General features: G+C 40.1%; 1 pseudogene; it reads right to left on the reverse strand.

Annotated features, from left to right (window-relative positions):
* Positions 1-15871: 15871 nt before the first annotated feature.
* Positions 15872-16187, reverse strand: LOC133061453 (large ribosomal subunit protein eL33-like; annotated as a pseudogene).
* Between the last annotated feature and the right edge of the window lie 55902 nt (positions 16188-72089).

The following is a 72089-nucleotide window of genomic DNA, read 5'->3' on the forward strand; positions in this document are numbered from 1 at the left end:
TATCAATGTCTCCTCAGATTCATTGCCATTGGAAGAATTCTGTCTGATGTCTCATGTATTACAAGGTTTTTCCCTCTTTGGCTGGTGAGAACATAAGCTATGACCAATCTATATGAGCTCCAGGGTTCATTACATTTCCTTTCTCCAGGTTCTCTTTGTTTTCCTACATGTACAGTAGTAATCTCTTATCCACAGTTTTGATTTGTGTGGTTTTAGTTACCTGTAGTCAACTGTGGTCCAAACACATTGAAAGGAAAATTCCAGAAATAAACAATTAATGAGTTTTAAATTACACATAGTTTAGCACATAATGAACTCTCGAGTTGTCCGGCTCCATCCCACCCAAGGAGGAAATCCTCCCTTTGTCCACCCTGTGTATGCTACCTGGTCATTAGGCACTTAATAGTTGTGTCACTTATCACATCTATTGTCACAGTATCACAGTATTCGTGGTCAAATAACCTTTATTTTACTTACTAATGGCCCCAAAGCACAAGAGTAGTAATGCCAGCAATTCAGATATTTTCTAACTGTGCCTAACATCAATTAAATTTTATCACAGATATATATATATACTTAGCTACTGGACAACTATTGACAGGAGAATGCTGGATCCCACCAAAGAAAGATGTGTATATAGGGAAAAGTCCAGTACATATAGAATTTGATACTATCTGCAGTTTCAGGCATCCACTGGAGGTCTTGGAATTATCCCTCGTGGATAAGGAAGGAATCCCGTGTGCACTTATCAGTACTCTGATGAAGACTTGAAACTCTCTGCACATCTCTGGAGTTCTCTATGCAGTTTTTTCCTCTCCAGTACTCTGCTCTGCAAAACCTAGCTTCCTTGGCACACCACATTCTCAACTCTGTTGCCTCAACTGAATTCCCTCCCTGTTTCTGCACTGTAGCCTCAAAATTCTTTTCAGATATAATTGCCAGGGCAGTCAGAGGACTCACCTGGTTTGTTTTTCATCTTGTAGGTATCACTGTGCTACCTGTTGTCCAATGTCTTAATATTGTTGTTCCATATAGTTTGCCCATATTTAAGGCAGGAGAGTAAATCCAATCCCTGTATTCCACCATGACCCAAATTGGAAGTTCCTATACATTCAAGCTTGAGAAACATTGTCTTAGAAGTCTTCACCAGCCTCATTGTGTCCACTTCATCCTAACCAAGCAATCATCATCTAAGATTTTATGAGTCCAAATATCTTTTTTTTTTCCTTAATTTTTTTTTTTTCATATGCTGCCATTGTTCTGAAAAAAGGTTCTGACACCTTCTACTCTGGGACTGGATCCTTGGCAAACCAAAATTTATGATACCACTAAGAAATTCAATATTCCTCTTTGGAGAGCATAAGTATTAATATTATATATTACCTGGATTATTTTCTGTTAGAGAGGTATAGGGAATAAAATTGATGTTCTAAAGCAAACAATTGGGGCAACGGAAAAATCAAAAAGCATTAGGCAAATGTATGATCATTTGAAGCTCTTCTGCTTTGAGATAAGGTTAGATAATGAGAAAAGGGCAGAACTTTGGGAGTGTCCTGCTCTTTACTGGTGTGAATATTGGACAGATTCATTAATCATATGAAACCCGAGCAGATAATAACACAATATCTGTGGGGGAAAAGTAGCCTGAGTTTGAAATAAGTGATAAACAAGTCTTTGGAACACAGCCCATTCATAAATGGGGGGATCATCTTTACTTTCTCATACCCAAACATCTGGAAAATGAAGCCTTTAGGCTTCCTTTGCATTTTGCAGGCTGTCGTACATAAACTGTAAGGAACACTATTCATGTTCTGCCACCACTTTTAGCAAGCCAACATCATCTTGCACTTGGATTATTACAATGGTCTTCTGAGCAGTTTTCAGTCCGGTGTCCACACAATCAGCCAGAGTTATCTTTAAAAAGCTCATTTCTGATCCCATTACTTATCTGTCTAAATTTTTCTAATGGCTTCCCAAGGCACTGAAAGCGAAATCTAAGCTCCTTACATTGGCCCATCAGGCTTCCTTTCCAATGAATTTTTGTATCACTTGTCTTCTCTGCTCCAAGCACACTGGCTTACTTCCTGTTTCTCTGTCAAGCCAGGCTCTTTTTTACCTCCAGGTCTTTGCATTTGTTGTTCTCTCTTCCTACAAGTGCTTCCTGTGATGCTTTTCATCCTGGCTCCTCCTACTTATTTAAAGTCAGAGCTCAAAGTCACCTTAGAAAACCCTTCCTGACTATGCTGTCTAAAATAGCTCCCTTCTACTTTGAGCTCGTGTGTGCGCTTAGTCACTCAGTCTTGTCTGACTCTTTGTGACCCCCCAGGCTCCTCTGTCCAGGGGGGTTCTTCAAGCAAGAATACTCAAGAGGGTTGCATGCCCTCCTCCAGCGGATCTTTCCAACCCAGGGATCGAACCCAGGTCTCCTGCATTGCAGGTGGAGGAGGGAAGGGCACCAGGGAAGCCCTTACTTCTACCTTACTTTCTATCAAATCACTTTAATTTTCTTAAATATTGCAAACTCATTTATGGTTTGAAACTATCTTGGTTTATCTGCCTTTCCTATTAGAATATAAACTTCATGAGGAAAAATATTTTTGTGTCCATCTTGCTCACAGTATTACCCTTATCTTGGAATAGTGGTTGGCACATGGCAGCTACTTGGTCATTATTGCTGAATGTAAGAAAAAACCTTTGGTGCAAAAAAATACGGAAGCTAATTTAACTGGTATTAAACAATTAATTTTTGAGCCAATTTTTGTCAAAGAGACTGCCTACACCTCTAATCTAGATTACTGATGACTAAATTAACTAAACATATCTTTGGTACTCTGGCTATTCAGTTTAGTTAATGTGTAGGTAATTTTAATATATTTTGGTGTATGATTTCCTTAAACTTAATAAATATGTTTTGGGTATACCAGACCTGAGAATCTGTGATAAAAATATGAAATTCTTTTTTCAAAAGTAAATTTTTCTTACATCCTTGCTATAGGAAACAAGTTGCAATGGGGTATCAGAACTTTTGAGACTTACTATGCATGAAAGAAAACATAAATATATGAGCATGTATGTTCCAAACATATATGTACACATACATACCTTACTTCTTTACCAACTACCATATAATATATGTATAACTTTTATGTAAAGTCATGTGATATAATTTTATTTAAGGAAAAAATAACTTCCTTTTGGTGCCGTTAGTAGATATTAAGTATATGATCAGTTGTTATTTGTGAAGACAATATTTTTGAAATCTACATTGTGAGCTACTTGGAGTTTGTCAGAGCAAAACAGCATGGTGGGGATTCCCAGAACCAAGAAACTGATTCAGATCCAGGTTTCATTTACCTTTTGAGTATATTCCTTTCTTCCTGGCATGCGCTTTTCATGGGGCTGTGAAGCAGCAGATTACTCTTCATGGGATGGAGGGCTGCACAGTCTTGTTCTAGAGTCCTTCATGCTATTCTGAGTGTGTATTGTTTTCAATTCAAATGATTCCCCAATTGTAGTTGCCTGTTAGAGCAGAGAATCAACAAGGTCTTTTGGTAACCATGGAAGCCACTGGCTCTCAAATAAGTTATTTTTAGATTGCTTCACTGAATAAATTTCTCTTACTTCCTCAGAGGAAAATAATGTAACATAATCTTTATAATATGAGGCTTCAGTGATGGAAACAAGAAGGGATGTTGAGAAAAAAGAATCTTATATTGCCTTAGTCCAAATCCTGGTCCACATGACATTTGGAAAGTTATACCAGTGAGCAAGCACTTAAAAACTTCCCCAGTGGCTCAGTGTTAAAGAATCCACCTGCAATGCCGGAGACTTGGGTTCAGACCCTGGGTCAGCAAGATCCCCTGGAAGAGGAAATGACAACCTACTCCAGTATTCTTCCCTGGAAAGTCCCATAGATAGAGGAGCCTGGCAGGCTGCAGTCCATGGGGTCACAAAGAGTTGGACATGACTGAGTGACTGAGCAACTAAGCAAGGCACTTAAAAAAAGAAGTGAGAATTATCCAACAGTCTTTGTTGGGTCTTCAAGTTTAAGAATCTAAGTTCTATCATTTCCTAAGAATTTTTTTCCTCTATTAGTCAGAGTCTCAAAGGGAAGACTCAAGTAAATCCTGCTAGTACTTCAATCGAAGAAACTAAGAAAGCAGTTATACCTCTGACTCGTAGGTCAATTAGGACATGTGACATTTCTGCAGGTTGTTTAATTCAGACTTGGATCTCCCTGTCAGCCTCAGATTAGGAAGGCAAAGGAAAAAAGTGACTGTGATGAGCTGGCATTTCTAAGCAATAAATTTTTGCCTCAGTATTAGCTTAGAAAATCTGCACTGGTGGAAATTTCAAAAACACTAATTATGTATTCTAGCCTGACCAAAGGACAAATTATATACTGCTCTCAGAAATGCATTTATTTTTTAAATATTTTTGTTGTTCTTTACAGAATTTATGAAGGTGACCCTGTGCCATGTGCCAACCACTATTCCAAGATAAGGGTAATACTGTGAGCAAGATGGACACAAAAATATTTTTCCTCATGAAGTTTATATTCTAATAGGAAAGGCAGATAAACCAAGATAGTTTCAAACCATAAATGAGTTTGCAATATTTAAGAAAATTAAAGTGATTTGATAGAAAGTAAGGGTGCATTCATGGGCATTGGAAGATACCTGAAAGAAGGAGACCAGATTCCTTTCTAATTAAGTCAGTCAGCACTAGAAAATGATTACATTTATATTATTTTTGCATTTACCTGAATGGTCTCTTTAATAGTACCTAGAAAAAAAATGAACTTCAGACCTGTAAAGAACCTTCAGCACAGGTCCTGATTCCTCAAAATGAGAGGTAGTTTCAACAAGTAAAAAGCTCCCATTTCTCTTGACATTGGATCCATTCTTCTTTATGCCACTAATGAGGCTGATATCACGCTGGAGGCAAGAGGCGGGGGCAGGCTCAGATAGTATTAGTCACCTTCTACTTATACAAAAAATGAAATCCAAACTTAACATGGCCACTAATGCCCCATGTTTTAATTCAGATGATTCCTGGGGGTTCCTCCTTCCTTACTTTCTTCTGCCCTTTGCCTCATCCGTGATGCTTCAATAGACCAACTTTCCTTCCCTTTCCTGAAAATATCAAATTCCTTTTTTGCTCTTTCTGGTGACCCTGCCTGGAAAGGCTTTCTCCTTTTGGATAACTGGTCTTCATCTTTGGTAGGTAGACTTTTTAGAGGGTCCCCAAGATTCCCTCTAGTATTCGTGTCCCTCCTTTTGACTATGAGTGGAACCAATGAATATGTTATATCACTCCTGTGATGAGGTTATTAATGAGTTGACTTTGTGTTAATCAAAAGGGAGACTCATGGGTGGGCCTGACTTAATCAAGTGAGCCCTTTAAAAGAGGGTGAAGTATCAGAGAGATGCTTTCTTGTTGGCTTCTTAGAAGGCATGTTGGAAGAGGAGGAGGCTGTACAGCGAGGACCTGAGGGTAGTGTCTCAGTGCTGGCAGTGGTCCCCAGACAAAACACCCAGCAGAACAAAGGGACCACAGTCATACAGACGCAAGGAATAAATCCTGCTGAGGACTGAAACTGAAAGGGAACCCCAAGCTTCAGATGAGATCACAGTCCCAGCCAGCACCTTGATTTTGGCTTGCAAGACCCTGAGCAAAGTATTCAGCTAATATTTACTTGGACTCCTGACTCACAGAAACTCTGAGATAGTAAATTTGCGGCAACTTGTTATGTGGCAGTAGAAGACAAATATGTCATCTTTCCTATCTCAACTCATGTGACTTCTTCCAAGAAGCCTTCTCTAAACACTAATGCCTCCATTATTGTACTTTATTTTCTTAATAGCTCTTAATAGAATTTAAAGTCATCCTATTTGCTTTCATTCTTTGCTTGGTAGTTGTGTTCCCCAGCACCTAGAGTCTTATTTTACACACAGTAGGCACTCAATAAATATTTCTTGCCTGGATCATTGAATTCAAATTAGAGATTTTATCAACTGCCTATGATTAAACTTCCAAATGATTCCCTGGACCACCAGGTGGCAGATAATTTAGAGAGTAAAGTAAATAGAATAGAAGAACCTTGGCCTGGTGACAGAATGTCAATTCTCTGACGGCAGCATCACCATCCAGACTTTAATCTAAAACCATCTGCCTTTATTTTTCTTAACCTGGTCAGTTGGACAGCACATCTGCCATTGCTGGTGTTCCTGGAGCCAAATTATATGATTAACTCTTATGAAACAAGAGCTTAGAAACAGAATGGATTGATACTTTCATCAACTAAATGACCAGCCACAGAACATTATCTTTACTACCTACTTTTGGTATGGTAACTTTTCTTCCCCGCATGGTTCAACTTCTTAAGTGTGGATCTCATTAATTTGTTCTCAAATTTCCTTTCTTTGTAATTTTGGAGCAGATGTTCTTTGCTTTAAGAGAATGGACTATTATCATGATGTATCTCTCATCATATCATTGCTAACCTCACATACTCATTGTTATAATATGTATCCAGATGACTGAGTACCTAGCTCAAAGTGACCCAGGTTTGTATGCAAGTGATTCAGTACATGTGTAGAAATGCAGTAAAATATGTAAGGGAGGAAAAATAATTGTACCTCTATCCTTCTGAGTTCTTCGCTGGATCCTCATGTAATAAAAGACTAACAGAAGAAAAACAAAAGGAAGTATATCAACATGTGTGCTTCATGTATACTTGGTAGGTACCCTCCAAACTGAGTAACTCCCAGAGGTGGCCCAAGTCACTTAAATACCATCTTTAGCTAAAGATTAAAAAAAAAAAAAAAAAGATGTTGAGGATTGGAAAAGCCATTTGAAGGGGATTACCAGGAAAGGCACAGTAAATAAGTGTTAGATTTATTGAATAACAAATTAAGTCAGTGCCTTCTCTGTTGATATTTGCCTGTGATTCAGTCATTCTTCTCATCTGGTACAGAGAGAAATACCCTTACAAATGGAAATTTCGTTTATAAATATAAGTTATTCTTACTGCAGTGTAACTTCTCTGTTTGCAGAGCTTCTCTTATGTAGGCAGATTCTCAAAAATAATCACCTCAAAATAATCTTTATCACTATTAAAAAAACAAAATTCAATTGAGTAAATGTGAAGACCTAATTATCTTTCTTCAGTGATTCCTGAATCAGGCAGCACCCTACCTAGTAAACAGAAGAGCGTTCAGAGGGGTTGTATACAGTGGGAGAGTTTTATAGGCAGGAGGAGGGTGGGAAAAGGAAGTTATTAGCAAATGAAAAGGAAGTATTGTTTCAGGCCCAGTTGTCTGTCATCTCTTTGGGGAGTAAGGGCAAGGTCTATGTTCAGATTACCTCTCTTCTTTCTTTCTTCTTTCTGGGGGTTGGAAGTGGTGGTGAAGAGGGCTCAAGTGACAGATCACCTCATTGGTGCTGACTGGAAAATTCCAAGTTGTCAGATTAAGATTACATTTTTTTTTTGAGGATGGAAACAGCCATTAGATCAGATGTTAAATCTAGGTTTGGTATAATGGGCTTTAGCAGAAGTGACACCATCCTGGACATGTGATTTCCTCTTTAATGGTTAAAGAGGCATATTCTAGGGTGACATATTCTACTTTCTTTTAAATGTATGAGTCATGAACACAGAGATCTTTTTTATTTTTGTTGTACCCTATCCCCTGGAATACTGCCAGACCATATAACAGATACTTGATAAATAGCTTTGAAGAAATAAATGGCTATGTGAACAATCTCTTAGCACTCTGTTACCAAGTTGTGGCATATATCCTGCTTCTTACAGTGCCTTCCAAAGGAAATCTCTCTTTTCCTTTTGGAAAACCTAATTATTCAAATCCCATTCAACTGTTTTCTCCTTGAATGATGATTGTAAAGATAGTCACTTCTGTAATCTTTTATTGAACACCTACTCTGTTCCCGGTATTATGTGAGTTGCTGAGGACACAAAGGTAGTTAGGTCTCCTGACCAAAATGAATTTACAGGGACTTCACTGGTGGTGGCATCTGGTCCCATCACTTCATGGGAAATAGATGGGGAAACAGAGGAAACAGTGTCAGACTTTATTTTTTTGGGCTCCAAAATCACTGCAGATGGTGATTGCAGCCATGAGATTAAAAGACACTTATTCCTTGGAAGGGAAGTTATGACCAATCTAGACAGCATATTCAAAAGCAGAGACATTGCTTTGCCAACAAAGGTCGGTCTAGTCAAGGCTATGGTTTTTCTAGTGGTCATGTATGGATGTGAGAGTTGGACTGTGAGGAAAGCTGAGCACCGAAAAATTGATGCTTTCGAACTGTGGTGTTGGAGAAGACTCTTGAGACTCCCTTGGACTGCAAGGAGATCCAACCAGTCCATCCTAAAGGAGATCAGTCCTGGGTGTTCATTGGAAGGACTGATGCTGAAGCTGAAACTCGAACACTTTGGCCACCTCATGCGAAGAGTTGACTCATTGGCAAAGACCCTGATGCTGGGAGGGATTGGGGGCAGGAGGAGAAGGGGATGACAGAGGATGAGATGGTTGGATGGCATCACCAACTCGATGGGCATGAGTTTAAGTAAACTCTGGGAGTTGGTGATGGACAAGGAGACCTGGCGTGCTGTGATTCATGGGGTCACAAAGAGTCGGACACAACTGATAGAATGAACTGAACTGAACTCACTAGTTGTAGAGTGGTTCAGAATCCACCTGCTAATGCAGGAGACACGAGTTTGATCCCTGGTCCTGGAGGATCCCACATGCTGTGGGGCAACTGAACCTATGTGCTATAACTACTGAACCAGTGTGCCCTGGAGCCCATGCTGTACAATAAGAGAAGCTGCCTCAGTGAGAAGCCTGGGCACCACAATTGAAGAGTAGCCCTCATTCAGTGCAACTAGAGAAGGCCCATGCACAGCAACTAAGACCCAATGCAGCCAGAATATTAACTAAATTAAAAATAATATAAAAATGAATTTGCATTTTTGCAATTCTTATGTATTACCACCTGCTTTCAAGATGGGGATGTAACATAGTTCTAATAAAAGAAGCAAATGTTCATGGAAGTATGCGAGTGTGTGTGCATGCTCAATTGCTTCAGACATGTCAGACTCTTTGCGACCCCATGGACTATAGTTCTCCAGACTCCTCTGTTCATAGGATTTTCCAGACAAGAATACTGGTGGGGCTTGCCGTGTCCTTTTCCAGGAGATCTTCCCAACACAGGGATTGAACCTGCATCTCCTGCATTGCAGGTGGGTTCTTTACTGCTGAGCCACTGCAGGAAACCCTCATGGAAGTATCAGTTCAGTTCAGTTCAGTCGCTCAGTCGTGTCCGACTCTTTGTAACCCCATGAATCGCAGCACGCCAGGCCTCCCTGTCCATCAGCAACTCCCGGAGTCCACTCAAACTCATGCCCATCGAGTCAGTGATGCCATCCAGCCATCTCATCCTCTGTCGTCCCCTTCTCCTCCTGCCCCCAATCCCTCCCAGCATCAGGGTCTTTGCCAATGAGTCAACTCTTCACATGAGGTGGCCAAAGTATTGGAATTTCAGCTTCAGCATCAGTCCTTCCAATGAACACCCAGGACTGATCTCCTTTAGGATGGACTGGTTGGATCTCCTTGCAGTCCATGGGGCTCTCAAGAGACTTCTCCAACACCACAGTTCAAAAGCATCAATTTTTCGGTGCTCAGCTTTCCTCACAGTCCAACTCTCACATCCATACATGACCACTAGAAAAACCATAGCCTTGACCAGATGGACCTTTGTTGGCAAAGTAATGTCTCTGTTTTTGAATATGCTATCTATAGATCCTGGGAATTCTGAAGATGGTCTTAGTGAGTGTCTGGGTTTGTAATATTTACGTCTTTTCCCATGACTTTATTAGTTAAGGCAATGCTAGCTGCTGAAAGAGATTAGCCTCAGTGGCATAGCATAATAGGAATGTATTTCTTGCTCGTGTAATTTCCAAAATAGGTGTTCCAGAGCAGTTGGCAAATTCATCCAAAGCTAAGATTTAGGAATCTAAGCTCCTCCTGTTTTGTAGAATGCTATCTTCAAATTCTAATGCTACTGCTCAAGGGGAGGAAAGATCTCATGGTTCAGGCCTCAAATTGTTTCTGCACATGATCCATTGACTAGAGGTAGGTTACGTGGTCACACTTAACTGCAAGGTAGATGGAGTGATGTGGTAAATGTACCTATGAAGTACATTTATGTTCACCAGAGCTGAACAGGGAGAAGTGGTTTCTATTTGCCTAGCCAAAGGACTTTTAATAATTTTCTTTTTTGAAAAGATCAGGTTGGTATTTTTTAGTTAAAAAAAATTGTCTCAGTGTTTGAGATAGTTTGGTTGGGTTTTAAAGGAAGAAATATTATTATCAAAATAATACACTAAAATACATGTGTTAGTATGCTGTAATGTTCTTTATCTTTCTGGCTTACTTCACTCTGTATAATGGGCTCCAGCTTCATCCATCTCATTAGGACTGGTTCAAATGAATTCTTTTTAATGGCTGAGTAATATTCCATGGTGTATATGTACCACAGCTTCCTTATCCATTCATCTGCTGATGGGCATCTAGGTTGCTTCCATGTCCTGGCTATTATAAACAGTGCTGCGATGAACATTGGGGTGCACGTGTCTCTTTCAGATCTGGTTTCCTCAGTGGGAGAATGTGAGGGTGGGATATTTCAAAAGAACAGCATGTATACTATCTATGGTAAAACAGATCACCAGCCCAGGTGGGATGCATGAGACAAGTGCTCCGGCCTGGTGCACTGGGAAGACCCAGAGGAATCGGGTGGAGAGGGAGGTGGGAGGGGGGATCGGGATTGGGAATACATGTAAATCCATGGCTGATTCATATCAATGTATGACAAAACCCACTGGGGGAAAAAAAAATAATAATAATAATAAAAAAAAATACACTAAAATACAGAAAATTGTCAGTCATTCTGAGAAAAACAAATACTTTAAGATACTTGTAGAAATGTAATGAATGTAGTAAAGAAAATGTAAAAGCATGTTCCAGGAGAAAAAGAAACAAGGTTTGGTAAATAGCCAGTAAGCATGTCCAATATATTCTCTATTGTTAAGGAAATTTCCTGAGAATATCTACATTAGCTCTATTATTCATTTGGAGGGATAAAGAGTCAGGAGTCAGAATAATTGGGCTTTGTTTTTCTATTATCAGCCCTGTTGTCTTTTTACAGTTACTTATACTCTCTGGGCCTCTGTAGATTTATGAAAAATGGGAACATGATACACACTTCATATTTGTCATGTATTTTGTTTGGAATATTGGATAAAATAATGACTATGGAAGTACATAGTGAAGTACCAATTATAGTGTAAATATAAGGTGGTACCTCTCTTTTCCTCCTCATCACTATCACCATTAAGATCACAAAATATTAGGAAAACACAGCAGAAAGGTTTGTTGTTGACCAGTTGATCATGTCTGACTCTTTGTGACCCCATGGACTGCAGCATGCCAGGTTGCCCTGTCCTTCACCATCTCCTGGAACTTGCTCAGGATGCCCATCTTTAGATGACATGTTCACTTGGTATCTCTAATTTTCTTGAAGAGATCTCTAGTTTTTCCCATTCTATCGTTTTCCTCCATTTCTTTGCATCGTTCACTTAGGAAGCCTTTCTTATCTCTCCTTGCTATTCTTTGGAACTCTGCATTCAGTTGGGTATATCTTTCCTTTTCTCCTTTGCCTTTGGCTTCTCTTCTTTTCTCGGCTATTTGTAAGGCCTCCTCAGACAGCCATTTAGCCTTCTTGTATTTCTTTTTCTTGGGAATGGTTTTGATCACCACCTCCTGTACAATGTCACAATCCTACATCCATAGTTCTTCAGGCACTCTTAATCCCTTGAACATATTTTCCTTTCTACTGTGTAACTGTAAGGGGTTTCATTTAGACTTAAACTGAAGACAGTAGGGAAAACCAATAGGCCATTAAGGTATGACCTAAATCAAATCCTTTATGATTATACAGCAGGGAAAGTGGGGATGTCCAATTTGACCTCAACTTTCCCTTGTACCCCTGCCTCTCACCCTCTAGATACATACTGGAATCTTCTAATAACTCATGCCCTCTAATAATCATGCCCACATCAATTGTTCATTCCCTTGTTAGGGGCCTAATGATAAACAACTATTATTACCTTTTTAAAATGATCTCTGACTCTATGGCTGGGCCTAGTCTACATATGTATTTTACCTACTTGACCTCATTGGCTCCTCCCTCACAACAACTCTAGAAGGCCGATTCTATTACCACCTCTCACTTTTTACACATAGAAAAGCCAAAGTTTACAGAGGTGCAGCCACATTTGAAGTCACATAGTGCAATACCTATAGTCAGACTCCAGGGTCCATGCTTGTGACTCCTGTACTCCTTCGATTTTTCACATGACTATTATGAGCTAGGAACATGCCAGGCACCAAAGGCTTCCGTGGTGAGGAAGAAAACGTGATTTATTCCTGACTCTAAGGAACTTTTATCCTGACTCTTGGGGCTTCCCAGACGGCTTCAAGTTAAAGAATTCACCTGCTAATGCAGGAGACACAAGAGACGTGTGTTCAATTGCTGGATTGGGAGGATCCCCTGGAAGAGGAAATGACAATCTGCTCCAGTATTCTTGCTTGGAAAGTCCCACGGACAGAGGAGCCTGGCAGGCTACCGTCCACGGGGTCACAAAGAGTCAGACACAAGTGAGTGACTGATCATGTGGGCATATCCTGACTCTCAACAGCCTTCAGGCTCTTGCCTACACTTGTACCAGCAGTGATCCCCCTGTAAAACCTTTTACCCTTGCTCAGCCTAGCTGGTTTCTCCTTACCCTGAAGACTCAGGTCAGGCATCACTTTTTCCAGCCCTTCTTGAATGCCCAGGAGGAAGTGCGTCCAAGGGCCTCCAAGGAAGCCCTTCTTGGAAGTGCCTAGGAAGGGTCTCACATAAACTCCTGAGCAGAGGCAGTATTTCCTGGTGGTTAAAATCCTAGATCTAGATGTAGACTGTCTTAGCTCAAATTCTGGCTCCATCACTTCCAAACGATGTAATTTTGGGTAGTTTACTTCACCCCGTGGGTCTCAGTTTCCGTATGTGTAAAATGGGGTTGTTACAAGGGTGAGATCAGGTGACACACGTTAAACAATTTGGCACTTGCATGTTAAGTGCTCAGTTAACTTGTTAACTCACATTAACTATCATTGTAAAGACTGATCAATACCATATAGCATTCTTATTTTTCACTTGCACAGGGTCTACTATAGAAGATAGAGATGCTGACTTATAATCCACCTTCAATTTCAAAAGTTTGGTGTTTTAACTGCAAGGTCAACATCTCCAAACCGAGAATGCTGGTATCCTGAGCTAAACATAGAGAAGTTCCATGACTTGACCAAAACCCTCATTTTGTATATTGTTGCACATCTTTGTCAAGACACCTAGCTCCATACCCTTCCCACAGAAAGACTGGGCTGATTTATAATTTTAATTCACATCAGTCTTGGCTGATCTTCAGTGAGGAATAATTAGGTGGTGGTTGGTAAAGAGAATGGTACCACATTCAGCCGGGAGGGGATTGCTTCCTCTAGCATTTCAATTCCCTCACTGAGATAGCTTTCCTTCCTTTCCTTTGTTGTTCAGAAGTTGAACCTGATGGGTCTCTGTGGGAAGCATAGTCATCTCTTTCTTTGCACCTCTTCTACCAGGCTCAGGCATGTTTATAGTCCCTAGGTGAGGATGAGACATGTCTAGGTAACCAATTAGCCAAAACAGAACATTGAGAGACTGTGGAACAGATACAAATTTCAGTGGATGAAAGGTCAGTGTCCAATAAATTGAGTCTGAGCAAGGTTTTTTCTCCCAGGGCTTGGAGTGCTGCAGAGCTTAATCTTGGATCTCCTAGGGTCCATAAAAAAAGCAGCAGGTGTCTAGAATATCAGTCTTCATTTGACTCCAAATGTGTATGTCTTCTTGGCTCCAGAAAAAAATCTGTTTTGTCTACTGGACACTTTGGTTCACTCATTTCTTCCCTGTTGTGCTTAGAAGCCCCAAAGTCTGTCTGTAAGCTACAAAGGTATGAACTTTCAATTAGAGTTGGATATGTAGAAGAAGGAGAAAAGAAACTTGATTAGTGTTATCTGAAATTTTAAAATAAATGTAATAAATAATGTGGCAACTTTAAAATGCAGCAGCATATTCTTTTGACATCTTTCCCACTCCTTAAATCTGGGATGGTCTTTGACAGATTGAACTTATAAAAAGTGATACTAGATGATTTCTGAGGCTAGGTCATAAAATACAATGAAGTTTCCACCTTGCTCTTGGAATATTTGCCTTGGAGTCTTAAGCCACCATGTAAGAATTTTGACTGTTCTTAAGCTGCTGTATTGTGAAGAAGCCTAAGTCCCATGGAGCAGTCTCCTGATGACCCAGTCAACAGTTTAAGCTGAAATTAGCTTCTGCATCTCCCAGCGCAGGTGTCAAATGTATTGTGAGTAAGAAAACTTTTAGATGGTTCCAGCCCCCAGTGGTTTAAGTCATATCTAGACATCTGAGTCACCCCAACCACACATGTCTTCCAAACAGAGGCTCAGACATTCGGGGTAGAGACAAGGCAGCCCTATTGTTCTGTGCCCCAAATCCTAACCTAACAGGATCCATGAACATGATAAAATGATTGTTGCTTTCTGTCATAGCATTTTGGGATGGTTTTTTATATGGTAATAGATAACTGGATCAGTGGTTTTCATGGAGCTAGGCTTCAAGTGCCAAGTAAAACAAGCAGGTAACTGCAAGCCCAGTGGCAAGAAACAGCAAGAATCATGGAATTAGTAGAATTTAAGAATTATAAGGATCCTTAGGGTCATCTAGTAATTTACAGCCTTGCAGTTGCTGTTAGTCTGAATTTTGTAACATCTTCAAGCAGAGACAATTTGCTTTTTTTACCTAGGTCCAATGATGAGGAACTCATAACTCCATGAAGCATCATCTCTTACAGTACACTGGATGCGCTAAATAAAGATGGTGCTACTGCTAGATACAGATTGTTGGTGACAGAAAAGACACAGCTGCCTAAGAGAAAGTGACTCTGAGAAAAGGCTCCACGTATACAACTTAGCGCTCATGAAAAAAATGACAGACACTAAGACCCCTGCTGTTTGGACTGTTCAGGTGAAATTTGTCACTTATTCTGCTGACTTTTTAAAACAGGCTTTGGTGATGTGTAGAGGGTTCTTTTTCCAATATCATCTTATGATGTCATATTTGATTCCAGTGTTTTTGTGTAAAAAGCAAAGACCAACACAGTAACTCCTGGTGGAAAACCTAACAAAACCAGAGTAATCTGGGGAAAGACAACTCGAGCTCATGGAAACAATGGCAAGCTAGTGTTTTTGTTTCCTTTGGATATTTCCCTGAAGGGGAATTGCTAGATTGTATGTTAGTTCCAGTGGCGCCAAGTGGTAAAGAATCTGCCTACCAATGCAGGAGACTCAGGAGATGCAGATTTGATCCCTAGGTAGGAAAAATTCCCTGGAGTAGGAAATGGAACCCTATTTCAGTATTCTTCCCTGGAAAATTCCATGGGCAGAGGAGTCTGGCAGGCTGCAGTCCATGGGCTGCAAAGTGTTGGACATGACTAAGTGACTAAGCATACGCATATATTCCTTCTGTTTTTAATTTTTTAAGGATTCTCATACTGTTTTCCATAGTGGCTATTCCAATTTATAATCCCACTAGCAGTATACAATCCACATCCATGCCAGCATTTGTTATCTCTTGTCGCTTTTTTTTTTTTAACAAATCCACACTTTTTTTTTTTCCCCCAATAAGTTTAAATCCTCAAAGGGTACAGTATCACATGGATTCTGGGTCCAATGGCCTTGGAATTTGGCACAAACCATGCCATTGTTTCCATGAGCTCGAGTTATCTTTCCCCAGATTACTCTGGTTTTGTTAGGTTTTCCACCAGGAGTTACTGTGTTGGTCTTTGCTTTTTACACAGAAACACATCTCTTGCCTAGATAGAATTCAGTTTCATCTCGAACATATACACCTTCAATTTTTAGAAGAGAATTGTGTTCCCTCTGGTTCCGTAGACCCTGCTTATAGCCAGCAAAAATGGCCTTGGACCACAGCCTTCCAGACATATTTGTCATTTGAGAAGTTCCCAGCAGGCCTTCACAGGGTCCAAGATGGCTGAAAGAGCCTCTTGTCATTTTGATAATGGCAATTCTATTGCCAGTTCTATGCGATGTTATCTCATTGTGGTTTTGATTTGCATCTCTCTAATGACTAGTGATATTGAGCATATTTTCATGTATCTGTTTGCTTTTTGTATATCTTCTTTGGAAAAAATGTCTATTCAGGTTCTTTGTCCATTTTTTAAATTGACTTATTTGATTTTTTATATATTTTGGATATAAGCCTATTATCAGATATATGGTTTGCAAATATTTATTTAACCATTCTATAGATTATCTTTTCACTTTGTTGATGATTTCTTTCTCTGTACAGGAGATTCATAGTTTGATGTAGTTCAACTTGTTTACTTTTTTTCACTTGTGCTTTAGGTGTCATATCCACAAAATTGTCACCAAGATCTGACTCAAGGGGTTTTATTTGCAAGGAGCTTTATTCTTATGTTTTCTTCTAGGATTTTCCTGGTTTTAGTTCTAACATTTAAGTCTTTAATTCATTTTGAATTAAATAATATTTCCGAGTAGTGTAATTTAGGGGTCCAGTTTCATTATTTTACATGCAAGTATCCAATTATCACAGCACCATTTATTGAAGAGACTGTCTTTTCTTCATTAAATGAAGAAATTTAATGATATTAAAGACATTTTCCTCCTGGCTCCCTTGTCAAATACTGGTTGATTGTATGTGCTTAGGTTTATTTCTGGGCCCTCAGTTCTATTCCATTGGTTTATTTGTTTGTTTTTATGCCAGTTTGTTTTTATGTTTTGATGTCAATAACTTTGCAGGAGAGCTTGAAATCAGGAAGTTTGATACCTCCTGATTTGTTTTCTCTCTCAGGATTTCTTTGGCTATTCAGAATCTTTTGTTGTTCTATGTATATACCTTTTAGCACTGTTTTCTCCCTACTTCTATTAAAATATGCCATTAGAATATTGAAAGGGGTTGCATTGACTCTATAGATAGCTTTTGATAGTATTGACATTTTAACCATATTAATTCTTCCATGTCACAAAGATGGGATACCTTTCCATTTATTTGTGTCTTTTTTGATTTCTTTCACAAATGTCCCATAAATTTCAAAGTGGAGATCTTTCACCTCTTGGGTTAAAGTTATTCCTATGCATTATATTGTTTTTGATGCTATTGTAAATGAGATTGATTTCTTGATTTCTTTCTCAGAAAACTTATTGTCATTATATAGAAATGCTACTGATTTTTGTGTATTGGTTTTTGTATCTTACAACTTTACTGAAATTGTTGATTAGATTGAATTTTTTTTTTTGGTTGAGTCTTTACATTTTTCTGTATATAAAATCATGTCATCTGCAAACAGAGAAAATTTTACTTTTGTTTTCTAAATTCTGATACCTTTTCTTTATTTCTTTTGCCTAACTGCTATCTAGGACTTTTAGTACTATTTGAATAGGAGTGTTGAGAGTGGGCACCATTGTCTTGGTCTTGATCTTAGAGGAAGACCTTTCAACCACTGAGTATGATGTAAGTCAAGAGCTTGTTTTATATCGCCTTTATTGTGTGCCAGTATGTTCCTTCTATGCCTAATTTGTTAAAAGTTTCTATCATGAATGGGTATTGAATTTGTCAATTGCTTTTTCTGTATCTATTGAGAATATCATATGGTTCTTTTTTATCACTGTATTAACACATCATTGACTAGGGGATTTTTGCTGAAACTAATGCCAGTGGCCAGTGATTTGTTTTTTAAGTGAATATTGATATGTCTCTTGTCAATAATATTTGGGTAACAGAAGATGTATTAATATATCTCTGGTCAATAAGTTGTTAATGTGACTTATCACTTTGATTGATTTGTATTTGTTGAAACATTCTTGTATCCCAGTGATAAATTGCACTTGACTGTGGTGAATGATCCTTTTAATGTGATGCTGAATTTGGTTGGCTAATGTTTTATTGAGATTTGGTGTCTTTATTCATCAGGGATATTGGCCTATAGTTTCATTTTCTAGTAGTGCTTTGCCTTTTTACCCCCCTGGTTTGATATCAGGATAATGCTAGCCTCATAAAATAAGTTTGAGTGGTCCCTCTTCTTTGGTTTTTTTGGAAGAGTTTGAGTAGAATTGACAGTATTTCTTTGTAAAAGTTTGGTAAAATTCACCATGAAGCCAGGAAACTGATTTTTTAATAATGGAATATGTATGTCAATATGTACATTCATAGGCATAATTACACTGGAGGACATAAGGAAGTAAGTAAATGCTTGCATCTATAAGGGTAGTCATCAGGAATATGTGAATGACAAATGCAGACTGATACATATTTATGCTTTGACTAGAGATTCAAAACCCAAGAAGTATTGCTACTGATGGCATTATGTCCTGAAATGTTGTTGGTAATGTTCAGTATAAAAAAGTACACACTTTGTTTAATTTACAAGTTATTTGTGTTCCTGGGAAATTTAGGAGTTATTAAAAATTTATTTAAAAATATTATATTATGATACAAAAATGGATCTAGGTTCTAGGTTCAGAAAATTGTAAGCAGCAGTTTATTTAAATGAATGTCCACTGGGACATTAGAAAGTATGACTAACAGCTTTTTGGTGTGTGGACCATCTTGTGTGATACAGAAAACCCAACTTTGACCTTCTCAATATCAGGAGGTAATTTATGTCATTGCCACTAACAAAAAGCACACCAGCAGAGTTCCAGAAATGCCCACAACGTTAGCTAGCCCCATGGTTCGCTCAGAGAAGCCTTGCCCAGTGATATTTGGGTCCTATCTTCTTCAGTTGTGTCTCCTTCCAGTCCTCCTTTCCTCACATGCTCCAAATCCATTGCCTTCTTTCTCTCTTTTAAACTAAGGAGTAGTTGAATTTACATTTTCTACATCTTGGACAGTTGTGCTACCAAATTTGCCTATCTTGGTTCTTTTTGTTATTCAGGTGTTGGCATGAATGTTCCTTTCTCAGAGAAGCAAATGCAGAGCATACTGGCTCCAGTATTATCTCCATCTGCATCACTATTCTTTTAGCCTCTTACACCTTCTTTGTAGTTTATTTGATAGCACTTGATAATGACTGAAAACAAAAATGTTTTATTAATTTATGTGCTCATTGTCTATCCCTTTTTCCATTGAAATATAAGATCTAGGAGGGCAGGAACTCTTGTCTGCTACCAGCTATATTTTCAGTGCCTAGGAAAGTGTCTGGTATGTAGTAGGTGCCTAATAATTGTATTTCTTGAGTAAGCTATTAATTCGCTCCTTGCTCTCCTCTAGGAAAACTCCAAGCTCTTTAGCATAACACTTGAGGCTTCTCAACATCTTGCCCAGTTTATATTTCCCTAACCTTTCCTCCTTTCATTCACTAATCATCTTTTTTACTAAAGTTTCTCAAATATGTCATGCCATTTATTGTTTCATTCCTTTGCATATTGTGTTTTCTCTGTATTCAGCTAAGATCAGGCTCCCTCAATTTCCTCTTCCCTCCCATTCTTTGGAGGTTTACATACCCTTCCTTTGGTAATGGCCCCACAACTATGCTCATACAAGGAGAGAATATTTGTTGGTATATGCATCTTTCTTTCCAACTATATTTTGAGCTTATTGGGAGCAGAGACCACTTCTTAATCGTCTTTATATGCCTAGTGGTCAGATGGTACCTGGCCTACATCAGAGTTGGATTATCATATTAGCTACCTGAGAACACTTGGAATCTCAACTCCATCATTGATTTTTCCCAGTATCATATCAACTATAAATCTGTTAAATATGCACAAACAGTTGAGACTTCACAGGGGCACATAAAAGTAAGTTAATCCCTTGAAATTGCAATGACAGAATGGTTTAAAGATCATTTTGTTGTTATTGATTATGATATTTCTTGAGTATGGCATGATGGTCACATTTCTAAACTCTATGAACATTTTCTTATTGAAGGCTTTAGCAACTCAGTGGTAAGAATCACTTAGTTACCTAGAGTAAACTTGACAATGTCATTGCTGATAAGTAGAACAACATAATTAGCCTTAATGTATGTGACCCCATAGCCCAAGATCTTAATCACTATATTAAGTCCTTTCTATGCCATTTCTGTAATTCTTAGACTCAACCATCCTTGAATATGACTAGAACAGAGTTAATGGAGATATTCTAAAGTTAATCCTATTTTCTCAGGATAAAGAAGATTTCAGTCCCTCCTCTCCACAAACAAGACCATTTGCTAATTATTGCTTTTTATCCTCCTTTCTCTCTGTCAGGGAAGCTAAGTTTATTATGGGTCATTGTGGATGCAACCAAGTTAATGATAATTGATGTTCGTCTCTTGCTTCTCACGTTAGTGGCTCTGTATCAGCACCCACTCGCCTTGCAGTGGGCATGCCCCTCTCCATCTCTTTTCCCACATTAGCCGAGGTTTTGAATTACTCAGTGAACTTTTAATCACTGAATAGCTAATTACCATAATTCCTCACTGTCCAAAGCTGCAAGTTCATCATGCACATGGACCTGGTATCCTTGTTAATCACAGTAATCGCTCATCACTCATGAGCTGTGAAAAGTAGTGATGACTCTTCACATCACTCAGGGTGCTCACACTCTGAGGGAGTCTGGTTGTACCCAACACAGGCTGTGGGGATAGCATCAGAATGTCCACCAGACCTACACCTTTTGGATCTCTGCTTATGTTTACCATTATCCTGAGTTGTAAACTGATTAGAACTGCTACTCTGTGACTCTGTTGGTTCACAACTTCCCTGGGAGCTTCCTGGGTACAATCTGAAACTAGCCCCCATATGTGGAAGGCAGGAAGAAAGTAAACAGAGAAGAAGACCAATCCAAATTGTAGGTGGCAGGGTTAATGAACAAGAGAATGTATTTACGAGGCTTGTCATGGGTTGTTGCAAGATAAGCAGTCTTTTGCACCTGCCTGTCAAATCTTAAAAGTTTATATAGAGGACCTATCTGGGTCAGTTACATTACAAATTCCAGATGATCTCAACACCGTATGACTATCTCCAGGCTCTGTCCTTGGGCAGCTTTTAGTGTGGATAGGGCAAATGGAGCACACATTCCAAGAATGGGGGTAGCAGGTGAGGAGCCTCTGATGCTTGGGTCTAGCTTGTGAGTCAAATCAGCAGTCACATCTTGATGACCTCTGCCCACATGCTCACATCTCCATCCCCATTGTTTCTGATACTAAAGCTTCTATAGCAGGGTTCCTTCCTGCCAGGCTTCTGCTTCCTTGCATCTAATGTTCCATCTTGGCATCCAGGCTGTACCCTGCTGGCATTGTCCACTGGGCTTCCTGGCCAGGCCATCAACTTTTATCCCAAAGCTTCACTGAAATTATTTGTCTTACACTGGAATGATTTTGATAAGAAATAAACCAGAAACCAATCCATCTGGCTCAATTTGAGAGGAATATATTATAAAGAATGAGGGGTATGTCTTTGAATCCAAAGCCTAGAAATTTGACCATCCCTCAGAAGTGACATACTCAACTTGGGAGGCCACCAGATATTAAGGCAGACACTCTGTTAATCTTAGATTGCCCTCTACATGTGTACTCCATCATTTTGCTTTCCACTCTTGCTTTGCTGATCACCTCTGAGAGCTCGTTCATGGTGCACAGACCATAAATTGCTTTCCCAGAGAGGCAGCCTCAGTTTACATGTCTGAGCAGTCTGGGATTTGCAGTTAGCCAAATATACTTTCTGATTCCCATTCCATATTCTCCTCTCACTGTATTCTAAGTTCTCTTCTCTTACACACTCTGTGCTCTTCATCTTCTCCCCCAGATTTGCATATCAAGGTGTCAGCCCAAAAAAGAGCCCCACATTCATCAAAATTCATCCTCTTGGAAAATAGCTGTTTTAAGTTGCCAAACCAAAGTCTTAAGAATTGCCTGTGTCATAAGCTCATTCTTTTAAGACAGAATTGTTGCCCTGGATGCTGTTGAAAGCCATTCTTTCTAAATGTTCCTTTCATCATCTCATCTCCCTCCCTCCCTTTCTAGAGAGAGAAAAAGGGAGAGAGAAGAAAAGGGAAAGGGAATATGAATGAAAGAACATAGCTCAGACCAAGAACAATTGTTGCTGTTGTTCAATTTCTCAGTTGTGTCTGACTCTTTGTGACCCTATAGACTGCAGCACATCAGGCTTCTCTGTCTTTTATTATCTCCCAGAGCTTGTTCAAACTCATATTCATTAGTTGGTGATGCCATCCAACCATCTCATCCTCTGTTGTACCCTTCTCCTCCCGCCCTCAATCCTTCCCAGCATCAGGGTCTTTTCCAATGAGTCAGCTCTTTGCATCAGGTGGCCAAAGTATTGGAGTTTCATCTTCAGCATCAGTGCTTCCCATGAATATTCAGGACTGATTTCCTTTAGGATTAACTGGTTGATCTCCTCCAAGGGACTCCCAAGAGTCTTCTCCAACACTACAGTTCAAAAGCATCAATTCCTCAGTGCTCAGCCTTCTTTATGGTCCAACTCTCATATCCATACATGACTACTGGAAAAACCATAACTCTGACTATACAGACTTCTGTCAGCAAAGTAATGTCTCTGCTTTTTAATATGCTATCTAGTTTGGTCATAGCTTTTCTCCCAAGGAGCAAGTGTTTTTAATTTCATGGCTGCAGTCACCTTCTGCAGTGATTTTGGGGCCCAAGAAAATAAGGTCTCTCAGTTTTCATTGTTTCTCCATCTATTTGCCATGAAGTGATGGGACTGGATACCATGATCTTAGTTTTTTGAATGTTGAGTTTTAAGTCAGCTTTTTCACTCTCTTCTTTAACCTTCATCAAGAGGCTCTTTACTTCCTTTTCAATTTTTGCCATAAGTGTGGTGTCATCTGCATATCTGAAGTTATTGGTATTTCTCCTGGCAATCTTAATTCCAGCTTGTGCTTCATCCAGCCCGGCATTTTGCATGATGTACTCTGCATGTAAGTTAAAAAAGCTGGGTGACAATATATAGCCTTGACATACACCTTTCCCAATTTTGAACCAGTCCATTGTTCCATGTCTGGTTCTAACTGTTGCTTCTTGACCTGCATACAGGTTTCTCAGGAGACAGGTAAGGTGATCTGTTCTTCCTATCTCTTGACAAATTTTCCACAGTTTGTTGTGATCCACACAGTCAAAGACTTTGTTGTAGTCGATGAAGCAGAGGTAGAAGCTTTTATGGAATTCTGTTTCTTTTTCTATGATCCAACAAATGCTGACAATTTGATCTCTGGTTCCTCTGCCTTTTCTAAATCCAGCTTGTACATCTGGAAGTTCTTTGTTCACATACTGTTGAAGCCTAACTTGAGGGATTTTGAACATTACCTTGCTAGCATGTGAAATGAGTGCAATTGTGTGGTAATTTGAGCATTCTTTGACATTGCCCTTCTTTGGAATTGGAATGAAAACTGATCTTTTCCAGTCCTGTGGCCACTCCTGGGTTTTCCAAATTTGCTGGTGTATTGAGTGCAACACTTTTATAGCATCATCTTTTAGGATCTGAAATAGCTCAGCTGTAATTCCATCACCTCCACTAGCTTTAGTGATGCTTCCTACAGCCAACTTGACTTCACACTCCAGGATATTTGGTTCTGGGTGAGTGATCACACCATCATGGTTATCCAGGTCATTAAAACCTTTTTTGTATAGTTCTTCTGTGTATTCTTGCCACCTCTTCTTAATATCTTCTGCTTCTGTTATGTCCATACTGTTTCCGTCCTTTATTGTGCCCATCTGTGTGTGAAATAGTCCCTTTGTATCTCTAATTTTTTTTGAAGAGATCTCTAGTCTTTCTCATTCTTTTGTTTTCCTCCACTTCTTTGCATTGTTCACTTAAAAAGGCTGTCTTATCTCTTCTTGCTAGTGTTTGAAATGCTGTATTCAGATGTGTATATCTTTCCTTTTTTTCCTTTACCTTTTGCTTCTCTTCTTTTCTCAGCTATTTGTAAGGCTTCTTCAGACAACCATTTTGCCTTTTTGCATTTTCTTACCTTGGGGATGGTCTTTGGAAGTTCACTAAGATAAATCAAAGCCTAGGACTACTGTATTGGATTTTTACCTCTAACTCATCACCCATTTTACTCTTTTCCCTCTTTGGAGAGCTCTCTCCCCCGCTTTTATTTGGATAATTGTCTCTTCACCCTCATTCATATAGCTTCTGGGTGGGACTGTCAAATGAGTTGTCTTGCTCTTCCTAGTCAAAGGTCAGTGAATGACCCAAATAAAAGCAACTGGACTGATTCTCACTTGTGGACTTTAAATATTGAGGTAAGTGATTCTAACACCAAAAGACGATCAGAACTTCTGCTTTGCTGTGCTGTCACCCTAATTGCTGATCAGATCCTGCTGATTGGATCCCTGCTTCCTGTTTTTCTTCTAAGATTGGCTATTTAGTAGTTTCTTTACTTCTTCCACTGACCCTATATACTCCCCATAAAGCTGTTTTGCTCAAGATAGGCAGAGACAGTTCTGTTCTTTGTCAATAAAGGAAAACAAAGACCCAACAGATATAGAGACTATATCATAAAAATTCATGATTCTATAGATTTTAGCTTGTGTGATCCTCTGGACACAGTTTCTCTGTTACACTCCCCTTGGGCTGCTGAAAAATGAATGGGCAGGTATAGTGGCTCAGTGCCTTGTTTATTTCAGGCAGAATTAACAGAGTGGATTTTAATGGAAATGGAGTAATGTTATGTTCATGGTTGTTCAGTTTGGTCTGAATTCTGCAGACAGCTCGTCCAGGTGAAGTTTAATTAACAACTGTTCAAAATCAATCCAACTTTGACTTTGCTGCAGTTTGAATCTCATAGCTTGGCCCCTTTTCCTTGTTTCACTTCATTAACAAAGATTTTGAATTATCTGTGGGAATAGAGAAATAGTATGCATATACACATACACACACACGTGTGTGTGTGTGTGTGTGTGTGTGAAGAGAGTATATGATAGGAAGAGAATTCTGAATTAGTTTGGTAGACAAAGGATGCAAGCAAGTGATCTAGCTTGGAAATAGCATAATCTGCATTACCCCTGGGTGACTTCCTATGGTTGTACAGGTAAGTCTTGTTTTCTCTCCCCCCTCTCTGCCTTTCTCCCTCTCCTGCTTCTTACCTCCTCCTCTCCTCTCCTCTCTCTTCTCTTACTCATGTGCACACTTTATAGACATTTTCTATTCTGTTTATATCTAATATTTAGCAACATTTTCCTCTAATGTGATTAAAAGTAAGGACTTGAGAATCGGACCACAGGGAGATTGCATTTCGCTTCTGCCACTTGCTAGCTGTGTGACCAAGGACAAGTACCTTTTTTAAAGGCCCAGTTTCCTCATCTTGAAAATGAAAGGAATAAAAGTATTCACGTGTGGGTTATGTCAGAACGCCGCGGCAAGACAAAGAGAGCGCCGGAGTATCAAGAGGCTTTATTGGGCAATCACTCCCGGGCAGAGCTCCCAGGCGCGAGCAGGGGGAAAGCGGGAGTCTGCAACCTGCGGGAAGGGGGGCGACACTTATATACCCTGGCGGATGCGGAAGTGGCGGGACCTTTCCATATATGGTTAGAATCAGGCTCTAGGGTGCTGATTGGACTTTTCAGTCTCGTGTCAGTTTTTGATTGGCCGGAGTCTTGGCGCCTTCGCGTCCATCAGTCTGCCTGGCAACGGGCTGTTGATTGGTGGATGTCTGTCCCTGGGACTTATCCAGGACTTTCCGGCGGGGGCTTCTCTGTCAGCATTTTCCAGCTGGCGCTTTCCCGCCTATGGTCAGCGTGACCTTTCATCCCGGCCTTTTTGGTATAGGATAAGGGGCGACGTTTGTCTTCTGGCTACTTCCTGCTGAACGGGGGCGACGTGGGGGTCAGGGCCAGTTGGAACGAAAGGTCAGCTTATGCAGGATTGTGAGGTGGGTCTATGTCTTCTTGATTGAGTTGAGTGTAAGCTGTTAGTATCATGGCCCGTCCGGTCGCAGCCTGCGCTATTTCCTGGACCCTGCGAAAAACAAATTGGAGGAGGCAGGGGCCTATGGTGAGGCCCATAACCAGCAGGAGTATAGGGCCTAGAAGGGGCAAGCGGTATGGGAGTAAACCATTGAGTCCGGTCCAGAGGGGGCTTTCCTGGAGCTGTCTGTGCCTTTGTTCCAGGTCGTCCTGTAGTTCTTTAATCTTAGTCCGGACTATTCCGGAGCGGTTGGCATAGAAACAGCATCTTTCCTGTAAGAAAAGGCGTATGCCGCCCTCTCGGGCGGTGAGGAGGTCTAGCCCACATCTATTTTGGAGGACAACTTCTGCTAGAGAATCTATTTGCCCCTGGTGTCAGCCACATGTTGGACATCTGATGTGATCTGTTGGGAGAGCTTGGCGTATGTGTGCTGTGAGAGGCCGATCCCTGCTGCCCCTGCCACTAAGCTGGTGGATAAGCCCAGTCCCACCAGCAGGGGTACTATTTGGATAGCTCGCTTTTTTCTCCCAGCCACATGGTCTAGAGTGGGTATGGGGACTGGTTCTTTTCCTGATATCAGGTCAATGTCTGGGAGCAGGACTGCGAGTACACAGGTTCCAGTCCAGTTTGTAGGGAGGAAAGTATAGGCCAGGTTTCCTCCACAGACAAAGACCAGGGGATGAGGGGTGCATATTGAGGTGATGATGTTCTGTATTGTGGTGCAGCTGGCAAAGTCTCCCACCCCCACGTCTAGAGCTGTCTCATTGTCTGTTATTTGGCCTCTTAGGCAGTATCCTATTGAGGCTTCTATCGGTTGTACCCGCAAGGGTGGTGTCACTTTACATGCTGCTGGGTCTACAGAGGTGTTGACCGGTTGGGAGAGGTTGGCTGGCATGGCTAGCGGGCGAGGGGTTCCTACGGCTAGGCATATCCAGCAATCTTGGGCTCACTCGGGGCTGGACTGATTTAGGGTGTTCCATGTTAGCTGTATTAAGTTTGTAGTTGCTGGGTCTAGTTGTAGAGGGCCCCGCCGATCAGACAGGGCCAGGGGATGGTAATGGACTTTTGGAAAGTAATGGTCCATTACTTCTTGGAGTCTTTGTTGGGCTTGTTCCCTTCGTGCCATATCCTGGACCCCTCCTCCGTCTGAGATGTGTATGGGTGCCTTTAGGTTCCAGCAGACCTCTTTACCTGCCTTATTTGGGCACGCAGGTGAGGAAGAGCCTGGGCCCGATGTACCCGTGAAGTGTCCTGTTTGTGTTGCAGTCCAATAAGTCTTATTTTTTGGGCCCCTGCATTGGCGTACCTGTTCTTTAAGGTAGCATACAGAGTGGAGAGTTTCCTGGTATTCTAAGCAAGAGCAGTCCTTGAGCTGACCTGGGGGCAGGGGTTCTGGGGTCTGGATGAGGTTAACGCATTGCCATGATTTGGCTTTTCCAATGTGTGAGTATCCATTTGAGGAAGACTCGTATCCCGACCCTATAAAGTTGTAAGCCATTTTGTCCCCGCAGTTGACTGATTGGACGTGCCTGACCCTTCCTTCGGGATATTGGGAGAGAGTCCCCCCGGCACAGTTGCAAGGCTTTCCCATTTGCCTGGCCAGGATTTGCCTTGCCTTAGCCGGGTCATCAAATCCCCCGTAGGTCTGACCGAGGAGAACAAGCAATAAGAGGGTACCTGTCATTCTTTGGCCACAGGTGGGAAGGGGGTCCGGGAGATTTTTAGTTTTGTGGGCCCCGTTAGAGAGGACTGGTATGTGTGTCCTGGTGAAGCCTTTGGACCCGAGTCTAAGCCTGGATCTCTTTCTGGAAGGCCGGGGGGTGGGGGGGGGGCTCATTTGAGCCTGGTCACGTGGTACCAGGGTTCGAGGCCTGAGAGCTTGGCTGCAGTGGGGGTGGTCAGGACTACTGTGTAAGGACCCGTCCAACAAGGTTGGAGGGGCCCAGGAGACAGGGTCCTGAGTAGCACCTGGTCCCCAGGCAACAGCGGTCTGATGGAGCCGTCACCTTCTCCAGGTTGTGGCAGGACCCGATCTGCGTGTTCCCTGAGTAAGGCGCGCAGGCGGGTGAAGAGGGGCAGATAATTGGCCAGGGGAGGTGGTTTTTCTGGGGGCAGATGGGTCAGCAGGTAGGGCCTGCTGTACAGCAGTTCGAAGGGGGTCAAACCTGTCTTTGAGTGCGGTATTGTGTGGATGTGGGTGAGAGCCAAGGGGAGGAGGTCGACCCAGGAGAGCCGCACTTCTGAGGTGAGCTTGGCGAGGTGGGCTTTGAGGACCCCGTTGGCCCGTTCTACCTTAACCGATGACTGGGGTCGGTATGGGATGTGAAGATGCCAGGTGATGTTGAGGGCTGCAGCTACCTGCTGGGTTATCTGCAAAACAAAAGCAGGTCTGTTATTGGATTGGAGGGAGCTAGGGAGTCCGAACCGGGGGATGATGTGTTTGACCAGCGTTTCGGACACTATTGCGGCCGTTTCGCAGGAGGTGGGGAAGGCTTCGACCCATCCTGAGAATGTGTCCACGAGTACCAGCAGATAATGATAAGCCCGGTGTCTGGGCATGTGAGTGAAGTCCACCTGCCAATCTTGACCAGGCAGATGTCCTCTCAGCTGGTGGGTTTCCTGGGGGGGCCGGAGCCCTCCTTGAGGAGAGATCATTGCGCAGGTCAGACAGGAGCGATGTACGGTCTGGATGGCCTGTCTAAGGTGAAGAGGGGAGAAGAGCGGGCTAAAGAAAGTTAAGAGAGCTCACAGTCTGATATGGAGGGTGTCATGGATCTGCTTTATGATGGTGATGGCTTGTTGTTCAGGGAGGACCAGTTTTTCGTGGAGGGTGATCCATCCGGAAGGATGTGTTTGTGTCCCCTCCTGGGCGAGTAGAGCTCTGGTTTCTGCCTTGGTGTATTTAGGGGTAAAAGAAGTTTCCAGGACCAGTAGAGGGACCACCTCTTGCTGCAGGGCAGTTTGCTGGGCCACTTGGTCAGCCAAATTATTACCCTGGGCTATTTTATCGCCAGCTGCCTGGTGTCCCCGGCAATGTAAGATGGCTACTTCTTTTGGCAGGGGGATGGCCTCCAGTACTTTGGTAATATGGGAGGCATTACATATTGGGGAGCCCTTAGTGGTGAGAAAGCCCTTCTCTTTCCAGATTGCTGTGTGTGAGTGGGCGATTAGGAAAGCGTACTTAAAGTCTGTGTAGATATTGGCCCTTTTGTTTCTTGCTAGGTGTAGGGCTCGGGTCAATGCAGTTAGTTCTGCCTTTTGGGAAGTTGTTCCTAGTGGGAGGGGTTGGGCCTCAAGGACTTTCTGTAGGGTGACTACAGCGTAGGCCACTGCCTGGCGCCCATCTGGGTCCTTTTTGGAACTCCCGTCGACAAACATGGTTATATCGGGATCCGGCAGTGGCTCTGCAAAGAGGTTTGGAGGTGGCTGTGTCAGAGAGTCCAAGATCTCGGTACACTGGTGAGCAGGGACTCTTAAGGAAATCGGGAGAGAGGGAAGTGCAGATAGCAGGTTCAGCTGGGAACTACATCCCACAGTGACCTGCGGGCTGTCTAGGAATATTAAGTGGAACTGCTGTAGTCTGGAGTCACTGAGGTCAGAGAGGAATCTGGAAGCCAAGAGGTCACGGAGGCAGTGAGGGGAGAAAATGGTTAGAGGCTGATTTTGAAGTAACTTTTTTGCGTCCATGTAAACCGCTGCTGCTGCTGCCAGTGCTCGTAGGCAGGGGAACCATCCCCTGGCAGTGGGGTCTAATTGTTTGGAGATGAAGGCGACAGGCAGCAACTCAGAGCCCACCAGCTGTACCAGGGCCCCAAAGGCTATTCCCCCCTTTTCATCAGTATAGAGATGATATGGGTAGTTTGGATTAGGCAGAGAAAGGGGAGCGGCAGATGTCAGAGCAGACTGTAATGTGAGAAAGGCTCGGGTGACCTCCTCTTGTGAGGAGAGTGGCCCCTGTGGGGTTTCCTGTGCCGCTGTGTAGAGGGGTCTCGCCAGTGAGGCATAGTTGGGAACCCAATGGCGGAATAATCCCGCCAGGCCCAGGAAAGACAGGATTTGGTCTCCGTTAGTTGGAGGCTGGATAGACCGGAGGAGTTGGCAACGGTCGGGTGTGAGGGCCTTGGTGGTGGGGGTAATTTGTAATCCCAGGTAAGTAACTGAGGACTGGGTGAGTTGGGCCTTTGCCTGTGAGGCCCGGTATCCTCTGGAGGCCAGGAAGTTACGGAGAGCTGTGGTGTGTTGTTTTGAGAGATCCTTGGAAGGGCTACATAGTAAGAGGTCATCTACATATTGGAGCAGGGTACTAGGGCTAAGAGGGCAGAGGGCCAAGTCCCGGGCCAGGGCCTGGCCGAAGTAATGAGGGCTATCTCGAAACCCCTGAGGCAGGACCGTCCACGTGAGTTGAGTGGCCTGTCTGGTGTCAGGTTCAGTCCAGGTGAAGGCGAACAGAAATTGACAGTCGGGGTGGATTGGGATGGAAAAGAATGCATCTTTGAGATCGATTACCGTGAAGTGGGTGGTGCCCGTGGGTATTTGGGACAATAAAGTATAGGTGTTGGGGACCAGCGGGTGTGCAGGGACAATGGCCTCATTTATAAGCCGGAGGTCTTGGACTAGTCGGTAGGCTCCTGAGGCCTTATGGACCAGAAGGATGGGGGTATTACATGGGGACGAGGTGGGGACCAGTAGGCCCTGTCCCAGGAGGCGATCGATGATTGGCTTAAGCCCTCAAAGGTTGGGCTGGGACAGGGGGAACTGGGCCCAAGCCGGAAAACAGGTGGGGTCTTTTAGGTGGATGAGGACTGGGGGTTGGTGTTGGGCAATTGTTGGGATCTTGGTGTTCCAAACCTGGGGATCTATTTGGGAGCTAGAGGACCCGGTGAGTAGCAGTAGGAATCTGCCTGTGGAAGGGAAAGGCCCTGGGGCTAGGTGAAGTGTGGCCTTGAGTTTTGTTAGAATATCTCTCCCTAGCAGAGGGGTCGGAGAGGAGGGAATAACTAGAAAGGAGTGGGTGAATAGGCAATTGTCTAATTGGCAGTTTAAGGGCTTGGTCTCTAAAGGCTGTGACAGCTGGCCGTCAATTCCCATTACCGAGACCCGGGAAGGATGCAAGGTGCCTTCGAAAGAGGGAAGGACTGAATAGGTAGCCCCCGTGTCAACCAAGAAGTCGATCGACTTATCCGCTGCCTGGAGCATTACCCTGGGCTCGGCTTGGGTTATCAGGGTTCCTGAGTCTGGGCAGCTTCAGTCTTCATCGAAGGTCAGCAGTTGTAGGGCGGGGTCTGGGCTCGGAGTCATCCTGGGTCGCTCTGGTCCCTTACCCCCTGGGGTCAGGGCCCGAGAGGCCAAGGGACAGTCACTTGCCCAGTGTCCGTGTTGCCTGCACTTTGGGCAGGGCCTTGTGGGCGGTCTTGGGTTAGGACACATTTTGGCCCAGTGTCCCTCTTTGCCGCATTTGAAGCAGGCCCCCGGTGGGGTTTTTTTGTGGGCCCGAGCCTGTTGCCAGCCGCAGGGCTGCTACCAGAGCCTGGGTTTTTTGGTTGAGGAGGCTGGCCTGGAGTTCGGCCTTTTGTCTCAGTCTGGCTTTACGACTAGCCTCTGCAGTCTCTTCCTGGGCATTGTAAACTTTAAAGGCCATTTTTACCAGGTCTCGTATGGGAGTCTGAGGGCCGCCCTCAGCCTTGGCCAGTTTTTTTCAGATGTCGGGGGTGGATTGAGAGATAAAACAATTGGCCAGAGTGACTGCTCCGGCTGGGGAGTCTGGAGTCAGTCGGGTATATTGGATAAGGGCCTCTGTCAGCCTATTTAAGAACATAGCGGGGTTTTCATCAGGGCCCTGGGTGATCTCATCCAGCTTGAGGAAGTTGACCATTTTATTAGAAGTGGTTTCCATGCCACCCAGGAGGCACTGTACCATATATCTGACCTTGAGTTCGCCTCCCCCAGTCTCCTGATAGTCCCAGTTAAAGTCTGTGTCGGGGACTGCCTGGGCCCCTGGGGGGCGCTCGGGAGAGGGGTTAGCAAAGTGTCTCTGGTTGGCCTGGGTCTTAGCGGCCATCCAGATGGCTTGTCGCTCTTCTGGGGTGGTGGTGGAACCTAAGACCACATAGATATCTTTCCAGGTTAAGGCATATGAGCAGGTCAGTTGGGTGAACTGCTTGATGTAATGGGTAGGGTTGGATGAGAATGACCCAAGCTTGGCCTCGATTTGAGACAGGTCTTGGAGGGAGAAGGGGACGTGGACCTGTGCCAAGCCCTCGGCTCCGGCTACTTTTCTCAGAGGGAGTAGGGGGGCCGGGGCACAGGGAAAAGAATCTCGGGATGGCTGTCCATGGGACCGTGTGTGTGAGCTGACCAGTGATGGGGAGGGTGTTAGGGGAGGTAATGGAGGATAGAGAATGGGAGTAGGAGGGGGGTGTATAGTTTCAGTCGGTTGTGTATCGATTGAGGGAGGTGTTGGGGCAGCTAGGGGAGTGGGAGTGGGGGAGGGAGCTGCTGGAGTCAGAGGAGCATAGGGTGGGGGACCGACCAGGTCTTCTGGGGGAATAGAGAAGGCAGAGGACTCAGGGCCTGGTGATTCTTTGGGAGGGGGGGTCTGGATTTGGGCAGGCGGGCCGTTTAGGAGCCATGGTGAGCATAATTTGGGTCGGGGAGCAGGTTGTGCAAAGGGTAGGGCAGGAGCACAGTGCCCAGAAAGCCTGTATGTTCGGGACCTCGGACCATTTTCCTGTTCTCCGACAGTAATTATCTAGATCACTGAGGACATCAAAGTCTAGCGTCCCTGTGGGGGGCCAATGGGAATCATTGTCTAGCGGGTATTGAGGCCAAGCCTCTGAGCACAAAAAAGTGAGCCGTTTTGGTCCAATGTAGCCCGCTAACCTCAGATTTTTTAGGTTGGCTAGCAGGCATTCTAGTGGAGTAGACCAATTGGACTCGGGTTTGGAGGCCGTCAACCCCATGGTGACCACGTGGGGCTAGGCTCTATTGTCCGGGCGTCCCCGGGCGAACAGAGGCAGCCGGATCGGAGGTCTCGAGAGAGACCAGGGGTTACTCAGCCGATTAGGACGTCTCCGGCATGAGCTGAGAACCGGGAGGAGGCACAGCTGCCGGATGAGGGCCCGATAAGTGCGCACCGGTTATCTGGCCCTAGGAAGTGGTTGCCCAGGGTGGCGGAACCCAAAGCCGGAGGGACTTACCCCATCGTCTGCCGTCCGGGAGGTTGGTCCTTGGCTGAGGCGTGTATGGCCGCGGCGGTGGAGCTCGAGGGGGCCCGCACGGCGTGGCGTGAGCCAGGGCCCTCACCTCGAGCCCCACTTGGGTGCCAAATGTAAGAATGCCGCAGCAAGACAAAGAGAGCGCCGGAGTATCAAGAGGCTTTATTGGGCAATCACTCCCGGGCAGAGCTTCCAGGCACGAGCAGGGGGAAAGCGGGAGTCTGCAACCTGTGGGAAGGGGGGGGCGACACTTATATACCCTGGCGGATGCGGAAGTGGCAGGACCTTTCCATATATGGTTAGAATTGGGCTCTAACCATATTAGAGCTGATTGGACTTTTCGGTCTCGTGTCAGTTTTTGATTGGCCGGAGTCTTGGCGTCTTCGCATCCATCAGTCTGCCTGGCAACGGGCTGTTGATTGGTGGATGTCTGTCCCTGGACTTATCCGGGACTTTTCGGCAGGGGCTTCTCTGTCAGCACTTTCCGGCTGGCGCTTTCCCGCCTGCGGTCAGCGTGACCTTTCAGGTTACAAGAAGAGCACTTGATATAATGACTGGCCGACAGTGAGTTCCTTATCTATTACTATGGTTGTTATTTCCTTCCAAAAAAAGAAGGAAATTTATCCTCACTCATTTTCACCATGTGCTTGTTACACTTCTCTTTGCCTCACTATATTCAAACAACTTTTCACTGTGTTCAAGCCCCTTCCTCCCTTTCCCCATAGTAATGTCCCCCAGAGGGAAACAACCATGGAATCTCATTCCTAGAAGTCTTTTAGTAAGAATGGCAAAATTTTAGCACATAGGAGAATCCTGGTGAATTTCCTTTTACACCGACTCTTTGCAACTCCATGGACTGCATCATGCCAGGCCCCTCGTCCGTCTCATCTCCCCAAGTTTGCCCAAGTATGTCCCCTGTCTCCCAAAGTATGCCCTTCTACACTAGGGAAACACCATTTTAGATTATGTTACTAATGGTTTCATAGCATTATTGCCATTTTCAATATCTCACTCCCACCGTCTTTTGAGAATTCAGATAAATTTCCAGATAAAAGGTATAAAAAAAGTATGGATACTAGATATTGCAACCTAGGGTCAAACCTTACTCAGAATCTTGGAACAAGTTGTAAGTACAAATAATATTTTTGAAACCAGACCCACTATGGAGGAAAGCATCTCTATGTATTTGTTACAACAACAAAATAATAAGTTCATGTTCAGTGATCAGACTTTTTGAGAATGCTTAATTGAAATAACTTTTTTCTGCAGTAGAGGATATTAACACTTGTGTGTGTGCTGTCTTTTTTTTTTTTTTTTCTCTTGCAGGATAATTGCTTTACAATATTGTGCTGGCCTCTTCCATACATCAAAATGAATAAACCACAGATATACACATTTCCCCTCCCTACTGAAACTCCCTCCCACCTCCCAACCCATCTTACCCCTCTAGGTTGTCACACAGCACTGGATTGAGCTTCCTGTGCCACATGGAGTATTAGCACATGCATATGGAATCTAGAAAGATGGTACAGAGGAACCTATTTGCAGGGCAGCAGTGGAGATGTAGACATAGAGAACAGATTTGTGGACCCAGTGAGGGAAGGAGAGGGTGTGATGAATTGAGAGTAATGTGGAAACATATACATTACCATATGTAAAATAGATAGCAAGTGTGGTAGAAACATATATATTACCATATGTAAAATAGATAGCAAGTGTGGTTCTTTTTGAAAAATAGATTCATTTAAAAGATATCTCTCACTTCCCTTAAATGTCCCATTGTTAGTATATTTGTTAACTTGATGTTAAGAAAACTTTAATTCTTTTAAGCCCAGCAAAAATGCAGAAAATACTATTTTTCTAGCCAAGGCAATCTTGACTTGGCTATTTTCCTAGACTCCTGATTCTACTTTGAGATGTGTACTCTAGTTTATGACCAACACATGTGTATATTTCCTACAGTTGAGTTAAACTTGGGGGCTTATCAATAGCTGGGCTTGAAAGTATGGGAAAACCTTGTTTTGCTAAACCATTAATACTCAAGGTTTAAGTGTAAAAGCCCAACTGTGTTTAATCCACTCCTATCACCATTTCCAACTGGAGCTGGGAACATGCTCAAAGCCAGGAGCTAAGCGGAGGCAAGGACCCAGTGATTTAAGAGGCTGAAGAGATTTTCTCTCTCTGAGTCAAAATTTTTCTCATCTTGCTGTGGGATTTGACACTGGAGTGCAGCATCCAATCCCTGTTTAATACCGGGACTTTGAAGGCATTCTCACCCCCTGTCTTGGTTCTGTTTCTTTTTTACTGTGTTTGACAATAAATTTTGCCTGATGGTACCCCAGGCAAATTGTCTGCTCACCCTCCTCAAATAATTCTTGATGGTCCAGTTCTCTAGAAGTTTGCATTCAGATCTGTTTCACATCAAAATGCATTTTTCTGACATGTGTGATTCTCTATTAGCTTGACTAGAGAGCTTGGTTTCTGTTCTCCTTCGGATTTGTGTGTATGTGTGTGAGAGCATAGGGGATAGAATTTACCTTATTTTGAGGATGGGAGAGAAAAATTAAGGAGACTGAACAGTGTAAGGAGGCAGAAATTAAACTAAGGAAACATAGAGAAATAAGTGGAGAAAATAAATTTAAATAATGGGACAGGGAGAGAAAAGGAAACAAAATTGCTTCACTTTTATGGCAAAATGTAGGTCAAATTAAAAAAAAACACGTTTTTAAAACACAGTCTTATCTTCAAGTAGGGAAAATGTTTTGTGGTAAATAACGGGAGCTCTGTTCCTTTCTCTCTGGCCACCTACTATTATCAGACTTCCAGGATGATCACCATTAATGTGACCTGTGTTCTTTCACTACCTGTTGGGTGATCTTGGGAAGGCCACTGAAATTCAGGCCTTAGTTCCCACATCTGTAAAGTGGGAATAATACAAGGTACTCATCTCATAGCCTTATTGAGAGGATTAAAAGATATATGTCATTGAATATATATGTATGGCACAAAATAAGAGCTCAGTGAATACTGGATATTATTTTTGTAGGCACATACAAACACATATATTTTCTAAAAAATAAAAATGGCATCTCATTATGTATGATATAAATATCATGCATATCAGTATGTATGATATAAATTACTATTTCAATATAATAATATGTTAGAAACATAATAATTATTTCTATATGTTATTTTATTTAAATGCACACGTATGATCACATTACAGTGAATGATATTTTCTTTGATTTGCCTCTTTCTTTTTATGTCTCACCATCCGTACAACTTGTCTTGAGGAAATACACATAAAAGCTTAACTGTGTATGATGTGTGTTTTTCTTCATGCTCATATAATCATAGACAAAAGCATATATGCATATTCATATAGAGTTTTTGTCATTGATTTACAAAAATAAGATTATACTGAGCAAATGTATTTTCATAAGAGCTACAAATTCTAAAACATCTTTTCCTGAGCCTTTATCTAATAATAGAGGCTAAAAAGCTTAAAATTTCAATTTACAGCAGGTGTCCTTGCTGTGGGGGATGGGTTAGGCAAGGGTCCCAGTACTCCTCAGCTATACCCAAGGAGGAGTTGTTGCAATGTTTCTGGGAGAGTTTTAGTTCTGATAAATAGGATGACTTTGGTTTCACTAGTTTTAGTTTCTTTTCTTCATCCTTCTTGGGAAGTGGAAATTCTGAAATGACAATATCATTTTTGGGTCATGATGAAACAAGTGTGAAGAGAAGAACCAGAACCTTAGTAGTGACATCATAAGAATCTGGGCACCTGATAGCATTTTGTGTGGCTGAATTAGTACCAGCAACTACGGACCCCCGGATTTCTAAAAGAAACCACTATCTGCTTCCCTGGTGGCTCAGATGGTAAAGATCTGCCCACAATGCGGGAGACTCAGGTTTGATCCCTGAGTTGGGAAGATCCCCTGGAGAAGGGAAAGGCAACCCACTCCAGTATATTCTTGCCTAGGAAATTCCATGGCAGAAGAACCTGATGAGCTACAGTCCAGGGGGTCACAAAGAGTCAGACATAACTGAGCAACTAACTCGTTCACTTTCACTTTTGTTTAATCCATGGTCATCAGTTTTTCTCTTCAAAACACACGCTAAGCTGATACACACACTTCTTTATATTATGTTTTTGCCACTCAAAGAAATATTGTTGAAACTCTAGTTGATTATTTATCACGGCAGCACAATATTTCATGATGTGAACTATTGTAACTGATTTAGCCCCCTTTCAATTGATGGGATTCCCCGGTAGCTCAGCTGGTAAAGAATCCGCCTGCAGTGCAGGAGACCCTGGTTGGATTCCTGGGTTGGGAAGATCCACTGGAGAAGAGATAGGCTACCCACTCCAGTATTCTTGGGCTTTCCTAGTGGCTCAGCTGGTAAAGAATCTGCCTACAATATGGGAGACCTCAGTTTGATCCCTATGTTGGGAAAACCCCTGAAGAGGGAATGGCTATCTACTTCAGTATTCTGGGCTGGAGAATTCCGCGGCCTGTAAAGTCCATGGGGTCACAAAGAGTCAGACACGACTGAGCGATTTTCACACTTACTTAAATTGATAATTATTATTTGTATCCAGTGGTTCTTATTTGTTTTGTTTTTTTTTGTTGTTGTTGCTTCAAAACCGTGTTGCACCAAACATCTGTAACTACCTATCTTTATATATTGAGACTTTATCTTTATGGAATAAATTTCCCAAAGTGGAAACATGCTGTGCTGTGCTTAGTCGCTCAGTCATGTCTGACTCTTTGCGACCCCATGGACTGTAGCCCGCCAGGCTCCTCTGTCCATGGGGATTCTCCAGGCAAGAATACTGGGGTGGGTTGCCATGCCCTCCTTCAGGCCCTCTTCCCAACCCAGGGATTGAACCCAGGCCTCCCGCAGTGCAGGCAGTTTCTTTACCATCTGCGCCACCAGTGAAGCCCGACAACATACTGGAATGACCCTATTCTTCCCATACCCACCCAGGCAATAGTTGTTATTCAGCTTTTGCTAGTGATGTTTATAAGATCATAACTGACTGTTCGATTTGTTCATGTTTTCCTTACCAGTAGTGTTTTTAAGCTTTTTCTATATTCTCTTTGCTATTTGGAATTGTTCTTCTGTGAATTTCTATTCATAACCTTGGTTATTTTTCTCTTGAGGAGTCTCCTTGTCAATTCATAAGAGTATTTTTATATTATACGTACTAAATTTCCATCCTCAGCATTGGACTTTCATATTCATATTTTGCTATAAATATTTAAACTTTTATAGGGAACTGTGGTTTTTAAAAGCCTCCTTTTCTAGTTATAATAAGAGAGTCTGCTTTACTATGAAATTATACATGAAGTTACCTAGTTTTTTTTTTCTGCAGGATTTTTGTTTTATTTCTTTCTCCCACCCACTCTATTCTGTCTTTACTTGATATTATGTAAGTTAGGTTTCCATTTTGTTTTCCTCTTGATGGATGGCACTTATATCGATGTGATTTTTAAAAAATCTATCCTTTCTACTCTGAAATGAAACATCAGTTTGTCATACATTGCATTCTCATGTACATTATTTCTTAAGTCAACCATGATGTTTTATATTGCTGAGAAAATTATTCATTCCCTCTAAGTTTTCAAAAGTATTGCCATACATTTTCCTGTAATGTTTCTTCTATTGTAATTTTCTTTATCTTTCCTTTGCCTCTGGTTAGGTTTTCCTTTTAATTCCTGATCACTTATGTGCATGTGTTTGTTTTTCCCTGAGATGAGCTTATTTATTTTTCCTATAAATTCTTTGTTTTCATTTTCATCAAATCCTATCATCATATGAATTTCAGCTTCCTGATTTATTTTTTAGTTTTTCAGAGATGAATTCTAAGATCCTTTATGTTCATCTTTCTTTAATGATAAAGATATTAAACATAGATTTTTTTTCTCAGTAGAGTTTTTGATTTGTGCTCTAGATTTTAGTATAAGGTTTTTTTTTTTTTTTCTAGTTTATAATTTCCTTCTAGTTTAAGGGTTGACCAGAAATTTTTATCAAATATTTTAAGCATTTAATATTATTTATCAAAATATATAGCCTATGTAATATATGAGTTTCATTTAATTATATAGATTAGTTTGGAATTTAAAATGTTTTCTTTGTGGAAAGCACAAATTTGGTTTTCGGAAACATTGTATAGCATTTAAAATATATACTAATTCCCCATTCAAAGGATATAAGATTTTCTGTATATCCTTTAAACCATTTTTATTCATGTTTTAAAGCTATTTAGGCATGTTATACAAAATAAACTGCACATATTTAAGATGTACAATTTCATGAGTTTTGAAAGATAGTCATCATGACAATTGCGACCACCATAATAAAAATACTGGCAAATTGCATCACTCTCAAAAACTTTCTTCCTTTGGAATCTTATTTCTTTCCATTCTCATCCATAGACAGCTGCTGATCTGCTTTCTGTCAGCAGAATTGTATTTAAATGGAATTTTATATAAATGAACTGATAAAGTATATACTATTTTTTAATTTGGATACTTTCATGCAGAATAATAAATCAGATTCATTCGAGTTGTTATTTATATCACCTGTTACTTTTTATTTTTGAAGAATGTTCCATTGAAGAACATTCTAATTTGAAGGATCTTCCATTCAATGGAAAAATCTGTATCTTCTCGTCTGTTGAAAGACATCGTGGTTGTCTCCTTACAAATAAATTGGTGGTGAACATTTATGTACAATGTTTTATGTGAACACACTTTCACTTCTCTTAGGTAAATATCTAGGAGTAGATTGGCTGGGTTGTGTAGTAGGTTTATGTTTAGCTTTTTAAGAAACTGTCAAATTGTTAGCCAGTTTCCCAGATGGTGCAGTTGGTAAGGAATCTGCCTGCCAATGCAGGAGATCCAAGAGACTCAGGTTCAATCCCTGGGTCAGGAAAATCCCTGGAGGAGAAAATAGTAACCCACTCCAGTATTCTTACTTGGACAATTCCATGGACAGAGGAGCCTGGAGGGCTCCAATCCATGGAGTCACAGAGTCAGACTTTACAGAGCGTGTGCATACACACACACACACACACACACACACACACACACACAAACTGATAATGGAAGTAGTTGTACCTTTTTCCATCCTTGATAACTGTTATGAGAGTGTTATGTGTTCCACATTCTCGGCAACACTTGGTATTGTCAGGCTCTTTCATTTTAGCTATTACAGTGGTCATATGGTGCTAGCTCATTGATTTTAATTTGCGTTTCCTTCATGATCAATAATATTGAGGGTTTTTTTCATGTGTTTTGCCCTTTAGTGTATATTCTTTTAGAGGGATTGGTTCAAATCTTTGTCCATAAATTTTGGGTTGTTTGTTGTATTATCAAAATATGAGAACTCTTTCTGTATTCTTGTTATAAGTCTTATGCTTGATATCTGTATAGAGAATATATTCTTCTAGTCTGTTTCCTTAATAGTGAACTTCAAAAAACAGAAGGTTTTAATTTTAATAAAACCCATTCTGGGGAGGGGAAAATTTCTCATACTACATTTCTTGAGTTCCTGTGGCAGGACTAATAGTAAAAATATCAAGAGATTATCAAGAGAAAAGTCAATTTAATTTCATATACATGGAATGATGCTCAGAGTATGACCAAGCACAAGCAGGTTTTATATCTTTTTGCACAAAGAAACATTAAATTTGTGAGGAACTGACAGGACAGAGAAACTTAGGAATTTGAGCAGTTCGGTCTTGGGTGGTAAATGAGTAAAGAAATTATAAGTTTGGTTTATATAGGCTACTCAGCTGTGCATTCCATGTCTCTGATGATAAGGATGTCTTCCTACCTTACAGGAAGGGCATCTTCCACATGGGAGATTTATTTCCTGCTTTCAGGGAGACAAAGAGGAGGATAAAAGTGTCCCTCTTGCATCAACTGTTTTTTTAAGTAATAATTTTTTAATTCATAATTATTACTATGCCATTGAGGCACATTTTGGGGCAGCCTGTCCTGGGCCCCAACACCCAAATATCAATTTTTCTTTTTATATCTTGTGCATTTTGTTTTATTTAAGAAAGCATTAACTGAAAGAGATGGGTTTTCTTCAATGTACATTTTAAAAACAGTTTAAGCCTTTCCTTTAGTTCTACAACCTATTTCAAGTTAATCATGTTGTATAGTGTCAGATAATGGCTCTTTTTTATTTTTTTTCTAAATAGATATAATAGAAAAGTACAGAGCAAGCAGTAATATTTTCTAGTGAAAACTTACAGACAGGACAACAAAATGATGAAAGATATCTAAATACCAGATATTCCAATATCAACTGTTGAAAAGTTTATCATTTCCCCATTGAATTGCCTGAAGCATTTTTGTGCTTCAGTAGGTATTTCAAAAAATACCTACTTCCAGATCCCTCATGCCAACAATCTCCAATTAGGGCATACATAAAGCCTTCCCTTTTTTCTATGATAAAGCTTTCCAATTCTTTTGCCTGCTTTTCAGTTTCTGCTAGATGCAAGTGGTGGTGCTTGACTCCTTTGCAAAATCTGAATAAACAGGTTTTCCGTTCTCATTTAGGTGTTCTCTACTTATTTCCATGTAAGTCTTGAAATCAGAGTGGAAGTCTTCCAAATTTGGTCTTATATTAAAGCTTGCATTGATTATTCTAAAATGTTTGCATTTCTATATACATTTTAGAATCAGCTTTCCAATTTCTACTAAAAGCATGTTGGAATTTCAATTGAGAATACTTTGAATTTTATAGATCTCTCTTTGTTTTATTTTTGTCTCTCTTCTCTGTTCTTTTTTCCTGGATCTCCTTTTATTTGTCTGTTAAATCTCTCATATACCTCTTCCAGTTTATTATCAGCTTTTTTTCCCTCATAATTTTTATCTTTTTATGTATTTTTTAATACTCAAAGTTTGTTTTTTTTTTCCCATGCCACTAAATCAAGTTTAAATGGTGACCTTGAACATTCTCTCTCTAAATTCATCTACTAAATAGTTTCTTTGAAAACCTCATCTTTTACCCCTGTAAAGATTTTTGGGCCAAGGTGAGTGGAAAGTAAGGGAGAGTATGTGCAGATATTTCTAAATTTTCTTTTTCTTTCCAGATCATTACTTATCTGTTCTAGAATCTCTCAAAGACTGGTTCTGTGTTCCCTTTTTTTTTTTTAATTGTTCTTCCTCTCTTGGGCCGCTCTGCCCCTTGAAAGTGAAAAAGTGAAAGTGAAGTCGCTCAGTCGTGTCCAGCTCTTTGAGACCTCATGGACTGTAACCTGCCAGTCTCCTCCGTCCATGGGATTTTCCAGACAAGAATACTGGAGTGGGTTGTCATTTCTTTCTCTGGGGAATCTTCCCCATCCAGGGATCAAATCCGGGTCTCCCTCACTGCAGGCAGACTCTTTACCATCTGAGCTACCAGGGAACCTCCACTCTGACCCTTGAGGTGTTATTTATTTGAAGTAAATCTACCTATTCCCCTGTCTCTTATACTTTACCAGTCTGTAGAATACGGTTACTTTACTCACCTCTAAAAAACTTTTCTAGACATTTGGAGTTTGGGAGCTCAGGGTAGGCCACCTCCCAAATACGCTGTACCAAAATGATCATTTTGAATTAAATTTACATAAGAAATGGCCAATGCAACAGGGACACTTTGACCGTTCTTTCTGTCTATCTGGACACAGGTAATAAACCTGCCATGTGAGGGAGGTTATCACCAGAGATGGGTGAGAAATGCATAAACAAATCTTATTATTTCTTTATTACCTCAAGTCCAAATGCTGTTGAGATTCTTAACTAATTAAGCACCCAACGTCCAAGTTTTTTTGTCCTGTCAACTTCTTACAAGTTTATTGTTTCTTTGTGTCAAAAGTATAAATGCTGCCTGCGTTAGCCTATCCTGAAGTCCTTTTTAATGAGAACTCTGGGCGCATGATTTAATTTTTTCCTCCTGTTCATATGTGTTATGTCCATTTATTTATTAGACCAGCCAAAAGAACTCAGGAAGGGCAAGTGGGGTATTTCCCTCTCCATGACAGGGACCTGGGAGGTCTGGTATATACTTGGACCTCTGTTCTCTGGATCCAGTGGTCTCTTCAGGCCAAACCTTCCCAAGATCCATGTTTTGGGGGAAAGATCCTCACTCCAGGTTTTCTAACAGTGGTCTCCATATGTCTTTCCAGCTCATGAGTAGGAAAACCTCTCACTGGTTCTCTTCCATAGGATTCCCACAAATGTTCACTCAGTCATCAGAAGCCCTAGGCTTTGATTAAAAAGAGAAAGATTTGAATTGGGATGAAGAGTAAAGGAATTGCTTTCAAGTCCCTGTCTTTCCAGAATCCCCTGTGGCATCATTCTTGTCAGTACCTAGATACTGTCTCTTTTAAATGACTTTAGGGAAATTGAGTCAGTTTTGTATTGGAATGTAACCTAAAGGTCATCTAATCCAATGACTACTCTTCTGAGTCCATTTCCTGTAAACCATGTTTGACAAGGAGTGGTCCCAATCTCTTTAAAGTTTTCTAGGAATTCAGAGCTTGCTGTTACCGTTAGAATATACTTTCTCAGACCAAACCCAAATCTATCTCTGTTGTATGTTCTCAATCCTTTTCTTTTCCCTTGGGATTCTGCAGAAGTTACTCACATCTTACCCAGAGCTGTAAAACCTGTTCTCCTCTGGGCATTTTCCTGCTTGTTATTGATGGTATAGTTTTCAGTTCAGTTCAGTTCAGTCGCTCAGTCATGTCCGACTCTTTGCGACCCCATGAATCGCAGCACGCGAGGCCTCCCTGTCCATCACCAACTCCCGGAGTTTACTCAAACTCTTGCCCATCGAGTTGGTGATGCCATCCAGCCATCTCATCCTCTGTTGTCCTATAGGTTTAAGGAGGGGAAAAAAAAACAAAACTGTAAACTTCTCAGCTTTGTAACTTCTTGGACTCTCACATAAAGTGTGATAAAGGAGGAGAGGGAAGCAGTTCACTAAAGTGAGTGTTTTAGATTCATGTTTTCTCCCTGGATTACATTAACACACTCTGTTGTCTTCCTTTCTCTCTACTTATTTTTTTTTTTTAACATTAAATGAGCTTCACAGCTTTTTCTGATTATGAAAATGATTCAAGTTTATGGGGTCACAAATGAATAGAATAAAATATAAAAAAGCCAAAAAGAAAAATTCAAATCTCAATATCCTTAAATGATTCATTCTCTAAATCTTTCTCTATATGCTTATAATTTTATGTGTGGTTATATTATACATGTTGTTTTATAATCTCTCCTTTTACTTAACAAGATGCCATGGATTTATATCTATAACACTTTTAGTGGCTATATACTATTTCTTTGTACAGATGAACTCTAATTTGTTTAGCAAGTATCATATGGTGAATATTTTAAGTTGTTTCTAGGTTTTTCAATTCACTCTGTAAAAACAAAAAACACTTCTCTGAGCATGTTTGTGCTCTTTTCTGGTTATCCCCTTAAATTACTGGCATCAAGAATCACATGGTCATAGAACATATCCCTTTGAAATTTTCATACATATTGCCAAACTTTGTTCCATGAAGGTAGAATTAATTTACATGTTCACCATAAATGCCAAAGCTGGGTATCACCAATCTGTGTCAACCTGGTCAATCAGAAGACTGAAGTTATCTCTCTTTTTAAAATCTGAAAATATTTTTCTGGTTATTATAGTTTTTGTATTCTTCCAGATAAAATTTCAAAGAGTTTTACCAAGTTATAGAAAAATTCTGTTGGGATTAAAACAATATAATAATATACTAGGAGTCAGCTAGTTTTCCTAATATAGGGTTTGTAACCTCCTTTAAATTTTTATTTCTAGAAATTTTTACATATGGGGTAGTTCTTACTATAAATAAAGGCTTTGCCCACTATATGTAGTGTTTCAGTGGCAAGAGAAAGTTTATCTTTCTTATAATTCTAAAAAAAAACAATATGTACCTTTGTGGAAAATTTGGAAAGTATAGAAAAAGCATTAAGAAGAAGAAACCTGTTTTTAAACCTTTTTAGAGAAAAATCTCTGTCATTTTTAATTAATTTTTATTGGAGTATAGTTGATTTAGAATGCTGTATCACTTTCTGCTGTGCTGCAAAGTGAATCAGCTACACGTATGCTTATATCCTTTCTTTTTTAAAATTTGTTTCCCTTTTAGGTTATTAGAGAGTTCTGAGGAGAGCCCCCTGTCCTAATCAGTAGGTTCTGATTAGTTATATATTTTATGTATAGTAGTGTGCATATATTTTATCAACCCCAATCTCCCAATATATCCATTCTTTCCTTTCCTTCAGTAACTACAAGTTTGTTCTCCACATCTGTGACTCCATTTCTGTTCTGCAAACAAGTTTGTTTGAACCATTCTTTTAGAATACACAAATAGGCAATATCATATGATATTTGTCATTCACTATCTGACTGACTTCACTGAGTGTGATAATCTCTAGATCTATCCATGTCACCACAAATGGTACAGTTTTATTCTTTTTTATGAGTAATAGTCCATTATATATGTATGTATGTATATATATATATACACTTACCACATCTTCTTTATCCATTCCTCCATTGATGGACATTTAGGTTGCTTCCTTGTCTTGGCTATTGTAAATAGTGCTGCTATGAACACTGGAGTGCACATATCTTCTTGAATTAGGATTTTCTCTGGATATATACCCAGGAGTGGGATTGCTGAATCAAATGTTAGTTCTGTTTTTAGTTTTTTAAAGAACCTCCATACTGTTCTCAGTTGCGGCTGTACCAATTCACATTATCACTAACAGTGTAGGATGGTTCCCTTTTCATCACACCCTCTCTAACATTGTAGATATTTTGATGATGGCTGTTCTGACCAGTGTGAGGTGATACCTCATTGTAGTTTTGACTTGCATTTCTCTAATAAGTAGTAATGCTGAACATCTTTTCCTCTGCTTTTTGGCCATCTGTATGTCTTTTTTGGAGAAATGTCTATTTAGATCTTCCATTAGTTTTTGAATTTTTTTTTTTTTTTTATTGAGCTGCATGTATATCTCGGAGGTTAATCCCGTGTCAGTTGCTTTATTGGCAAATATTTTTTCCCATTTTGTGGGTGTCTTTCATTTTGTTTATGGTTTCCTTTACTGTGTAAAGGCTTTTAAGTTTAACTAAGTCCCATTTGTTTATTTTTATTTTCATTATTCTAGGAGTTGGATCAAAAGAGATCTTGGAATTTATGTCAAAAACTGTTCTGCCTCTAAGAGTTTTATAATATCTGGTCTTACATGTTGGTCTTTAATCCATTTTGAGTTGATTTTTGTGTATGGTATTACAGGTATTACAGAATATTCTAATTTCATTCTTTTATGTGTAACTGTCCAGTTTTCCCAGCACCATTTATTGAAGAGATTGTCTTTTCTTGCCTCCTTTGTTGTAGATTAATTGAGCATATGTGCATGGGCTTATCTCTGGGCTTTCTGCCTTGTTCCATTGATCTATATTTTTGTTTTTGTGCCAATAATTATACTGTTTTGATGACTATAGCCTTGTAGTATAGTCTGAAGTCAGAGAGCCTGATTCCTCTGTCTCCATTTTTCCCTCTCAAGATTGTTTGGCTATCTTGGGTCTTTTTTGTCTCCATAAAAACTATTGAATTTTTTGTTCTAATTCTTTGAAAAATGCTCTTTGTAATTTGATAGGGATTGCATTAACTCTGTAGATTTCTTTGGGTAGTATAATCATTTTGACAATATGGACTCTTTCAGTCCAAGAACATGGTATATCCCTCTGTCAGTGTGATGCTTGATTTATTTCATCAGTATCTTATAGTTTCTGAGTACAAGTCTTTTGCCTCCTTAGGTAGGTTTATTCCTTAGTATACTGAGGTGCTCTTATGTTGTGTGCATATATATTTACAGATCTTATATACTCTTAGATTGATCCCTTGATCATTATGTAGTGTCCTTCGTTGTCTCATGTAAGTCTTTAAAGTCTATTTTGTCTGATAATGATTATTTTGATGTGTTTTATTCTGATCTTATTTCTTTTTCTCTTTATATATCAACATATAATTTTATTTTCTACTTGGCCATTTTGCAAGATTTTCCTCTCAGTCTCATAAACTCTTTGGAGACATTTAATTTCTGTAATATTTTTCATCACATAAATGTAATTAATGGCATAAATTTTATATTAATCTCAGTGTTCAGTAGACAAATTTTATTGTTAAAGATGATATTTTATATTTCTTTTTGTATTGATCCCAAGGCACCTAATGTGGAAATGGATGCATAATCAGAGTTACATAGTAATGGGGAAGGAAAAATATTTTTCTACCCTTCTAGGTTCTTCTGATTAGTCTAAAATTAAATTGACATGAGACAGATTAACAGGAGAAAGTGAAATTTAATTAGGTAAGGTATAGAGCTTCTGAGGTCAAATTGCCAATATTCGTTGGCTCATTGAAAAAGCAAAAGAGTTCCAGGAAAACATCTACTTTTGCTTTATTGACGATGCCAAAGCCTTGGACTGTGTGGATCACAACCAACTTGGAAAATTCTTAAAGAGATGGAAATACCAGACCACCTAACTTGCCTACTGAGAAATCTGTATGCAGGTCAAGAAGTAACAAGTTAGAACTGGACATGGAACAACAGACTGGTTCCAAATTGGGAAAGGAGCACATCAAATCTGTATATTGTCACCCTGCTTATTTAACTTATATGCAGAGTACATCATGAGAAATGCTGGACTGGATGAAGCACAAGCTGGAATCAAGATTGCTGGGAGAAATATCAATAACCTCAGACATGCAGATGACACCACACTTATGGCAGAAAACAAAGAAGAACTAAAGAGCCTCTTGATAAAAGTGAAAGAGGAGAGTGAAAAATTTGGCCTAAAACTCAGCATTCAGAAAACAAAGAACATGGCATCTGGTCCCATCACTTCATGGCAAATAGATGGGGAAAAAATGGAAACAGTGGCAGACTTTATTTTGGGGGGCTCCAAAATCACTGCAGATGGTGACTGCAGCCAGGAAATTAAAAGATGCTTGCTCCTTGGAAGAAAAGTTATGACCAACCTAAACAGCATATTAAAAAGCAGAGACATTACTTTGCTGACAAAGGTCTGTCTAGTCAAAGCTTCGGTTTTTCCAGTAGTCATGTATGGATGTGAGAGTTGGACTATAAAGAAAGCTGAGTGCAGAAGAATTGATGCTTTTGAACTGTGGTGTTGGAGAAGACTCTTGACAGTCCCTTGGACTGCAAGGAGATCCAACCAGTCCATCCTAAAGGAGATCAGTATATTGAAGTTGAAACTCCAATACTTTGGCCACATGACGTGAAGAGCTGACTCATTTGAAAAGACCCTGATGCTAGGAAAGATTGAGGGCAGGAGGAGAAGGGGATGACAGAGGATGAGATGGTTGGATGGCATCACCGACTCAATGGACATGGGTTTGGGTGGACTTTGGGAGTTGGTGATGGACAGGGAGGCCTGGTGTGCTTGCGGTTCATGGGTTCGCGAAGAGTCAGACATGACTGAACAACTGAATTGAACTGAGCTGAATCCTTGGCCAAAGTGGCATATTTTAAAGGTTGCATATTCTGATTCTCTTTAGAGGGACCCTAAGATCCTAGGATCTACATGTGGGTCTTTAGCATTCTTTCCATCCAAGCTTCCATTTCACCCTTGGATAATCCCCACACCTAACCACTCTCTAACTCTTCTATTTGCCCCATTTTCTTGCCCCGCCCCCCATCCTTTCCTTACTTGCTTTTGCTTCTTTCATTGTCTTCTTCCTTTTTTCCTCTTTAGTGCTTCATGAGTGCATCTAGCTCCCAAATACATCTCATCTCTTGGCTGGCTGTCTTCTAAGCCCTTGGAGGAAATGGTTGATATCACTTATCCTTCTATTGTTTTTTTCTAATCAGGCAGCTCTGCAAGGGAGCCTAGCTGCATTTTATAATATTAATAATGTGCTGATAGAACCTAACATAACATTTTATAACCCTGTAACAAATCTTATTATCAGATGACAATGAGGTACAGTACATTAAATATTCATCATTCTTGGTTTACTTGAAAACTTTAACAGGGGATAAGGCACAGAGGCTACTTCAGACTAATTACTGTTCTAAATATATAGCTCAGTTTTCAATATTTAATGTGGGCCTCGTAAAACTGTGATTGAAAACAATGCAGTGTATCAATCAGATGCCTGCTGACATGTGCCATGAAAAAATGCCCTGCTATTTTATAGACGGTGCCATTAAATTTCTGCAACAGTGGCAGCACTAACCCAAGACATACACTGTTGTTCTCCCTCTAGTCATTTACTGTTTCTTAAGTTACTCAAGTTGCGGGTTTTGCTTCTGACCTTTGACAGTTCAGATAGTAAAAGGCAGTGTTTCTGCCTTCAGCATCTATGGGTTGTTCTTTTAGAATATCTAAACTCTAATGTCAATTTAATATTGCTAAGTAAAATGTTTCCCTGGAGGTTGTGTTGTGGGAAAAGAGAAAGAAAGAATAATACCATCATCATCACAGTTATTAATTGTGGAGATCAGATATGGCATAAGGGGGATGCAAATGCCTTGATTCAAGTCTTGGCTCTAATATTCAGTTGCTGTGCTCCCTCAGGGAGGTTATTTGGTCACTCTGTGGGATACAGTGGACATAAAAGTCCAGGACACTTATAAGGTGGGAGTCTAACCAATCATCTGACCATATTCAGCTACAGATTTGAATGACTACTCATAATGGGAAAGAGAACAAGAACTGGGAAAGCTTTTTTGAAGACTTACAGTCAGGGATTGAGTGTTCTGAGTCTTCTAGGCAGTCTCAAACTTTGATTAGTTTAAAGTTGTTCGTATCTTTTTGCCTTTTCAAAGATGATGTTGCACTCAATACACCAGCAAATTTGGAAAATGCAGCAGTGGCCACAGGACTGGAAAAGGTCAGTTTTCATTCCAATCCCTAAGAAAGGCAATGCCAAAGAATGCTCAAACTACCACACAATTGCACTCATCTCACACGCTAGCAAAGTAATGCTCAAAACTCTCTAAGCCAGGCTTCAACAATACATGAACCATGAACTTCCAGATGTTCAAGTTGGATTTAGAAAAGGCAGAGGAACCAGAGATCAAATTGCCAACATCTGCTGGATCATCAAAAAAGCAAGAGAGTTCTAGAAAAACATCTATTTCTGCTTTATTGACTATGCCAAAGTCTTTGACTGTGTGGATCACAGTAAACTGTGGAAAATTCTGAAAGAGATGGAAATACCAGACCACCTGACCTGCCTCTTGAGAAACCTGTATGCAAGTCAGGAAGCAACAGTTATAACTGGACATGGAACAACAGACTGGTTCCAAATAGGAAAAGGAGTATGTCAAGGCTGTACATTGTCACTGTGTTTATTTAACTTATATGCAGAGTACATCATGGTAGATGCTGGGCTGGATGAAGCACAAGCTGGAATCAAGATTGCTGGGAGAAATATCAATAACCTCAGATATGCAGATGACACCACACTTATGGCAGAAAACAAAGAAAAACTAAAGATCCTCTTGATGAAAGTGAAAGAGGAGAGTGAAAAATTTGACTTAAAACTCAACATTCAGAACAAAGAACATGGCATCTGGTCCCATCACTTCATGGCAAATAGATGGGGAAAGAGTGGAAACACTGCAGACTTTATTTTGGGGGGCTCCAAAATCACTGCAGATGGTGACTGCAGCCATGAAATTAAAAAACGCTTGCTCCTTGGAAGAAAAGTTATGACCAACCTAGACACCACATTAAAAAGCAAAGACATTACTTTGCTGACAAAGGTCCATCTAATCAAAGCTTTTGTTTTTCCAGTAGTCTTACATGGATGTGAGAGTTGGACTATAAAGAAAGCTGAGCACTGAAGAACTGATGCTTTTGAACTGTGGTGTTGGAGAAGACTCTTGAGAGTCCCTTGGACTGCAAGGAGATCCAACCAGTCCATCCTAAAGGAGATCTGTCCTAAATGTTCATTGGAAGGACTGATGTTGAAGCTGAAACTCCAATACTTTGGCCACCTGATGTGAAGAACTGACTCATTTGAAATTACCTTGATTCTGGGAAAGATTGAAGGCAGGAGGAAAAGGGGTGACAGAGGATGAGATGGTTGGATGGAAGCACTGACTCAATGGACATGAGTTTGAGTCAACTCCAGGAGTTGGTGATGGATAGGGAGGTGTGGCATTCTGCAGTCCATGGGGTTGTGAAGAGTCGGACACGACTGAGCAACTGAACTGAACTGAAAGATGTTTCTGGACCCATAGTGATTCCCAGGTACATGGTAGAGCAAAACAATTTTTAAAATACAGTGTTCAGTATACTCAAAGATCCAGGCACAATGAAAAGATTTGTTATTGATGTTGTTTAGTCACAGAGTTGTTTATTAGGCTCAATAAATAGAAATCAGCAGAGAGAGCAAGAAGTAGGCCAAAGAGACTTCAGATATTGGCGCTAACAGAGACAGATCAGAAAACAACATTGCTGATTATGTTTAAAGAGATACAGTAAAAATTGAAGCTATTTGCTAGGACTAAGTGATTGTTGGAGATAATTTAGTAAATCTGAAAATGAATCAAACAGAACATCTGGAAACAATTTATCATGTAATTTTGTTTTCTGCTTTATTTTTTAAAATAATGTTGACATACAGTATTAAGTTAATTTCAGGTAGACTGTATAGTGATTTGATACTTGCCTACATAGTTAAATGAACAGCATGATAAGTCTAGTAACCGTGTGTACCCATACAAACTTATTACAAGATTATTGACCATATTCCTTATGATGTATATTATATCCCTATGGATTACTTATTTTATAATTGGAGGTTCATACCTTTTACTCCCCTTCACCTCTTTTGCCCCCACGCCCCACCCCTATGGCAGCCACTTGTTCTCTATATTGGTGAATCTGTTTTTGTTTGTTGGTTGTTTTTTTTTTTTTTAGATTATATATATGAGTGAGGTCTACAATATTTGTTTTTCTCTGTCTGACTTACTTAACACAGTGTAATGCCCTCTAGATTCATTTGGGTTATTGAAAATGGCAGGAATTTTTTTTCATATCTTAGTAATATTCTTATCTTAGTAATATTTCATATATATATACAAATAATATATACATATATACATTGTATATATATACATATGTGTGTGTATATATATGTACACATACACACACTCGCCACATCTTTTTTTTAAGGCCTGAACTATTTTCTCTTTTTAAAAATTGATTTATTTACTTATTTATTTTCGATTGCACTGGGTCTTCATTGCTGCAAACAGGCTTTTGCTAGCTGCAGTGAGTGGGGGCTACTCTTCTTCGCAGTGCATGGGCTTCTCATTGCAGTGGCTTCTCTTGTGGAGCACAGGCTCTAGGCACACAGTCTTCAGTAGTTGCGCACAGGCTTAGTTGTTCTGTGACATGTGGTATCTTCCCGGAACAGGGACTGAACTTGTGTCCCTGGCATTGGCAGTCAGATTTATCCACTGTACCACCAAGGAAGTCCTATACCACATCTTCTTTATCCATTCATCTACTGATAGACACTAAGCTTGATTTTATATTTTGACTATTGTAGATCATGTTACAGTGAACATTGATATGAATGTATCTTTTCAAATTAGTGTTTTTTTATTTTTGAGTCAATACCCAGAAGTGAAGTTACTGGACCACAAAGCAGTACTATTCTTATTTTTTTGAAGAACTTCCATGGCTGCACCAATTTACAATCCAACCAATAGTGGATGAGGGTTCCTATTTCTCTACTTCCTTGCCAACACTTATTTGTTGTCTTTTTGAAGATAGCAGTACTGACAGGTGTGAGAAGAGCTCTAGTTGTTTTGATTTGTGTTTCCCTGATGATTAGTTTGTTGAGCATCTTTTCAAGTGTCTGTTCTCCATCTGTACATTTTCTTTGGGAAAATGTTCAGGTCCTCTGACCATTTTTTAATGAGGGTTTGGGTTTTTGATGTTGAGTTTTATGAATTCTTGGTATATTTTGTATATTAACCCATTATTGGATATGTCATTTACAATATATTCTCACTTTTAGTAAGTAGCTTTTTTGTTTTGTTGATAGTTTTCTTCATTGTGCAAAAGCTTTTAGTTTGATTAGGTCCCTTTTGTTTATTTTTGCTTTTATTTACTCTTGTTTGAGGAAACAGAGCCAAAAATATTGCTTAGACTGGTGTTAGAGAGTGTAGTGCTCCTGTTTTCTTCAAGGAATTTTATGGTTTCAGGTTTCACAGTTAATCATCAATCCATTTTGAGTTTATTTTTGTATATGGTATGAGGGGCTTCCCTGGCGGCTCAGATAGTAAAGAATCTGCCTGCAATGCAGGAGACCTGGGTTCAATCCCTGGGTCAGGAAGATCCCCTGGAGAAGGAAATGGCTACCCACTCCAGTATTCTTACCTGGAGAATTCCATGGACAGAAGAGCCTGGTGGGCTAGTCCTTGGGATCACAGAGTCAGGTATGACAGAGAGACTGACACTTTATGGTATGAGAAGGCAGTCTGGTTGGATTCTTTCATGCAGCTGTCCGTTTTTCCCCAACATCATTTACTGAAGGGATGTCTTTTCCCCTTTATATATTCTTGCCCGCTTTGTCAATGATTAACTGGTGTGGGTTTATCTCTGGGCTTTCTATTCTGTTCCATTGACTTTAAGTCTGTCTATGTGGCAGTGCCTTTCTGTTTTGATTACTGTAGTTTTATAGTATACAGACTTACCTCAGAGATGGTGGGGGTTCAGTTCTAGACTGTCACAATAAAGTAAATGTTATGATAAAGAGAGTCACACAAATTTTTTGGTTTCCCAAAAAGGTTATAACAAAAGGTTATGTTTATACTATGCTCTAGTCTATTAAGTGTACAATAGCCTTTTATTTCCTAAAAATACTTTATTGTTAAAAAGTGCTAACCATCATTTAAACCTTGAATGAGTTGTAGTAGTAACACCAAGAATCATTGACCACAGAATATGATAACAAATATAACAATAATGAGAAAGTTTGAAATTTTGTGAGAACTACCAAAATGAGACAGCGACATTAAGTGAAAAAAATGCTGTTGGGAAAATGGCACAAATAGACTTGCTTCATCAGGGTTGCCACAAACCTTCAGTTTATATATATATATATATATATATATATATATATATATATATATAAAAGAATATCTGTGAACTTCAGTAAACTGAATTGCAATAGAACAGAATATGCCTGTAATTTGAAATTGACAGAACTGATACCTCCAGGTGTGCTGTTCTTTCTTAAGATTGTTTTGACTATTCAGGGTTTACTACAAATTTTGCATACAAATTTTCAAATTTACATACAAATTTTAGGATTATTTGTTCTAGCTCTATGAAAATTGCCATTGGTGGGATTTGCACTGAATTTCTAGATTGCCTTTGGTAATATATTCATTTTAACAATATTAATTCTTCCATTTCATGAGCATAGCATATCTTCCCATTTGTTTGTGTCATCTTTAATTTCTTTTATCAATGTCTTACAGTTTTCCAAGTAGAGTTCTTTTAATTCTTTAGATAGATTTATTCCTAGGTGCTATAAATAGATAGCACAGGATGAAGCAGTTGATCAAACCTAAATATATCATAATAACATAAATGCAGGGAAACTGAAAATTCTAGCTAATAAAATATCCAATTTTCAGACAGGATTAAAAATAAATACTACTCTCTATTGTTTTTAAGGGAGAGAGCTGAAACATAAGAATACAGAAAAAAATTGAAAGTAAATACAGAAATGGTTAAACTATGCCAATATTAATCAAATGAAAGCTAATGTAGCCAAATTAATGTCAGAAAAACTAGAATTTAAGGCATAAAATATTATTAGATATAAAAAAGTAACTTTATAATGTAAGAGAAGTCAGTCAACTGAAAGATATATCTGCATCTTTCTAAAGAATTATGGCCTCAAAATATCTAAAGAAACAAACAAAGAGCTCAAATAACCCCATGAAGAACAGACTATGAGAAGAAATAAACAAATGTATAATGTAAAAATTTTAATTAATCTCTTTATAACTAATGAGACAAACAGATTAAAATGTTGGGAAAATAGAATATAATTGAAGAGTGCAATAAATAGCAAAATCCAAAGTAAATAGAGGACAAAAATAGCTATTAGTTAAGTTGAAAACACACAAACAATAGTGAAAATAGGTAAGCTGAAATTTGCTTCTTTGAAAAAAATTATATAAGAAATAACTACTGGTAAAACAGAGCAAGAGATAAGAGAGAGGACACAAATAGCCAATATAAAAATTTTCTTAAAAAGACATCATTACAGAGTCTTCAGATACTTTTAAAATACAACAAGAAGATATTACAAAACATTTAATGCCACAACTTGAAATTTTATAACAAATGGATCAATTCCTAGGAAATTACAAATTAGTGAAATGAATACATGAAGATATAAAAAAAACCTGAAAGTCCTTTAACAAGTAAAAAATTAAATCCATTTTTCCATAACTTTCCTTCAAAGAAGCCTGCAAAGCCTGATGGCTTCATTAGTTAGTGCATAGTATCCATGTTCCATAAGAAATAATTGTAGCTTCATGCCAACTCTTCCAGAGAACAGAAAAAGAAAATATATTCTCCAATTTATTTTGTGACAGTAACATATGACTGTGTATGAAACAGAGCAATCTTGATCATGACAGTAAAGGCAAAAATTCCAGGCAACATATTAGCAAATTGAATCAAGCATTATATAAAAAGGTTAAAATCATTATATATTTATATATTATGTAAAAACAAAGTTGTATTTATTCAAAGAATGTTAAGTTGTGTTAAACATTAGTGATTAATCCTCCATTAATTTTAGTAGATGCAGAAAAATGTGTTTAGTAGAAGTTCAGTATCCATATATAATGAAACTTTTACCAAATAAAAAATAGGGACATTCTTAATAAAGTATTTTTATAAAAGACTTAAAGAAAACATTATACATTATGGTGAAATATTGGAACATTCCCTTTGATATTGGATTCTCTTATGAGAGGGTCTACTATAAACACACATTCTTCATTGGACTGGAGATAGAACTGTGATATTATCCAGCTACCATACTTCTGGATATATATTCAAAGAAAACGAAAACAGGGTAATGAGGTAATATCTGCACCCCATGTTCATTGCAGCATTATTCACAATATGACAAAGCTGAGGTATGGAAACAGCCTAAATGTCCACTAACAGATGATTGGATAAAAAGATGTTCTATATATCTATATCTGTACCTATATCTATCTACAGAAATAGATATAAATATATATAGATACCAATGGAGAGTGTTAATCCACATGTAACTTTTAGTGGGCCCTCCATATCTGCTGCTCTTCTGTATCCACAGATTCAACCAACAATGAACCACATAGTATTATAGTATTTATTCTTGAAAAATATTTGCATATAGATGCACCTGTGTAGTTCAAACCCATGTAATTCAAGTGTTAAATCTGTGTGTGTGTGTGTGTGTGTATACACAATGGAATTTTATTCAGCTGTGAGAGAGAAGAAAATCCTGTGATTCACAATAGATTCAGAGCATTATGCTAAGTAAAATAAGCCAGACAAAAACAAATACTGTATGATCTCACTGAAGTATGGAATCTTAAAAACAAAGAAAAACTTATGGAAAAAGGAGAGTAGAAAAGTGATTGGTGGGGACTGAGAAGGCGGACATAGAGAGAGGTTTTAAAAGGGTACAAGCTCTGAGCTGTAAGATGAAAAAGGTTTGGGGATCTAATGTGTAACATGATGACTGTAGTTGATAACATTACTTTATAATTGAAATCTGCTAATAGGGTAGAATTTAAATGTCCTCACTAAAAAAAAAAGAGAGAGAGAAATATGTGGGCTGATCGATAGGATAATTAACTAAATTGAGGAACCCATTCACAATGTATAAATAACAAAATCATCATGATGTACACTTCAAATATTTTGTTTGTCAAGTAATTTTGTCTAAATAAAGCTGAAAAAAAAGATCACATTTCATTATTCACCTCAAAAGCCAATTTTGTGTATTGATGTCTCCTTGTCACCATAGTACAGAGAACTAAGATGCTCAAAACACATTAAGCTAAATGTATTCACTTAAGGGAAAAAAAAGTGTATTTCCTGAAATCTTCTTTTCCTAAGCCATCATTTAATGCACACTAATTATATAATTTTTATAAGTACCTATCATCATTGTTTTATTCAAAAATAGAACATGCTTTTTCTCTTTTTTGTTTTTAATAAAAATGGCCTTTGGCCTACTGATAATATATTGTAAATGTATGAATTTGAAGAAAAATATAGGTAATATAAGAGTGAAAAAAGTATTAGGAAAGGAGAAAACAAAATTTTATTACTTATAGGTAGCATAGAAAATTTTAAAGAATCTATAGAAAACTATTAGAGGCAATAAATTTAGCAAGATTGTTGGGAGTGAAATCAGTATGCTTCAATATCCCACCATAATGTTATGTGTGATCCAAAAATTCACTCAGTAAAATATGAGTTCATTTTTGGTGGGGTTAATATAAAGCAAAATATTTTAGATTATCTGTGCTGACACACAAAATGAAAATAATGAAACTTACTCTGTACTCAGTTGACTATATACTGACCCAAGGAAATCCCACATGGCCAGGAAGCTGAAGCAGTCACTTCCTGCCCCAAGAAAAACACAAACTTCAGGCCACATACCTATGAAAATGGAGGCCAGTCAGAGAACGCAATACTAATTTCTTTATATCCAAATTTGCATTATTACTGAGCCTTTTGTTGCAGGGTTTTCCTGTAGAAATCTAGTTATAGTTTCATAAACCAGAAACAAACAGAAAAAGGAATTTAAAAACTAGATTTCATTATAGGAGCAGGTATAAAACCAAGTCCCTAGGAGTAAATCTAATGAGAAATGTGCAAAATCTCTATGGGGACGACAGTACTGTTGGGTTTAGGGGCAAGATTCTGAATAATGAGCTTAAGGCAAGTCTGCTAATGAAGAGGGTTGGATGTGCAGGACCACACAGAGACAGCTGTAATAGGGATGCTTTTACAGTCTGCCAAAATGCTAGTACCCAGTATGTGGCCAGCCTGGAGGACAGATGTGAGCTAAAAGGCCACATTTGGTCAATGAAACCCAGCCAGAAGAAAAGATCTGGATGTCAGCCAGGCTTTGACACCTATAGATGCTTAATCAGACGGCACCCACGCCAGAGGACCCAGCCAGTGCCTGGCTCCAGATCTTTCCAGGCTGGAGTCAAGGAGAGAGCCAGGTCAGAACTCTCGACCATGCACTTGCTTCTGAGAAAAGTTTTTGAAGCATTACCCTGAGGCTAAGACTGTGGGATTGAAATAACTGATACTCAGTCCCAGCTATATTGATGCTGGACATGAAACAGACTAAATGCCAGAGAAGTAAGTAGAATCAGGCTATCTATGGCCATACTATCCTGAGTGTGCCCGATCCCATCTGATCTCAGAAGCTAAGCAGGGTTGGGCCTAGTTAGTACTTGGATAGGAGTACAATCAGGCTTACACAGGGGCAGAGGTGGGTTTCTGCGGTGTGTGTCTGCCACCAGTCAGGTCATGCCACTTCTAGTGCTCTGAGGAATCATGTATGTAGCATTTGTGGAGAAAAAAAAAAACATTTCCCAGTGTTGCAGATTGGGATTTAATTAAGGCCACAAAATCCAACGGTTTTGGGGAAGGGAATTTCAGAGCTAACTAAAATGAACATAAAACAAAGGATAGCAAGAAACTCATTGGTACTGTTGGTGAATTCGGAACTCTTAGACATGTGAAGCCTCTTTGCCACATTGAACTATATTTGGAGCAAGGGCTTCCCAGGTAGCTCAGTGGTAAAAGAATCCATCTGCCAATACAGGAGACACTGGAGACATGGGTTCAATCCCTGGGTGGGGAAGATCCCCTGGAGGAGGAAATGGCAACCCACTCCGGTATTCTGGCCTGAAAAATCCCATGGACAGAGGAGCCTGGCAGGCTACAGTCCATAGGCTTGTAAAGAGTCAGACATGGGTGAGCATGGCTATAGTACTAATAATACGGCTATAAGCCAGAGATATAAAGAAGCAAGTAAGCGAGTGCAAAACAAATAGCTGTCTTTTCTCCATTCATGAGAATTTTAAATTGGCACTTTGGCCGGCAGGAACAGATTAGCACTCTCCAAAACCCTGAATGGGCTATTTTGGAAAGTATGTGATGGACATCTCTGGGGAATATTCATGCTGAAGGGGAAACTTTTCTGGGATGTCTAATTAAGGGATTCACACCCTAGGGTTGAATTACAAAATGTGTAAGTTTCCTCCTAAGAATATGGTTAAAGTCCTTTATTTTATAGATGCGGAAGCTACATAAGGAACATAAAGGGAAAGGAACTTGGCCAGGGTCATCCAGGGAACAGTGCTTGACCAGAACTGTCTTCACCTTCTGTCTGATATGGCTTCCCAGGTTGTGCTAGTGGTAAAGAATCTGCCTGCCAATGCAGGAGACGTGTAAGAGTTGCAAGTTTGATCCCTCAGTTGGGAAGATCTGCTGGAGAAGAGCAGAGCAACTCACTCCAGTATTCTTGCCTGGAGAATCTCATGGACAGAGAAGCTTGGTGGGTTACAGTCCATAGGGTCTTACAGTCGGACACAACTGAAGTGAAGCATTTACTGTCTGATAGCACATACATATGTTTTCCTGAATAAGAACTTTTAGAAATCATCCTGAATTTTACCTTTGGGATCCTGAAATGAAAAAAACATAGGTTTCACTTATCAAAATTATCAAGGAAGGTCAAACCAGACTATAAAATTTAAGCCCACTTAAAATATAAAACACTGTCTTAAATAATGAGATAATTTGAATTTTTGGACATATCTTGAGAGAGTTCTGAAAATTTTGACAGTTGTATTCAGTTGAAAGTTTCTTGAATATTTTGACTTGAATATTAAAACAAAACAAAAAGAAAATAAACTTTAGTGCTAACTGCTGTGATATTTTAAGTTTACATCTCTGTTTCAACTACTTTTGGCAATGAGTCACTGAACGAGTTGTTCTTAGGACATTTCTAACATCCTTTAATTAAAATTTGCAAGTTTGTATGATAAAATACCAAGGGAACCAGTTATTCCCAGGTATTCTTTTGCCAAAAAGGGTACATAGTAGACATACAGTCCTGTCCTGAGCACCATCTGCCTTCCTTCCCATTTGAAATGTTATCTATCTGTTACTAACACTGAAGTTTGGCCACCTGATGTGAAGAGCTGACTCATGATGCTGGGAAAGATTGAGGGCAGGAGGAGAAGGAAGGCAGGAGGAGAAGGAGGCCAGAGAGGATGAGATGGTTGGATGGCATCACTGACTCAATGGACATCAGTTTGAGCAAACTCCGGGAGATAGTGAAGCACAAGCAGGCCTGTTGTGCTGCAGTCCATGGGGTAACAAACAGCTGGACACAACTGAGTGACTGAACACCACAACTAACACTGAACTTTGTGTTTTAGCTCAAGTTCCCTAAATCAAGGCCTGAGACAAAGGCTTTGGGGAGAGTAGTTTACTGGGGGATGTGTTCCCTGTTACTGGAATGATGATTAGGGTGACTGGGTGCAATGGACTGAATTTTGTGTTATTCCAAAATTCATATGTTGAACCCTAATCCCCAGTGTGATGGTATTTGTAGGTGAGACCTTTGAATGGCAATTAGGTGAACAGAGTAGATCCCACATGAATGGGATTAGTGATCTTGTAAGAAGAGACACAAAAGACCCCTCTCTTTTAAAGTCACAGTGAAGAGGCAGCTGTTTAAATGCAGGAAATGGGTCCTCAGTAGACATATCTATCAGTACCTTGATCTTGAACTTCCCAGTCTCCAGAACTGTGAGAAATAAATGCTTGTTGGTTAAGTCACCCAGTCTCTGCCATTTTTGTTAAAGCAGCCTGAAATAAGACACTAGAGGAGGAAGAAGAGAAATATCTTATTGGATTGGCAACCATTACAGAAAGTGTGGCTTTTTAAAAAATTGAAGTATAGTCAATTTAACAGTGCTCTGTTAGTTGCACAGAAAAGTGTTTCAGTTATCTATCAGTATAGATAGATACAGATAGAGAATCTGGAGAGGGAAGTGGCAACCCACTCCAGTACTCTTGCCTGGAAAATCCCATGGACAGAGGGGCCTGGTGGGCTGCAGTGCATGGGGTCGCGAAGAGTTGGACATAACTGAGTGACTTCACTCTCACTTTTCACTTTCATGCATTGGAGAAGGAAATGGCAACCCACTCTAGTGTTCTTGCCTGGAGAATCCCAGGGACAGGGGAGCCTGGTGGTCTGCCGTCTATGGGGTCGCACAGAGTCGGACACGACTGAAGCGACTTAGCAGCAGCAGATATAGAATCTTTTTCATATTCTTTTCCATCATAGTTGATTATAAGATATTGAATATAATCACCTGTGCTATACAGTAGAACTTTATTACTTACCTATTTTATGTATAGCAGTTTGTATCTTCTAATCCCAAACTCCTAATGTTTCCCTCCCTACTCTTTCCCCTTTAGTAACCATAAGTTTCTTTTCTATATCTGTGCATCTATTTCTGTTTTGTAAATAAGTTCATTTGTATCATATTTTAAATCCCACCTATAAGTGATATAATAATATTTGTCTGTTTGTCCATTCATGTTGCTGCAAATGGCATTATTTCATTCTTTTTTATGGTTGGATAGTATTCCACTGGATAGATGTACCACATCTTTATCCATTCCTCTTTTATCTTTTAAGGAATGATTATACTGTTTTCCATGGTGGTTGCACCAATTTACATTTCCACAAGTGGTATAGAAGGTAGAAGGGTTCCATTTTCTCCACACCCAAGGGAGCATTGCTTTTGAGAAGCAATATGAAGTTGTCTTACAAGTATGAACTTTGAGGAAATGAAGAGGGGACACATTTGGCTATTATTTCCCACCCCCTTTATTCAGTGATTACTCCAAGGAGTATTATTGTTGCTGTTCAGTTGCCCAGTTGTGTTCAACTCTTTGTGACCATGGACTATAGCATGCCGGGCCTCCCTGTCCCTCACCATCTCCCAGAGTTTGCACAAGTGCACATCCTTTGTGTCAGTGATGCCATCCAGCCATCATCTTCTGACATCCTCTTCTTCTTCTACCCTCCATCTTTCCAGCATCAGAGACGTTTCCAATGAGTCGGCTCTTTGCATCAGGTGACCAAAATACTGGAGTTTTATCTTCAGCGTCAGTTCTTCCAATGAGTATTCAGGGTTGATTTCTTTTAAGATTGACTGGTTTGATCTCGTTGTCCAAGGGACTCCCATGAGTCTTATCCAGCACCACAGTTTGAAGGCATCAATACTTTGGTGCTCTGCCTTCTTTACAGTCTAGCTCTTACAACCATATGTGACCACTTGGAAGACCATAGCCTTAACTATATCCTTGGACCTTTGCATAGTGATGTCTCTGCTTTCTGACACACTGTCTAAGTTTGTCACTGCTTTCCTGCCAAGAAGCAATCGTCTTCTGATTTCAAGGCTGCAGTCAACATCCACAGTGATTTTAGAGCACAAGAAGAGGAAATCTGTCACTACTGCTACCTTTTCCCTTCCTATTTGCCATGAAGTGATGGGGCTGGATGTCATGACCTTAGTTTTTTTTTAATGTTCAGCTTTAAGCAGACTTTTCCAATCTTCTTCTTCACCCTCATCAAGATGTGAATATTAATTCCCTTCCATTTTTGGGCCTCAGAGCAGGACCTTTGCAGGGCTGATGGAAGGTTTCACAGAACTGGTCACCACCAAAAGGATTTGCAGTGTTGCGTATGATGTGTCCATAATACCTTCCAAAATTTAGATCAAATCCTACTCCTATGTCCACTCCTCCTGACTGCTTTATTTCACCATCTGTCTTTTTAGCACAAATCATTCACTTGGACACCAGTTAGTTTACTGTTAGTTACATTTTCATGGGTTTATATTCTGGTGCCAGAGTGGTCAAGGACACTCTTAGGTCTATGTTCCTGAGATTTGAGATTTTCTCTCTGCTTCAGTTCCTCCACTTGTACAACAGTGGGTTCAGTTTAGCCCAGAGCTACAAATTCAACTGTCAATGAGACCAGATAGGTGAATTATGCCTAAAGCGGGTTGTGTTTGTCTCAAGATAGCATCTGTCTTAAATGACATTCTTTACACAAAGGCACACTTCATTTGAATATTAAATACATAGAAATTGCCCTCACATCTGAATATACATTTGCTCTCTCCCATCTTTCTTGAAAAAAAAAAAAAAGTTCTCCAGCTGTATGTTGTATTCTCCTATTTTTGATGGAAACTTGTTTATAGGAAATATTATAGCACAGTCTTGGTGTAAGTCATGGCTATACTTTGGCCTTGATGTTGAGGAGACTTAAGAGGTAATGAGGCTTCTGGTTAACCCTCAAAGGGGGAAGCTGATACTCAGATTGTTGCCATTAGAGCCAGAGTTATCAAAATCTTCAAATTCTTTATGAGAAACCAAGAGATTTATTTTTTTATCTGTAATTTCCCAATATTAAATCTTAAAATCTCCTTCAAATTAATCTTGAAAGCTGTGCACATTACAAAAATTCTCTTTTGGGTGTATTCTGACTTTAGACCACCAATTTGTCAACTTGGAATAACAAAATTCCCAAAAGTTGTTTCAGAGTTAAGATGCTATGGTTTACACTAATGTCATATACTCTCCCTTCCTGATCCACATTTAGACAGTCACAAATCCTTGTCCAGAACCGCAGCTCTATTCCCATCTTAGCTCTGTCATTCTGGACCTTATCCCTAGCTGAGAAGCAAGATCTCTGCCAGATCAGTTACATGACTTTAAGTTCTGAGAAAGTCTGAAATCCTAAAAGAATTGGATCATCACCATATTTAGCCCACATCTAACTTTCCCTATGTGATGTTCAAGAAGCTTATCTTGCAATTCTATTACATCCATCTGATTTTAGATCTCACTAAAGGCAATTAGTTGATCACTAAGTTTTCCCAGCAAGTGCTGTTTAGCAGGCCTCAGGGCCACTGTTTATAGTGTTTGAAACATTCCTTCCTTCCTCTCTTCTCATTAAATATTCAGATTTTGTACATCATTCATATTAAATCAAATTAGAGAAGCATAGAAATACTTAATAAAGTGCTGCCTCATCATACAGTTTTAATAAATTGTACCTTTATTTTTCCTTAAGATCTATCTCCTTTTTTTCCCCTGACGATCTAACCCACATGAAGCCCTCCTTTCTTTAAGCTCAAAGAAGAAAGCAATTTCAAGTGTGTGTTGTAAGTGCAAAGCTTAGGTTGTAGTTTTCTTCTATTGTTTCTGTTGTTCCTGCCAAAATTCTTATCCTGGCCTTCTTGCCTAGACATAAACACAACCTCTCTGCTTTCTCTGCGTATAATCCTTCTTCCTTCTCTCAGTCAATCATTTCAACTACCTCCAGAGTGATTTTGTTTTCAGTGAAAATAAGACCCCATTTTCCTCCTATCTGGAAAACCAGGAAAACCTGGAAAATCTATGACTCTCATCACCTGCAAGATAAAGCTCAAATGCCTTCGCGCAGTGTTCTCTGAACAGTCCCATTTATTTTATCACCATCACTTTCATGTTTATTTGTGTTACCCTCTTATGTGACTATCATCTCTGCACTTATCCCATCCCCTTTACAATCATCCAGATCATATCAATTTTAAAGACTTAGAGTAAATTTATTTTCTCCGTAAACCTTTCTAATCTGATACTCAGAATGAATACCTCCTTTGTCCAAGTTCAGATTCTGCTTTGTAACTCCTTGTAACCTTTTGCCCACTCATTAGATTGGAAGACTTCTTTAGGATTTGCACTGCATTATTTCTGTTTGCGTCACTCACAGCATCTAGTAGAGTTTCTAGTTAATTTTTTTGGTGAGGAGAAAGACTGTTGCAGGAAGGAAAGCTCTTCAGTCAATGCCATTCAGACTGTGAACAGCTAAAAAATGTGAGATGTGTGTAGCTACTGATCAGATCAGGAAGCAACAGACTATACCAGCTTTTTTTCTGTCTCCTTAGAAATACACATTTATTAACTGTACCCTTCAAAAGAGTTTAAGCTTCAGAGAGTTCTCCCTGAATGCTTACAAGGCACACAGTGGAGCCCAGAGGAGTTCCTTAATCCTCTGTCCCTTTTCTCTCACCTATCGTCCCTGCACTGCCTGCTGCAGCCCCACCGCCCCAACCCATGTGGTAGCCAGGGGCAGGCAGGAGACTTCAAAAGCCTAAGGAATCCAGTATGCAGAATAAGCTAACTTTTTAGCTGTTTGTCAGGACAGATTCTGGAGAGAAGTGTTTTGTATTGTAAACAATAAGAAAGCCCACGTAGCCTTGCAAATTAGCATAAGCTAGCCTCAACTAGCTCTGGTCTTGAAGAAATTGAGCAGAAAATGAGCAAGAAAAGCCATGTAATGAAAACTATAAGTTGTAATCCAAGCACGCCATGGAGCTCAGCAGGAAAACTCATAGTTGTTGGGGAAATCATTTCTAGAGGTTGGTATTTAGTGCAAAGAATAGTGGAGAAATTGAGGATTGGGAGTACAGGCAGGATGGTGTTATATTTGTAACCTGTTTTGTTACGGTGAACAATTTGAGGGTATTTTCAAAGCACATGAGTAAATAAGCCCAGTCTTCTGTTTTGTTTTGTTTTTTTTCCATCTTGGGCACTGCTCGTTCTTCTGGTCACTGTGGATGAGGTTCAAATTCAAAGTGGTGAATGCCTATCCAGCATTTTGTACTGTGTGACAATGTACCCTCCACCCTCTACCCTGGCAGAGTTGAATGGGCTCAGGGTGAGCACCTGACTCAAGCTACTTGAAGCCAGGATTTATTGAGAGTCAGTCTCTCTAGGCAATTGAGCATGTACCTTGAAGGTCACCAGTGACCTTAAGCTTCAGCGTGGCCTCAGAACAAGAGGATCGTATTGTACAAGAAGAGAAAGGTAAAGATGACACCCAGGGAGGACAGAGGGCTCTGGATCCCGGTGTGTCCCTGCCTCCTTCTCCAATTTCCCCGATGACTTAACCTGCCATAGCAATGAACACTTCCGCCACTGGTAGTTCCTTTGTTTACTTTCAAGCAAGAATCCATTTTCAAAAATGGGAAATATGATCACAAAAGCAGCAACTCAGTTTGTCTCACATTAAGGAAATTATAGTGCTCAGTAGGAAGTTATGTAGCCATTAAAAATGATGTTTACAAAAGGTTTCTAATAATCTAGAGAAGTGCTTATGCTATAATATCAAGTGAAAAAAAGTTAGATGAAAAAATATGTACGTGTAGTATGAGCTTTCCCACATTAAAACTTCCATAACATTTCATACAAAAATAATCCTCCAAATATTAACAGTGGCTTTTCTGTTATTTTTTCACATTTTCAAACATTTTTCTAATAAACATTTTTCTTTTTTTAATAGAGAAGTCCACTTTTATTTGAAAACATGTTTTTATATTGCCTAGTTTTATGCATTATCAGCTAAACTTGGAATTTAAAAACAAAATCAACTTGAAGATCACAGAATGCTAATGTTGCAAAAAATCTTAGAAATTCTTTAGTTCAGGGTTTTAAAATATTCTTAGGGGTCACACATAGCCTGAGAATGATAGAAAATTTGACTCTTCTTGCAAAAAAAGCAAGTATATAAAAACAAATCTCAAGATGATTTAGTTGCATGTTATAGAAAACGCTATGACACAGGCTTAAACTATAAAGGAGATAGATTGATTCAAGCAACTGAAAAGTCCAGGAGTACCACCTGGCTCCAAGTGAGGCTTGATCTAGTAACTCAGTGATATAACAGAAGCTTTGGTATTTCTTCTCCATTTTTGCTTTTACCTTCTTAGGTTCAGTGGCACCGTAAATCTGATTCACCTTGGGTCCCCAGAATGATCATGTTGAGTTCCTGGGGTTTTACACTTATTCAGGAAAGAGAGTCTTTGTCTAAGCGTTCCCTAAACAAAGCATATATACCCTTTGTTTTTCAAGTTGATGATCAGACTGAGGTTACATGCCCATTGCTGAATTAGTTACTATGCCCAGGATGACTGAATGTGCTGATGGACTTACCCTAGGTCATGATTTCCACCCAGTCTTTCCCACACCATATTCACACTACATACCCTGCCCCCACCCCCCATCCCCCAAGATAAGACTTAATGTCATGGCATTTGTCATGGGCTTCACTGGTGGCTCAGAGGGTAAAGCATCTACCTGCAATGCAGGAGACCTGGGTTCGATTTCTGGGTCAGGAAGATCCCCTGGAGAAGGAAATGGCAACCCACTCCAGTATTCTTGCCTGGAGAATCCCATGGACTGAGGAACCTGGTAGGCTACAGTCCATGGGGTCACAAAGAGTTGGACACAACTGAGAGACTTCAATTTCTTTCTACTTTCTTTCATGGCATTTGTGGTTCACGCTGCCCTGAGATCTCAGGCTAGATTTTGTCTGTGTTCTAAGGACAATGTAAAGGCACAGAGATTTGTAATCTTTCTAAATCACTCCCAGTGACACCCAGGTGGATGGATGAATGGAGTACTCAAAGTTTAGTGAAATGGTTTTGGTGAATGTGAAAAATGAGCACTGCTGAAGGTTAAGGGCAGTGAAACCTGAGCGAGAAAGCTCACCTCTGATGTTCTAGTTCCTAAACCCATTTATCTGGATGAAACTTTGACTTGTCATCAAGCCTGCTCTGTTGTTTGCTAATGAGTTCACATGCACATCTCCTACAGAGATGGGTTTGCTTCTTTTTCCAAATAGATAACAATAGTAACAACAAATATATTGATGATGATGATAACGATAGTGAACTTATTAGCTTGGACTGTTTTGGATATAATAATAGAAATCCTGTTCAAACTAGCAGGAAAAAATTCAAACTTATAGAAAAACTGAAATGGACTTTTTGGCCAACCCAATAGCTTAAGAAGGAAAGCAGATGTCTGGCTTGCTTATCCAGCAAGTCCAGTCACAGCTGGAGCCAGAGTTCTGCATCTTCAGCTCTCAGATGGCTCTACCTATGGGGTAGGTACAATTGTCACCAGCAGACTAAGACTGGTGATTCCAGTAACTCTATCGATGGTGGGACTGCTCATAGAGCTTTGGATTTGGATATATTGACTTAGTAATGCTTTAGAGACCTCAGCTATAGTACAAGGCATCTCTAAGGAGCTTGTTTAAGCCAGGGTTTGAAGGATGAGCTGACCAAGCGCAGGAGTGGCCAGGGGAAGAGGAGACGGTGTTCTGGGTAAAGTCCTCAATCAGGATAGGACTTAAATCATCTGAGAAGCTGAAAGAAAACCTGTTTGGCTGGAGGTTCTTGGATAAGGGAGAGAGTGACACAAGATGATTAAGTGGGGGCCAAAAGAACCCAACTGATACAGAAACATTTAGGATTTCATAGACCACAGTTCACAACCCTTGCAGGAGGAGAGCCTCTTCCCTGGAAACTTAGGTAGACAGAATGACAATTAGATCAACTAAGGAAACACTTGGTGGCTCAGATGGTAAAGCGTCTGCCTACAATGCGGAAGACCCAGGTTCAATCCCTGGGTCGAGAAGATCCCTTGGAGAAGGAAATGGCAACCCACTCCAGTACTCTTGCCTGGAAAATCCCATGGAAGGAGGAACATGGTAGGCTACAGTCCATGGGGTCGCAAAGAGTCGGATATGACTAACCGACTTCACTTTCACTTTCTTTTCAAGGAAACATCACCATGCCTGATAGTGGCAAAGGAGTGAAATCTTTCAATTGTCTATTCTTCGGATTTATAGTTATCCCAGGGGTGGGAAACTGGGAGGGATTGTTCAATGCCAGTGTTCTCCAGGGGAAAAAATAGTTCCATTATTAGTAATTTTTTAAAGACCAGGCAGCATGGGACAGACAAACACATCTCCAGTTGCAGCCTTGGGACTTCATTTCAAGACCTTGGAACTGTCTTTGCACAGCCAGGCTGAGGCCTCTCCCCAGGTCTGTTCACTGAAGCTTGAGTTTTAGCAACCAGCTGCTCTGCACACCAACAGGCAAGCATCTCCAGCTGGGGAATCATCGAGGTAGCCAGAACCCTCTGCTCAGGTCTCTCTGTGTCCTGCCTGCTGCAAGCTGCCTGTGCACTCTCTTCTGAGCCTCTGATACTTTCTTTCTGTCCTGGCTTGTCTCCCAGCCAGTGAAGGGGCTTCTAGGGTGAAGGAAACTTTCCTCTTTCACAGCTCCCTCCCAGAGGTGCAGGTCCCACCCCAATTCCATTATTTTCCCTTTTTGTTCTACCCGGTTATATGGTGATCTTTCTTGCACCTTTGATTGCATGAAATTTTTTTGCCAGCGATCAGTAGGTATTCTATGAGAATAGTTCCACAGGTAGATGTATTTTTGAGAGAAAGGAGTTTCACATCCTTCTATTCTGCCGTCTTGATCTCCACCTACCACCCTACTTTTCATTATCTATTATATCTCACAGAAAGATTGTGTTCCATGGAACACAGTTTGTGAAAAGCAGAGCTAGACAAAGTAAAATCTCACTATTATTCAAAATAAAGGAAAAATTAAAGTATCCTCTCTCTGGCCTATCTTAAAATAGCTGTACTTTAAAATTAATATTGTAAGGTATTTCTGATAAAATTTTTAAATGCATCTAATTAGTATAATTATGTTCCATTAGATTAATTTGAAGATTAAATATGTCTAGCACTTTTTATAGCTTAAATAACACAGGATTTTCCATTTTCAAAAATACAGCTAGGACACATGGTAATTCTAGAACTGATGCATGCTTTAAGTATAAATAGACTTAATGAAATTTATGAGTTCTCTTGTTGAATTAACTCAGGTTCTCCCATAAGAACACACTAAAATGGATGTTGTGGGCTGAATTGTGTCCCTGCAAAAGATATATGCACTGTTGACATCCTACATAAAATAGATAACTAATGAGATCCTACTGTATAGCACAGGGAAGTCTACTCAATGCTCTGTGGTAACCTAGATGGGAAGAAAGCCAAAAAAGAGGGGATACAGATGTAAGCATAGCTGATTCACTTTGCTGTATAGTAGAAACTAACACAACATTGTAAAACAACTATACTCCAATAAAGATGAATAAAAAAGACGTTAAAGTCCTACTGCCCTCATATACCTGTGCATGGGATCTTTTTTGGAAGTAGGAACTTTGCAGGTAATCTAGTTAAGCTAAGGTCATTAGGATGAACTCTAACCCAATGTGAGTGTGTCATAATAAAAAGGAAGTTTGAACACAAAGACAGACATGTACAAAAAGGAAGATGATGTAAAGGTATAGGAAGAAGACAATTCAGGGAATACCTAAGGCTACAACATGCTAAGAGAGAAGCTTGGAACAAGTTTTCACTCACAGCTTTCAGAAATAAAAAACCCTGCTGCAACTTTGATCTGGGATCCTGAGCTTCTGGAAGGGTGGGAAGCTAAGTTACATTGTTTAAGCCATTCAGTTTTCACCCTTGTTAAGGCAGGAGATCCAACCAGTCCATCCTAAAGGAGATCAGTCCTGGGTGTTCATTGGAAGGACTGATGCTGAAGCTGAAACTCCAATACTTTGGCCACCTGATGCGAAGAGCTGACTCATTGGAAAAGACCCTGATGCTGGGACGGATTGAGGGCAGGAGGAGGAGGGGATGACAGAGGATGAAATGGTTGGATGGCATCACCGACTCGATGGACATGAGTTTGGGTAAACTCTGGGAGTTGGTGATGGACAGGGAGGCCTGGCGTGCTGCGATTCATGGGGTCGCAAAGAGTTGGACACGACTGAGCGACTGAACTGAACTGAACTGACTGAAGGCAGTACTAGGAAATGGATATAATAGGTTAGATTTGTAAGAGATTAATTCGGGAAAATACCTATGGAGGAAAATGGGAATGGAGTAAAAGAGTGCTAAGAAAGCTCAAGAGCTATCACAGTGCCATGTAGGACTGTCCCTTATGAACTAGAGAAAGAAAAGCAATGAAGGAAGAAAGCGAGGAAGGTTGGCTGAGTGGAAGATTTTAGGTGGCATTTTGATTCCAAGAAAGTTTGGCAAAACTGATGTGGAATCCTTAAACCAAAGCTGACCATCAGTGATATAGCATTGTTAAAACGACCATACTATCCAAAGCAATCTAAAGATTTAATGTGATCCCTCTCAAATTATCCATGACATTTTTGGCAGAACTAGAACAAATAATCCTAAAATTTATATGGAACAACAAAAGACCTGGAATTGCCAAACAATCCTGAAGAAAAAGAACAAAGCTAGAGGCATAATGCTCTCAGACTTCAGACAATAATACACAGCTACAGTAATCAATAGAGCATGCTATTGGGACAAAACAGATATATGGAATAACAGAATAGAATAGAGAGTCCAAGGTGGCAAGAACATACAATAGGGAAAGAACAGTCTCTTTAGCAAGTGGTCCTGAGAAAGCTGGACAGCCACATGTTAATCAGTGAAGTTAGCACACACCTTCACACCATACACAAAAATAAATAAATAATGACTTAAAGACTCAAATAGAAGGCATGAAACAATGAATCTCCTAGAAGAGAACATAGGCAA

This window comes from Dama dama, chromosome 9 (genome assembly GCF_033118175.1).
Source record: "Dama dama isolate Ldn47 chromosome 9, ASM3311817v1, whole genome shotgun sequence".
Classification (NCBI taxonomy): Eukaryota; Metazoa; Chordata; class Mammalia; order Artiodactyla; family Cervidae; genus Dama; species Dama dama.